The sequence below is a fragment of the Podarcis melisellensis genome (genome assembly GCF_964234715.1).
Source record: "Podarcis melisellensis genome assembly, chromosome: 11".
In the NCBI taxonomy this organism is placed as follows: domain Eukaryota; kingdom Metazoa; phylum Chordata; class Lepidosauria; order Squamata; family Lacertidae; genus Podarcis; species Podarcis melisellensis.
Window position 1 is genome coordinate 42,632,019 of NC_138543.1, and position 72,089 is coordinate 42,704,107.

Sequence of the window (72,089 nt, forward strand, 5' to 3'; positions counted from 1 at the left end):
AACATTGCACATTTAAAAGCTTCCCTATACAGGGCTGCCTTCAGATGTCTTCTAAAGGTTATATAGTTACTTATCTCCTTGACAAGGTAAATGCTACACATTTGCTTTCTGAGGGGGGGGGAGACTCCGCCCCACCGCCCGGAGCAAAGCTATGAAGTCCAGGGTCTAATGCCACCTAACTGGAGCGAAATGTCACCTGCTCCAGACCTCTTGGATTTTAAATCCTCATTTAGCATTAAATTTAAGGTGACATACACGCGCGCGCACACCACTGCGCCAGTCCCTAGTAAAGTAAGATAGTGGGAAGCACAACAATAAGCACCGTCTGTGTGTGTGTGTGTGTGTGTGTGTGTGTGTGTGTCCCCACCTTTCGGAAGGGCTCCTTTAGAAATCTCCTTGACCAAGCGTTGTGCAAACACAGCGCTCTGCTTATCTGGCTGCGTTTAACGCGAAAGTCACCGGCGGTGAAATCCACCAAGCTCAAAACCCTGCCTAGGTGCAGATGGCCCGGGAGTGCGAGATCCGCCGCACAAAGCGGGTCTCACCCTGATCTCGCTCCCCTCTCGCCTTTGGATCGCCTTCTTCCTCTCTCCCACCCCCCTCTCCCTCCTGTGAGCCACCTTCTGTCTCCACTCCCGCCCGCCCCCTCCTCTCCAGGGCCCCGGGAGGTGAAGAGAGATTCTCCTCCATCAGCGACTGGGACATTGTTCAGGGTTAGGCTGATGTTTGTGGCGCCTGAACTCAAACACCCATTCAGTGGCTCGCTTTGTTATCAAGAAAACAACAAGACAGAAAACACAAATCGACCGGACCGGATCTGTTCCAGAGCACCCCTTGTCCACTGCCCAACGCCATACCCGTTTGCACCCGAGAATGCTTACCAGGCTTATACAGCAATCCCCTACACACTTTCCTTGGAGTAAGCTTACTGAATTCAACGGGACTTGCACAAGATTATGCTGCCATTAGGGGATTTATCCGCAATGATCTATTTATAGGGCAATCCTGTGCACACCTACTCTGCAGTAAACCTCACCAAGTTCCGCGCAGTTTACTCCCATGTCGGTAGCTATCAGATTTCGGCTTCAGGGCAGTTGGCAGTTCGACTGGGCAAGGCGATGTTTATCACACGTTTATATAGCATCCAGCCACGGGTGGCGTTCCCACATCATGTTTTCCGCGTGTGAAGAGTCTGGTTAAGATTGAAAGTAGCATTCTTTTAAACTAAATCCAATTGAATTATTTATATTCCCCAAACCAAAAATCACAAAAATGTATCAGATCGAATACTCCTTTTGAGGCACTGATCTTAACGTTATAACCAGCGCCCCAAAAGCAGCTGAGGTTGTTACATATGGGTTGCTATCTTTAAATGAGAAAAAAGACTGGGTGTAATTTACCCAAGTAAGGGACAGTATGTATTGACAATGTCACACGTTACAACCAAGAAAAAGCAATCCAACCAAAGTCCCATTAATTTCAATGGGAGTCCCCAATATTTACTTTATTATCATCTACTGAAACCAATGAAAATGAAAAAAGACTTCACTTTGACTGGATTGTTCGCTAAGTTTATCGAAGAATTGAGTGACTAAAAAAAATAATGGTCGAGGAATTCAAACTAGCCCGAAATACAAATAGGTAGGAGGAGCTTGAACCAAAAATGGAGCCATTTCTCAGCAGGATCCTTGTTAAGCAAAAGTACTTTGGTTTTTAATCCTTAGGTGCGTGAGATCCGAAACACACACGCCTAAAAAATAACACAAACACACAAACACGCATATCACTGGGATTCACTCAAAAGTAAATCGGTTGAGAATTGGGTGTGGGACAGACCCACTGAAGTCGAATGGAAACGTAAAGTGTGAAATCTAAACCCCTTTTAATTAAATCCCAAACACTGGGTTTAGCAGGATGACAGCTCGCTTGGAAACCGGACTGCCTCATGTGCTAGCTCCACGGTAAGAAACAGACAGTTTTACCCAAATTACAGAAAGAAGAAGCATTTGCCAATTCTGCGCCTAAAACCCTTTAACTGGATAAAGCAAATATTCCATTGAACTGGAAAGACCTTGAGCATGCAAAACTGGAACTCTGTCACTGACTTGCCGGCTCTCTCGCTCTCAAACTAGCTTGGAATTGGAATGTGATTTGCAAATACAAACATCACCTTTCCCCCTTATTTGCAGAGAAGAGTCCCGAATTCTAATCCTGATACTTCCGGGGGTGGGGGTGGGGGAGAGAATCTTAAACAACCAAGTCAAACAATTGCAGAGCTGAGAGACCAAACGTCAACACAATTGGATTACTATTTATTTGGCCACGCTTGCCCTGCTACAACGAAAAAGATGTTACTGAATTTACACCACCACAGGACTTGTTGCTTTTCAGAGATCCGGTTAATTTTATCCAGATCTTGAAACCACGAGTTTGGAAGCAAAACCCCTCAAGTTCAATTGTGTTTACTCCCAAGTCAAGCTGTAGTTCTGGGCCCAATTCAGCTGAATACACCTGCACAGGGCAAGACTGAAACCCCTTGAGTTTCATGTGTCTTTCTGGAAATTAATGTAGCCCATGATGAACCATACTTATTATAGGTAACAGTAGCCTTGAATAATTGAAGAGAGATTCCTTGAAATAAAACAGGTAATAAGGTGGGTGGGGTGGAGTGGAGAAATGCATGGACAATTGGAAGGAAACAGGGGCAATGTATATAAAGTAGCACAACTTAATTCTGGTTAAGTAATGTAGAATAATTACATTTGGCCTCAACCAAAATTCTGAAGCGAGGGTCTTTTCGGTGGTGGGCCCAGTTTTGGAATTTTCTGAAGAGATAGATTTCCCTAGTAAAAACTTGATATGCTTTACTTGGGCTTTTTTTATAGGTCAGGGTTTTTTTGGGTTTTTTAAAAAGTTGTTTTCATGTATTGTGTTGCAGTCCTGTGTATCATAAGCCTGCATATGACTGATTATTATTTTTAATGGTGATGTACTATTGTAAGCACTTCTGGTACTAAAATGAATAAATAGAGGAGATTATCTCTCTCTCTCTCACACACACACACACACACGAATCCCCGAAGACTATAGGTGGGGGAGACGCTGAGCCACTCTTGAACAATGCTGATTTTGTATATAAACGAGTGCTTAAAATGAGTTAAGGAGTAACTAATTCATAATAACACCACAGACCTATGAGTGTTACTTACTACATTAAAAAGAACTTTCTCCCAACTGAGTACATTCCCGGCTGAAACCTTAGCCAGCGATTCTATGTGCACTGCCTTGAATGTAAGAGCCCACTGAAGTCGCGGGGGGGGGGCGGCTTACTTCTAAGTAAGCAGAATCAGGCTGCAAGCGACCAGGAGCCCTGTTAGACAGCCTGGTTTCTCCAAACTCAATCATTTTTAGCTGATGTAGCAAGAAGGAGAAGTAATGGACCCCTAAGCGAATTAGGAAGAGTGAAGTAGGTTAGAGAGTTTTCCTTTACCCTTTTTCCTTTGCTTTTCTTCTTCTTTAATAAGCTGATTCATTCTCAGTTTCTAGGCTAAACAAATAGTCTCCTGACATCTGTTTGCTGAGTCCCAGAGAACTAGCAACTGCTCATCTTCAGGCTGAGCGCTCCAACCCAGCATAATTATCTCATTTTAAAAATTAATATGGAGACTACTCTCACTACCATCCCTCAAACGGGCTGAGTGATCCTTGTTTTTGTTTTTTAAACTAGGCCTTTTATCAGCTACCTTAGAAAAGAAAAGAAAAGGAGGAGGAAGCGGAAATGAAAGAGCCCCAGTCCAGGAGGTCAGCAAAGGGTCTCCAGACGGAAAAGGAAAGGTGACCAGCTTCCTAGGCCCTGCCGGGCAGCCAAGCCAAGCTGCCCTCGTCTTTACGCATGGGGCTCCCACGGCACCCCAAAGGGCCATTGCGTAATCTGGGTGTGTTCGGCATTGTCTCTCCAGTTGGTTTCAGCACCCGCGAGATTATTTCAGCTTCTCAAGACAAAACCTGTTAACAAAGGAAACCCTTAGCAAACAAATACAAAAGTTTGTTTATTTTTTATTTTTATTCTTTAAAAAAGTCTACGTTTTACGCAGCGGGATGGAACTCAAATGGTCTCCGAAAACTATTGCAGTTGCGCCGGCAACAATGTACACAGAGATAGGGCAACGATGCAAACTAGTTATTTTCAAACACGCGTGGCAGCAAACCATTTAGGGACCTCGAGGGCTTCAGAATCGGAACAGGTTGTTGGGAAGTCCCTGTTTAGAGACATCAGCGCGATCCTAAGCATGTTTTTTCACCAAACTACAGTCTGAGCCCCTTTTAGCTAAGAGTAAGCCCCGCTGGAGTCAATAGAGCTTACTTCCGAGTAGACGTGGTCAGCTCGTGCTGTTATTCCCTAGGTTTACAACCTTGCAGCCTCATCCCACCCATGTTTATGTGCCGCTGTGCTCCCTGGGGTGGTGGCACAGAACTACCTTCCCATAAGACTGAATGCGAGTCCCATGATTTCGAGGCGAGTCCATATAAGGCTGGGATCCCGGAACTCGCTTCAGTCCGCATGTTCCAGCCTAAATAGTTCGAGGATCGCGTGGTGCAGAGTCCAAATCCCGAGCCACTGGAACAGCGGCTCACTGCAGAGGTAGATCCTGACCTCAGTGAGGATTACGCCGAATTACATTAACTTTTACTCCCTTGGCTTTATAAGGAACCTCGTCAGGCTACTCCAGCGTAAAAAGAGGAAAGATAATGCAAAGAGGGGAACAGCTCAAAGTTACCCCTTTCTGGTGCTCTAGTTGCGCCTAAAGAGTAGAAGAAAGTTGAGGTTTTTAATTGTCGAATGGTGCGTTAGCGCTGGACCATTTATTTGTAATTTCCAACTTTTCTCCCCAAGTAACAAAGTTGTCGCAACTAAAGTCGCAATTCAGTGTGACGCCTTAGATCTTGCTCAACAAGATCCTCTCCTAAAGACACAGTTGCAGTCTCGATCATAGAGGCTTTTACCCTGAGATACTAGGTTCAGACAAGTGTGTTCAAACAAACTCAACTGGCAGTTACGTTTTTCTGGGACTAATGAGAGCGCCAGCCTAAGGATGTCTACCTAGAAGTAAGTCCTGTTGAATTGAGTGAGTTTAACTCCCAGGGAAGCGGGGTTAGGACTGCAGCCTCGAGCCTTATATTTGGAAGTCAGCCCAAACGGATCCCTATAGAACGCGTTTCCAAGACACCGCGCGCAGGATCGCAGCCATGCTCCACAACTGGGGGCGGCGATCCAGTCAAAAGGAAACGTTTTGGCGCCGCAATCCTATGCATAGTTTCTCAGGAACCAGTCCCTACTGAACTTAGTCACATTTACCCCCACGGAAGCACGCACAGGATCCGAGAAGGGTTTCCACAAGTGCTTCTCTCTCCTACTGAGACGCCTCGCCATGCTTACTCGGAAGTAAGTACCATTAGTTCACACAGGATTTTACCCCCAAGTGAGTGGGGATAGCTCTGCAGCCTTAGAAAGGGCTTGACTTTGGCCGGATCTTGTCCATGGCTAGTTTGCTCTCGGAAGCAACAGTGCGAAGAGGTTTGAGCAGGAAACAGAAGCCGCAAACGAAACAAACATCTTTGATTGGTGCGATGAAAGGAACTAATCTGTTTGGGAAAACAATCTTCATAAAAGACACCCCTTAAACATGCCTCTCCCCAAACCATAGAATCGGCCTCATTATATAGAAATATAAGTGTGAGGTTTGAGACACTTATATCTTTCGAATGCAGATTTTCATTTATATTTAAATAATAAGAGTTCTGTGTTCCTTTTTTTAAATGACGGGAAGGTCGTGGGGCGGAAGCTAATAAACGCGTTTATAGGCAATGGAACTTGCAGCCATGCTTGCAGCATAATCCTATTCCTGGTTTCTTAGAAGTAAATGCGAATCGCGTTCATCATGGGGGCTTATTCCTGGACGTGGGAAATCATATCGGGGTTTGTTTGTTTTTTCGTGTGCAGCCCAACAGCCCAGTTGCCTGCATCTGAACTTGAAACAAGAACGTTGCCCTCAATGAGACTTACATCCCCCAAGTTGCGCCTAAAGAGTCCAGTCCCAAAATCCCAACCGGGTTTTCTACGTCTAATTTGCTCCGGAGGGAAGCAAAAAGAGGGGATGTTAAGGCAACAGTTGTTATGTTTAAAAGTCACTATTTTAAAAACTACCCCCTTCCCCCAGAAGTGAGCCTTTACGAGCGATCCAAGCCACTTAGGACGGGTCATCTGCCCTTCCTGCGTGTGTGTGTCATGAATTCGTATTGCCCCTTCCATATCCGGCAGGCTACTAGAGAGTTAGCAAATAACGCCCGTCTCTGAGAAGCAAACAAAGCCTTATGATTATCTGAAAAGTCCACCTCCTTCAGAAACTTCACTCCCCAGAAAAGGAGCAGCAGCAAACACTACTAACAAAATTGTTTTTCACACCACTTGCCCCTCCCGGAAAAGGAGGGGGCTTACAAGCCTCCCCGAAAAAGAAAGCTGGCAACCACCGACGGCCCCGATCCCTATTCCGCTCAGGAAGTGGAAAGGAGAAGGAGATATCCTGCCAGAACCAATTTCATCTTCGCTTTCCTCCTGTGTGATATAATGGCTCCTATTATCTTGTTGTTACTTAAAAATGAAAATATATCCACACAGAGAGAGATTGCCACGAATGAAGCTTGAGTTTAAACAACCGATTCCCTTTCCGTGAAATTTCTCTGTTCTGGTTCCCTTCTCCTGCATTATGACTTTGAGACTGTGAACCTCTCGGAGCCAGAGGACTTGGCTGCTTGGAAGAACGCAGGCGTTCATTGCAATCCTAAGCACTGCCTACGCAAAACTCAAACCTCCCTTGACTTACTCCCAGGTAAGCATTGCAGCCTTTACGCACTAGAAAACCAACAACAACCCCTATATTGGACGTCGCCATATAAAACTCGCCAAATAAATACAATCATTAGCAATAAAGAAGTTACGTTTTCCGCCCTCAAACTCCTTAAGAAACAGACTACCGGAATCTGACTGCACGACTGTGTGCGCGCCTGTTTTTTAACTATGCTTAGTAACTAAGCATCCCCCACCTCAATTATTCCCTACCATGCCAGCAGGAGGATGGAGAAGTTGCGGCTTAACAGCCTGCAGGACGCCAATAGAGGGTCCCCCCCCCCATATCAATCTTCCAAAAGATCGCTGATACTTTAATTGGGGGTGTGGGGCGTGTTTATTTTAACCACTTCCCATTAATACAGTTCTACAACGGGGCGGAGGCCAGAACTGCGTTTTTTAAACACAAGCGTGAATCGGGTTCACTTCCAGGGTTGGGGAAGTGAAACTCACAAGCGTCTCTGGCGCAGCCCGATCCTGTAGCCACGAGGATCGCTTGGAAAGAGGCGTTCCGCTTGGATCAGAGCAAGCTTCCAAGCAAATGGGCGTAGCTTCGGAAACCCTCCAAGTTCAGGAGGTTTCTCTGTTTTAAAAGGCCTGTGGATCGCACCTTTGTTCTGATAATACGGCTATTAGTCTCTCCCCCTCACTTCCCCCTTTCACCAGCGCTTAGCGTCCCCCTCCTTTCCAAAGCCGAAAACGGAAGTCGAAAGAAAAACAACAAACACGGATAGCCCCAAAGCCCCCTCGAGCCAGAATCCCCCTGCAGCATTTCTCAAATGCTCTTGACAGCAAACCCTGATGAATAACAGTCATCCTTCACTTGCTAAGCAAAATGCAGCCCACCTTATCTTCCTCCACAAGTAAAAACAAAACAGAGATCGCTCAATCAATCAATCAATCAATCATAAAGAGGAGACGTTGGTATACAGCATTACTTAAGGGAAATTCTGCACGTGTGAATGTGCGTTTGTGAGAGCACTGTATGTTGCTGTTAATTTGGGGCGGAGCAAGACGACACGGGTCCTCCATGTTCCCACCCGCCCCTTGGTGGGAAAGGAGACATTCACATATTAGAGAGGCAGGAATCCCAGGCTTGGTATCCCGTGTACGCAAACACGTGTTCGCCACGTTTGGGACAGCTTCGCCCTGAAATGCGCCATACGGATGGATGGAAGGAAGGGAATTAACTGCAGTTCTAAATCCCCTTTATCTGGGAGTAAGTCCCGCTGAATTCGCTGGGACTTTCTGCTTGAATAGACATTCCTAATGTTGCGCTTGACTCGCTAGAACTACGCTTTCCAGAGCAACCCAGAGTTTTTAAGCCGATTGAACGTGCCACTGGAAAAAGCTTCAGGAGATTTACTCGAAAGAAAGTAGTTCGGAGTGGTTTTCACCCCTAAAAAAATGTTTCCAGCTTGCCCCAGAGCCCTGGATTCCTACTGGAGGTTGGAGAGGAGGAGAAAGGTGTATTTATTGGATTATTGTCGCCGCAAAGCCTTAGGAAATGACATTTACAATACGTGTGACACGAGATCACATCTCCTCCTTGCACCTGCTCATCGTGTAATATTTTCCTTCAAGTATTTAGCGGCTAGCTTGTAAATGCGTCTGGTATTTTTAATATATAATAAAATTTCTCTCTGTTTTTTATATATTTATTATATATATACGTATATATCTTAAAAGGGGCACCTTGATCAGTTACCTTCCTTATTTTATTGTTTCTCTATACCAAACTGTTTATTTAGCGAAATAGTCCTGAAGAGAGAATCATTCTACATACTGCGCTTTTATTTCACATACTTAAGGAAAGGGGGTGGGAAATAAAAATGCCAAAATGTGAAGGGGGGAGGGGAAGCCCCACATAGATGTGGACATGAAATTTCAAATACCACGCTAAAAAAAAAGAGACATAGCCTCCCCCCCCCCCCCGAAAAAAAAACTATTTTCCCACTTCGTTCTTTTTTGGGGATCTATCCAACGTACATTCTCCTGCGCAAGAAATGTATTCCTCTACTTATTCATTCACCCATCCAGCCATTCATAGATGACTTGTAAAGAAGAACTGCCCACAGCGTGGATCATTCCCCGCAAAAAAAAAAACTTTAAGCAAAATAGAAGCAACACACACCCATACACCCACACACCGCAAAAAAAACGACAGCAACAGCAAAACAAATCAGGACATGGAAAAAGTGGCAAGTCTTTGGATAATAAATAATAAATTACTTTTATAATTTTTGCAATGCGAGAGCAAACAAACAAACAAAAGTAGTTCCTCCTCCCCCCTCTTTATTTCCAGAGAAAGAGAAAGAGTGTGAGAGAAAGGGGTGGGGGCAAAAAACCCCAGTCCATTAAAAAAAAAAAAAGCACACATTTTTTAAAAAAAACATAAAAAACCCAAGAACTATACACATCTTTGGGGAAAGGGGAATGTTACTGAACGGACGCCAGTCAAAAACAGAACCCCGAAAGACGATTCGTGTTTTTTTTTTCCTTTTCATTTTTCATGTGTGGCCAAAAAAGAGGTATACCTTGTTGCGAATGAAGGTTTAAATTGGGATAGATAGATATATATTTATATTTATATTTATATATTTTTAAAAACCGACTCCCTCCTTTAAATTAAAAACAAAAACGAAACGAAACAAAAAGAGTCACTGGAGAGTGGAGACTTCAGGAGAAAAAGGATGGATCTCGACAAGAAACCCACCGACCCACCCGGGGAAAGGGAGAAAGAAAGGGGAAGAGGAGAGGCCAAAGCTACAGTACATGCTATTGGAGGGACGACCCAGGCGCTCCAAGACCTTTCTTGGGGGGGGGAAAGGAAACAGAGAAATTCCAAACCGCTCGCAGCTCCAACCATCTGAATAGCTCGTTCTGTCGTGGGATGGTTGGGAGGGTGTCCTTCCTTGATCTTGGAAAAGCAATCTATCAGAGCTCCTTTCAAAGATATATATGTGTATGTATATATATATAATTTTAAATGTTGGTTTTGTTTGTTTTTTTGGCAAGGGGCGAGGCAGGTCTAGGAAGAACACCATTCGAGTTTGGACGGTCACACGAGGCGTTTTCTGGACGATGTTTGCGGGCAGTCACTCAACGATGCCATTTGGGAAAAGTTGGCGGTCCTGGGTCCGTATCCTCTTGCGTTTCACAAACGTCTTTAAAACAAAAAAACAAAATCCTTCTTGATCTCCCTACGATCCTTCTGTGGGGGGTGGATTGTTATTATTATTATTTTAAAAAAAAGAACGAAAGCATTTTCATTTGCTTTGTAAGAGTATTATTCTAGTAAGATCCCAATGATTGTCTTCACAGTGTTGCTACCTTATCATTGCAAAACGAAACAAAAACGAACGAACAAAGACTCCCCAGACAGTTCATGGAGTTTTTCTTTTCATGAACACGGTTGTGTTTAAATACTTTTCTTCTTCTTTTAATTTTCTAATTTCTCTTTCTCCTTCTCTCCAAGTCCCGAAACGTGATAGCTTTCCCACTCTCTCCAGCAGGGGGCGAAAACATTTGAGGACCTCAGCACCGCAATGAATGTTCCTCATGCCTCAATAGGACTGGCTACCATGCTGTTAGGTGTATCCGGGAGTTGAGAGGACATGGATGCTACCTCACTTCCGGTGGAATTGGAACCTGGGCCTCCTTCTGAAAAATTAACCTGCAAAACATTTTTTAAGAGAGAGAAAGAGAGAGAATAAACAGTTTACAAAAAGAAAAGAAAATGCCCATTTCTCTGGCTTTCAAAATATCATTGCATTTCTGCTCAGGGCAGAGACCTTCTGGTGTACATTGTGACAGCATGATATACATAAATACTATCACTAACAACAGTAACTCAAATAGTAACATTACTTTATGTTCTACCGATTTTTATAGCAGCCTGCCATTTCTGCTTTTTGCAACCACAGTGCGGGAACAGTGAAATAAGACATATTTGCAAGAATTCATGTGAGGATCAACTCTGGTGTTACCCTGATGGTTCATCATTGCCTCGGAGTGGATTTGCGAACATTCCAAATGGAATATTTATCATTTGGGACACTTAGACAATTAGTTCTGAAATTAAAAAATGGATGGAAAATTTAAAGTTGAACAAATCCCACATGAATGAAAAGCAAGGAAATTACCAGTGAGATCTTGGAACAGCTTTGGGTTTTGTAAAATGTTGGGCTACTGGAGCTATTTATAATAAACACCAGCATTTTATATCAGCGAGAGAGAGAGAGAGAGTTTTAGTGTTCAGTGTACTTTGCCTACAGCAATCATGTAAGGTCAGTATTAAGCTCACCCTCCAACAGAGACTGAGGAAGAACAAAGAACTGAATAGAAGAGTCTTCACCAATCTTCTGGTGCCATCCAGATGTTGTTGGACTCCAACTCCCATCAGCCCCAGACAGCAAAGTGAACAGTCAGAGATGATGCCCAACAAGAGCTGCAGAGTACCAGGTTAGGATGCATGCAGCACCATCCTATACATGCTTACCGAGAAGTAACCCCATTGACTTCACTCACTTTTTCTCCCAGCTAAGTGTATACTTAATGGTCACAGCTCTAGCAGAGTTCAGATCTGAGGCTGAATTGGAAGTCGGGTTTGCTTATTTATCTTTTTAATTCTAGCTACCACTTTTTTATCACTATACTACAGAAAGCTGTATTTTATATTATATTAGAACTCATAATACTCATATGTTTGGAGCACTGAGCAAGCAGTCCGATTTGGGGTGAAAATCTCATGGAATTATCATTAGTGTTTGCAGTGGCAAAATTTGTATTTTGGTGTGTGGATACTTAAATGGAGGGGCCTCTGCTTCCCCCACTCCGAAGAATTTGTGGTGTACAGTTGTATCAGTTCTGTCTGAAATGTTAGCTGCTCAGCTTAAATAGATGTTTTCTGGGGCACAAACCCAATAAACAATTCTGCATAAAATTTCCATATGCTAGTATATACAGATAAGTGCAAATTGAGACTAAATTTTAGAGGGGAAAGCTGCTAAGCAAAGTCGTATCTAAAATATTATATTTCAGTTCAGAACGGAGAAAGCGTCAACAGATCCTGATGCAGAAGACCTGTTGACTTAGGTCACCTCAGTCATCCCTTAACAATGAGCCAACAGGTGAGTATTATGCTGGCTCAGCTCAGAAGGAAGCCCACACATTAGGCCCAAATCCCATACATGTTCTTATCTGCTCTTTCTCTAGGTAAGAGCTGATCAGAGCTCTGGGAGGTTTTTACTCTCAAGTGCTGATTAGATCTTGGAACAATTAATCAACAGGTCTTCTGCAATTCACAGTTCTCTGGATCAGGGTCAATGAAGACTATTCTAAGGCTGCAATCCTATACATACTTACCTATGAATAAGTCCCTTTTGACATGAATAGGGCTGAGTAAACACAACTAGGTTAGCACTGCTTGGGTATTTTCACAAGAAAATATGGTAAACTAGAAGGCAGCTTTAAACAATTCTAGTGAAATCAATGTGTACCTTTTCTAAATAGCTTATCCTGAGCCCAGTGAAGTAGAGGCAGAATAGAAACATAACATATACATAAAGCAATTGTGGACCTACATATATAAGTGTAGTGTGTGTGTTTTCCTATGTACACCCAACATACAACCTTTGGGAAGGGAAGCTGCAGCAAATAAATTCAAAGCAAAGAGGATTGTTCAATATTAGTAATTACACAGAGGAGAGTTAGTGTCAAGTAATGGATAAGGCTGCAATCCTACCTTGCTGGTAAGCATCACTGGACATAGCAGAATTTACTTCTGAGTAAACATACCTAACATTGTGGTGCAAGAGGCTTGAGTTGTAAACAAGAAAATCCCAATTCAAATAAGGCCTTGGTCACAAAATTCTCTAAGGGCAGCGGGGGTGGGGTGGGGGTGGAATAAGCCAATATTTCTCTGCCTGAGTCCCTCAGAAATAATATGGTGACATACTGACCTACCTCAGAGAGTTGTTATAAGGAGTTTCAGATAAATGTTTTGGGGTCACATTTATATAAATGCTATTACAAGCATCACATGATTTCCACCCCCCCCCCCAGAAAAGTTGCTATGTGAATGAAAATTGTAGCAAATGAAGCCACCCTCCAAGCAGCCAATGATGAAATGTTCTGCAGTTGGGTACAAGTTCCCAGCTGCAAAACACCACTTCTGAAGGACTCAGATTTTAAATAAATAAATAAATAGCTGCCCAACTGACTGGGTTGCCGCAGCCAAACAAAATAGTAAAAATGCTCAGATACAACTAGGAAAAGTCTGGACACTTTGCTCTATGATTTCAAAGAGGCACGCAGACTGGAAATGCCATTAAAATCAATGGACTGGAGCCTCACTTTTTGTCCCATGGTCGTCCATGCCCAGAACTGGCTTTCCATGAAGAAGAAGCCCCTTCCCTTCATAAAGCAAAAAGTAAGGATCCCAGTCAAGGTAAATTCTTCCAGTTCAATGCCCTGATCCAAACTGAAATTGAATCTCCTTGATGCCCATAGAATTTAGTGCTAAGAAACAAAAGGAACAAAAGGAAAGTGCCTTAGAATGAGTCAAACCATTGGTCCATCAAGTTCAGTGCTGTCTACATTGAATCTCTGAAGAACCGCTGCCAATCAGACATAGGACATTCCTAGCCCTATCTGGAGGTGCCAGGAACCTTCTGCAAAGCAGATGTTCCACCACTGAACTACGGCCTTACTGTAAATGCTTGAGCACTACAGATAATTGTAGGGATTGCAACCCCTATTTTCCAAGGAATAAGCCCCATTAGATTCTATAGGGCTTACTTCCAAGAAAATGTGCATGCTAGTTTAAATCCAAGTAACCCTCATCTGTGGAGTGGGGCCTAGTTAGGTTCCTAATGATAAAACTGCTATCTTCTTTTGGTTAAGATTTTCCACATTGGCTGGAGTCCAAACCCGTTAAATTCAATATGAGTTCTTCCACAGATTTTCATCCAAGATGCTGGCTAATTCTTCCCAATGTGTTACTGATTATTTAAGGTGTGTTGCAGTGGATTTCTACTTTGAACCCCAGTGGTAAACACATGGTTTAGAAGTAAATCCTATTGAACTCAACGGAATTTATTTCTGCACAGGCTTCCCTATACACTGAAGTGAATGAGGAGGCTCTTTGCACATGTATAGATGTCCTCTCTGCTCAGTGAAACTGGAATATTATTATGGATGGAACTAATCCTTTGCCTGTGAGTAATCACTGAATCTGAGAAAAAGAATGAACAAGAAGCATGGCTTTCAATGGGGTACTATGTACAAGTATTCCTTTTGTCCCATTTTCACCTCTGGTTTAAACACTACAAAAGCCTGCTTATGAGAATTACAGTTTCAAATTGCTTTCTATTCTCTTAAAAACAGACTGCAATCTACCTCCTATCAAACTTCAGCAAGCCAACACCCCGCAGTGGGAATTAAGAAGAATTGATGGTTTCTATCGTGTGTGAGGATCAGGGCCAGCCTAATACATTTTCATCTTCTAAGCAGCTGCACCATGCAATCCAAAAGGAATGTCCCACAATCCCTTGCAACACCGCAGCTGCTCACATTCTGAGAGTCATGTCCCAGAATCCTCTGCAGCACTGCAAGGGATTCTGGGTGTGGGGGGGTAACCTCTCTGATCACAGACTGCTTGCTTAGCACCCCTAATAATGTTGCTACTCCAAGCAATTGCTTGTGTAGCCCAGTTAGGTGTGTCTGTCTGTAAAGCTCAATATTGGTAATAATAAGATTTTAGACTCTGTATTGAGGCCCTGCATGGGGACATAAAATGCCTCCAGACTTCATTTCAGTTCCTTTAGCAGATGCCTGATAAAAATCATTCCAAATGCAATTTTCTCCCCACCCTACGCTTTTACCCATCTTTGTCATACTGACGTAATTTTTTTTTCACACCGTATCATGTCCTAGAATCTTCCATTGTATCTCCCTAGACTCATTTCCTCCCACAAAGTCTACCCATCTCCTCTATTGTTAAAAGCTGCACTGAATGGTTTAAAGCAGGATAATTCTGCCTGAGTACAAGGCAACACCCAGAACAAAGCAGGAAAAGAAAACAGCCTCTACCCTAAATCAGAATTAAGTAGCCCATCCAAGGCGGCATGGTCACAGCACATTGATCACTATTGGATTTATTCTTTTTTTTACCATCATTTGTATTTTCTCTTTCAAGAACAAGAAAGTCTGGAGATCTCTAAAGGCATTTACTCAGAAGTAAACTTCCCCAATTTCAGTGATACCTAGGCTGGACTATTACCAAATGAGTTATGGCATAAATTGTGACACAAGGATTCTTAGTGGAAATGTTTTGGGCATTGTTCTAGAAGAGTTAAAACTGTCGTGTGTTGTTGTTTTTTTTAAAAAAGAAGGACTTTGCAACATATATTTTCGAAAACAAATATTTAAACTGTTATATTTTGGGGAGACACTTTGTGCACCCAATCATTAGATGTTCTATCATCCGTACTACCAAGTTTAATCACTGAAAAACCATTCATAACATACCTTATTATTTTTAAGATCTGGTTTTAACACACTTAGGCCAGGAAATTGAGTTAAGGTTGAACTTCTGTCCTTAAATCACCTGGTTGGGCTTAAGTATTGCAGATGATATGGTCCCATATGAGCTGCCAAATGATGTAGGCATAAGGAAGTGAGTTAAGAACAGAATTGATTGGTAAATTCCTGTTGGCTTTTTGGTGAAAGCCAGCCCATTAATACTATGCAACTGTTGCACGTTATTATATAACCACATTTTTTTAAAATCATGAAAACAAGACAAAAGCATCTATCGACCCATGGAAGTTCAGAAATATATGCTAGCCATGGCATGTAAAAAGAAAAAGAAAATGCAGACAATTGGGCTAAAATATACATTTGCACAAACTGTGCTAAAGGCTAATATTACAATATGCAAAAGTAATTTATGTAAATAGGAAATGTGCATTTCACAGGAAAAAACAGGGGCTAACCTTTCTAATATTTTACAGAAGTGTACATATTTAGAAAGGCGTGTTCATTTTAAACACTGCTACCCTCCAGACAATACTTCAAATAACTTTTTAGATTTATTAGACTCTCACCACCATATTTCAGCCCCACTGTACAACCCAGTAGAAGCAACACACCCACTACCAGGATCCTATTCACTCAGTTTAGTCTAATTGTTAGGATGATAATGATAATAATAATAATAATAGTAGTAGTAGTAATAATAATAATAATAATAATAATAATAATAATTTGGTGACAACTTGCAGATGCTGGTTTAAATGCCAATAAACTTAAGCATTTTAAGGATCTTGGGCATAAGCTTGGCATTTGACATTGTGGTTAAATGGCTGAATTTGGTTATGGGAAACCCAGGCCATAAAGGAAGCCTAGCTGGTCATAAAGGTCAAAAACAGGATAGAGGGAGGCTTCCCTGTGCCTTCTCACTCTAATGCAGACTAAAAATTAGATGAATATTGGAAAGCACTTTGTGTATTGTGGAAAAGAGGTTGCAAACCACCACACAGCTAGACTGCTTAAATGCCACCGGCATCAGTGGAATACAAGTCTCCTAATTGTGAATAGGATGGCAGCTAAGGTTTATAAAGCCCTAGTAATTAAAATTACTAGGAGCCTTTAGGACAAATTCATCCTTTGATTTCTTACTAAATAATAACACAAGTCCTGCAAATATGGCTGTGAATAAAGTACTGCTTTTTTGAAGGGGCGGAAAGCATACTTCCATTTTTATTTTTTAGATAATGTGTGCTTCTGTCACAGGATAGGCCATCTTAAAATAGGCATTTCATCCATTGTTCATGTGTGACAGAAGGGAGATGGCTTTGCAGGGATGCTTGCAACCTGCTCTGAAATGAGTTAATGCTAAGGGGACATTTCCCCTCCCAAATAATTGGTATACCTTGCAGTATCAAAAACTGCTTTTACCTTGATTTTTTTTTATTGTCCAATATAACAACTGCTGCTAATACCACTGCTACTGATAATAGCCAGCCAGATCATCAATATGCATGCTTCTTAGCAAATGTCCACAGAGCAAGCAGCTCTGCGCTTGAAGATAACTGTGAGGCTAGCAGGCAAATGGGCAGCTGAGGTAACCCTATACAATCGCCATCAGTGGCGTCCTCCTGTCTCCTTCCAGCACATGGACACACTTCTAGGGGCTTCAGATGGGGGTAATCTATGGGCACTGCTATCTCATACAAACCCTCAAGCTGCAACCCGAACCCCACTTACCCGGGAGTAAACCCCGACTGAATCCAGCAGGATTTAACTCCGAAGTAGAAGTGGTTTTAGGGTTTGCAGTCTAAAAGCATCGAAGTGGAAGGATCTCTGGTGGGGACAAGAGTTGACCTCCAGGTGTTTTAAACTCTGGGGCTGGGAGGGAAAGGGGGGCGCGGGGTACAAAATCTTTGCAGGAATAATCTAGAGGAGCGTCGCGCTTGCCTTTGCGCGCACAGTGGCCCATTCATCGCAGCCGGGAACTGACACTTACGAGTTGCTGAAAAGCCGGTTGATCTATGTCACTCTGCAAGGCGAAGTCGCTGAGGACTTTCCAGGGCGGCTGGTAACTCTGCACCTCCACCGGGTTCGCCTGCAAGCCCCCGTCGTGTCTCTCCGGGCTTGCCGCCACCATGGGAGTGCCCGTCATCCCTTGGATGTTCTGTAAACAAGGCAGGCAGAGGCGGTGAGGGGCCGCGCCGCACAAACCGCGATTGTCTCGCGGCTCAGAGAGTCAATAAACTCCTTCTCGGGCTTATCAAACGCTCGACTCTATTGACTTTGTTAATCTGCCCTTCGCGGAATTTCGTGTGTTATTATTCTTAAAAACAAAACAAAAAAACACACCACCCACACCTCTCTTTGCTGAGTCGATTAGGCAAAGTAGATTAGGATCCGTTTCCAGTCCTGATCAAGGTTTTTATATGCAGGGGAAACATGTCTATTTCCAAGTAGGAAAGGCGCATACTAGGACTCCATGTTAGGTTGCTTCTCTCTCAAGCAGTAAAGCCCAGTGATCTTAGTGGGGTTTTGGAGTCAAGACATTTTGGATTGTCCTTGTTATCTTGAAGGTTTCCAATGAGGAAGAGGCGGGTAACTCCATGGGAACGCCACAGAGGAGGACAGGAGGCGAACAACCCCGGACAAATAGCACGCTCCCCCAACTGCTAATTACATTACTGGTACCCCACCTCCAACGACTTATTCCACATCTATTTCTTGATCCCTCCTAATGCCGCCACACTGAATAACACACTTCTTCCCCCGATTGCTTAAGCGCTGGAATTCACATCCAGAGCGCAAAAGCTGGAGATCCGAGCACGAGATAGGAGCCCTAGACTAGAGCATGGGACAACTCTAGAGCCAGCAGCTTGACGGCCTTCAGGATCACAGTGTGGGTGGGAATACATACACACCACTCATATTTACCCAGGGGTAAGTCTCGCTGACTGAAAGAGGAGTTACTTACACACACGCCTGCGTCGAAGCCTGCCTTAACGCGTGAGAAAATGCCGCGGAGGGTTACTCAGGTCCCTTTGAGCGCTATGGAGCTTACTCCCAGGTAAGTGGGGTTAGGACTGAACCCTTTCCTGTGAATAGTTAGTAGTGGTGATATACACTCCGGGTATTTTCCTCGTGGTTAAGGGAAGTAACTCCTGGAGGTTGACAAAAGTCAAGCCGAGTTGCTCTACAATGCCGCAGATTTCAAGCGGACCTCACTTCGGAGTAAGCCCATGATCCGGAGTTGGCATTTTCTTTCAAGTAAACATCATGCCTAGGCACCATTGATCCTCTAAGTTTAGGTGCGACTGCAATCGTTCACCGGGATCCCTAGGCCAGTTGAGCAGAAGAATTGGGACTGAAGCCGATTCAGTTCCACTCGCTTCCTAAGGACACAACCGGTTTAGGTCCCAGTCCAACCATTTCACAGAACTGTAGCCTCTTGAGAAAGTTCGGGAGATTCGCCTCACTTTTCGCCCCGGCATCGACAAGACATTGAAATGGTCTTCCAGTGAGATTGAACTTTCCAGGAAAACGTGAGCCGGAACGAGGATCATTTCCAAGGATCCCTGCTTATTTAGGTTTGACTGAGCTCACCCTTTCCTGGCTAACCACCACTATACTTTGTGGCAACGAATCGGGTGGGGAGAAATAAACTCCGCAGGTATTTTAAAGGCTTTGTGTCCAAAATAACTTCCTAAGTCGGAGCAACTTAAAACACTTCAAACTGGGGTTTATTACATTCCACCGCGGTAATACGCAACGCTTTAAACTTCCACTTAAGCAGATAAGCAGTCTTAACAAACATTAATAGCTGTTCTTTTAAGCAACACAACAATGGCCTCGGCATCATCAAGGCCTAAAAGGCAATGGATGGGGCGAGAGCGGTTGTTTTGGAATATCTGCTCGCTCGTCATTCTCATCTGCCGAAACTGTTGTGTGGCTAGTGCTAAAGTTCGATCTCATTGGATTTTAAAAACCAGACCTTAAGTCTGTTTACTCGCAAGTAATTTTCGTTCCGCCCAGCTAGACTTCATCCTAGATCCACTTACCTAGGAGTAAGCCCTACTGAATGCCGTAAGACTTGCTTCCGAGTAGACATGTATTGGGCAGTGTTGTGAGCATGCATAGGATTGGAGCCTTACGTGAGTATCTGGCTGAAATCCGGTAGTTGGGAAGGACACATGCCTAGGCAACTAGCAGCAGAATTTTCTTTCTTACGAGTAAACCAAGTATAGGATTGGTCCGCCCGACTTTCAGGTCTAGAACCAAAAAGTGTGGCAACAAAATAGGTCAATCCTACACACAGTTACCCGGAGTATGGCTGTAATATTAACCTTAATGTTAATATGAAGAGTAAGCCAAACTGAATTCAACAGGGGTTCCTTCTAAATAGTCATAGTTAGGATTACGCTGTAAGGCTCAGGGGGTTCCAGTTGGACTTACTCCCGAGCAAGCTTTAATTGCATCGAGTGCACCACTATGGCGTTTTGACATGCACACACTTGCTAGGTAATAATTGAACGTAGGAGGGATTTACTTTCGAGTAAATATACGTAGGAGTTCACTGCGAAGTTCTATTGAATTCAATTGGTCTTCATCGCATTTTTCTTTGAAATCTGCTTGCCAGAACTCGACAATAACTAGGTAGGACTATAGAAGCCCATTCTATTGATTTCAGTACACCTATTCGAATCGTCTTACATCCGGCAAGTCAGTTGAGAGCCTTTTTAAAAAGGGATCTATCTCGTCCCTCCTCCGACCTTTACCCACCACCCCCACATTGCTGTTATGTATCTTAGACCACAAGAATCTAGGAATTGCCCACAGACTGATATCTGTCTCTGGGACAGCCCCAGCGTCGTCAGTAGAACTACTCTAGAGTAAAGCAGTTTGTAAAGTCACTGTAACATGTACTTAAAAAAATTAAAACGGGGGTGCTGTGGAATATCGAGATGTTGTTGTGGGATTCCTCCCTACAATTGGACCATTTATTTGGCAACAAAAAGTAAATAAATGCGCACAATCAAGAGTTCACGGACCAGTTCCCTAAACCCAGCAAGCTATTGAAGCCCTGCCCCAATAAAACCCAGACCCCTTTCTAGAAGCGTGCTACTTCCACAGGCCAGCATTCAACAGGTGAAGCGTCCCCTTATCTCTCTGTTCGATTGCTGTGAAAGGCACAAAATGGGGACCTTCTCTTTTTCTGCTGGCTACAGAGAGCCCCGCTAAGTGGTGTTCTTGACAGACACACTCATTGGACAGTAATACACACATGCGCACGAACCTACCCCCCCCCAAGCAAATCAAAAGCACCAAGGCAAGAGAACAGCCAAGGCACCCCCACTAACCAAGAAAGTTTTTCCGTCGGGAACTGGCGCCCCTTAGAGGCCAGGAGGAAAGACCGCGGCAGCCACTCACCGTCTTGTCGTTGGGCTGCTGCTGCTGGAGCTGCTTCATCATAATGCTCCTCTTTTTGTCCTTGCAGCGCTTGTTTTGAAACCAGACCCGGATGACCCTGGGGCTGAGGCCCGTCATTTCCACCAGCTGCTCCTTCATGAGGGCGTCGGGCCTGGGGTTGGCGGCGTAGCAGGTCCGCAAGGTGTGGAGCTGCTTCTCGTTGAGGACGGTCCGGACGCGGGTGGTCTTCTCCGGCTGCTTATGGACGTGTGGCCTCAGAGCCGGTTGCCTGGCAGAGATAGGTTCTGCTGTGGGGGGTGGGTGGGGGGAGGAAAAAGAGGAAGGAACAGGAATCCCGTAAGTGGCGGGGGAGGGCGAGAAGATGCTGACACGCAACTTCCTCGGGGGCCAACCCCGCAGGGATCATCACTACCTGGACGCCCATCCATCCATCCACCTTTCTTCAGGAACCAACGCTATTGCAAACAATGGGAATCGGGGACACCTCTCTGTCAAGCCCCTCCACTTTTTATGGATCCCCTTAATCCTCCACATTCTCAGAAGCGCCTCTCTTGTTTTCCCCATTGTCTCGATTGGAAGCTCCTCGCGGACAGGGGACTGTCAGCGGAGGAGCTGCTGTCCAAGGTACTCTATATGGCGCTCTCTAATGAGCGGCGACGATTGGGACCCTCAAGCCTTCGGATCTCGGAGGTGAGGGAGCAATACTCATTCTATTTTGTTGACCGGAGGAAATCGCCAGTCGTCCAGTTTCGGTGGGACGTCTTGCCGGCCCACCTCACCGGGAACACCTGCGCAACCCGGTAGTTTCTCTCCCCGTCCACCCCGCGTTCCCCATACTGCTTCCAAGGGTCTTTCCTCAGCGCGCAAAAGATGGCTGAGCTCTCAAACGTGCACGGGGGAAGGAAATTCAGCTGGGGGGGGGGGAATCAGTGGCGTCGATTTTTCCACTTCAATATATTTTTGGATTGTGGAAGGAAGCAGATAGTCATATAATCTGGGGGCGCCATTTCACAATTCTCGAGGAAGAATCACCAGGGCTTTGGAAGGAGCGCGGAGGCGGCTACCACCAAGACCTCCCTCCCTCCCTCTCTGGCGCCACTCACTAGAATCTTAAAGCTCAAACGGATCAATTGGCCACCTAGTCCCTCACCTACCCTGAACCATCTGCCACTTCCGGGTTAATGGATACAACAATGCAAGCCACAGCAAACAACCCAATTGCCTCCGTCGAAAACTCTCCCCCAGGTCCTGTTTATCTATTGCTATTAGCACCTCCTGGATTCTCCTCCTGTCTCATGCACCATTACACAGGCTTTCTTTCTACAGCTCCGGACTTTCAACGCCCCCCCCCCAATTTAGTTGCATAAAAGCCTGCTTTTAATAGCCCGATTCTAGGCATATTAAGGTGGAAGGAAGGAAACCTCCCTATAGCCAATGGGGCTTGCTTATCCAGATCTAAATGGACACAAAACTGCAGCCTAAAATGTGAAACGGTGGGGTTATATATCGAATTTTAAAATGAGAACTAATAAACATGTGTTTACTAATAAGCAGTGATGGGGAAAGTGAGTTAACTGAATAGTTTTAAAGTGGGTGAGTCTGTGAACGCTGTCAAAAGAACACACCGCTAGAAAATCCAGAGCAAAATAAATGTTCCAACAGTTTCTCCTTTAAAAAATGCAACTGACACTCTTAAGGCTGCAATGCTATGAACAGAGATTGAACATCACTGAAGACAGTCAAACTTTCTTCCAAGTAAACAGCCAAAGAGGTTGCTCTATAAAACACTCTCTCATTGGAAGGAAGGTTGCAGTGCCATTCATTGGTGAATGGAGTTTACTCTCAGGTAAGTACACAGTAGATTGCAACCTGAGCTACTTCCTTTGCAGAAAAGTCCAAGTAAATGTGTTGAGAAAAATGTACTCTAATGCAGCATTCTGAAGTTTGCTTTCTTGGAAGCAGGTGCCACTGAAATTAGTAGAACTTCCTTCTGAACATTTATATGTTGAAATAATTTCTACATCCCCCATCTCTTTTTTTGCCTCAATATCAGACAACACATATAAAAAGACACAATTCAAAATACAAAAAATGCAACCACGTATCAAACAAAATACTTGAGCTAATATTTTTAGAATGAATTCTATGGGATTGTATCTAGAAATGCAGAGTTACTGGGGAGGGCAGAGATAATCTGATGGTTTCATTGTGCTCCACATTTTTGACTTGCTTTTTTCATAACACTTTCTCCCCTTTCAAATTAGTCACTGTTTTGTATTTGGTATAGCAAGGAAGACGCTACAAGAAGTGCGATTTCAGATTTGGAGGCACACAAGACATCAACTTGTTAAACCCTTACTGCTCATTCTCATCTATTACTTGGAAGGAAATGTTTTTGAAATCTAGTTAAGACTATGGGACTTGCTTCCAAGTAAAGTGCAACAATGGACTCTGAATTAGAAGTCCAACGATGATGCTTAAACCTCTTATTAAAAACCAAGGAAAGACTACCCTGGATTAAGTTATTAAAGACTGGCACTGTAAATAGTGTTCTTGCTGTCCCCACTCCCATGATAGGGCAGAAGGGAGAGAAGAGCAGAAAGACTTAAAAGTTACAAGCTCTTGACTGGGAATTCTCCAAGCCTGTCTTGTTTTGTTTGCCCTGATAGGGTGGAAAAACAAATAAGGCCCATTCCCAGAAGCCTAGACAGGGCAGGCAGCAAAGAAGTGGTCCTGCAATGTTTCAAGTCAAAAGTAATCCTAATGAAAAAGTAAAGCCAGCTCATGGGTCGACACTAAAGTTTTCGGCTTGAAATTCTCACCCAAACCACAGAAAGCTTCAGGAGGAGAAGGCCGAATCCCTTAGAAGGCCAATTACTGAAGATTAGCTTGTTGACAGTTTTAAATTACAGCTTGAAGTGGTGCCTGTAGTTATTAGTCTCTCTTTTTGGAAGCTGGCTCCCCCTCCACACTGCATAACAACCCCCCCCCATCCCATGTTTCATTCAGAATACGCCTTGCTGGGAAGAGCCTAAACTCATTGAATAGCATTGCCTCATCTGGATAGGGGGACCCATTGCTGCCTCTCTGCTCTCCCCTGCCCTAGTTTTTTTTTATTTCCTGTTTCCCACATTAATTATCCTGCTCCCCCCTTGCTTTCCATATTTTCTCAGGACATTTCTAACGGGGCAGCAGGATCATAAGCATCTTTACTTAGAATAAAGACCTAAGTGCAACAAAAGGACACAACATCTGAATCAATTGTGCCCTCTGTAAAAGTTCCTTGCAATGCAAGGTACACTGCTGTTATCTTCTCTCCCCCCCCCCCCACCTCTACTGTTGTGATCTTTGGGTACTTCTCTGTCTGCTCCTTCCTCTTGCTTCGGAAAGACAGATTGCTGTGATTACCCAGCGCACATACCTGACAGCGAAAGCTACGTACACTACATATACATAAATATTTCTTATTTATATTAAGCCACCAGGAGACTGAAAGTATATTACTTCTTCGGCAATTCAGTCGTAGTAGAGCACACTACTCTGCCTTTCCTCTGTACTGTGGCAGACTTCATATCTTTTTCAGATCAAAGGAGAGGAGAAATTATCTCCCATAAAACAGCGTGGTCCCATACACCAGCTTACTTCTGCTGATTATAACAAAGTTCGCTCTCCAATAAGTGGGCATAGGAGGACCGCCTAACAATATAATCCCAAGCATGTTTACTTAGAAGTAAAAAACAAACAAATACCCCACACAGTTTAATGGTACTAAAGGAGCAATCCTATACACAAGAAACTGGCATAAAGCCAGCCAGTGTGAATTAAGCTAGGATAAAATACACCAGATCCAAACTTCATTCAGGAGTGGGGCTAATGATGGTTGAGAAGGCCCTAAAGCTGGCAGAGGGAAAACAAAGTATGGGTTAAACCACCCTTTCTGCTGGTTTAATTTACACCAGGCTGCCAGGTCGTCTGACTGAGCTTGAAGGGTATAGGATCCATTCTAAATCCCCTTTTTCTGGTCCCACCTCCTTCTGGAATGCTCCCTTTTCAGGCCTTACACTGGCACAGCTGGGGAACCCTGGATCCTAACCCCACCCATCCCAGAGGGTCCCACTATAGGATTGTTCCCTAAAGATGCAATCCTATGCACACTTCAAGTGTGTAGTATTGCAGCCTAACGGTGCCAAACATGTCTGCTCAGAAGTCAATCCTATGGAATTCAATGGGACTTAGTTCAGGATAGAAATGCAGAGGATTGCTCTATGCATTTCAAGGAAGGGGTTTAGGGCAAGAGCCTTGATCTGATTCACTCATCTGCTTTTGCTCTTGACAACGCTGATGTCTTGGACCTAAATACACAAGCTCCATTGATAGCAATAGAAGTTCCTACTAAGATTGTATTCCTACGCATATTTACTTGGAAATCTGTTCCATTAAAATTATGGAACCCTTTTGAATGAACATGGATAAATCTGAGCTGCATCCAAGGTTTAGAGATCAGGGTGCAAAGTTGTTTTACCAATGGATGTTTGCAAAAGTAGAGTTTTGGGGGTATTTTAAAGGAGATTCTAAGCAAGTGAGTTTCACTCAAACCCTTTGGACCATGCGAGTTAATGGCTGCAATCAAGGGGAAGTTAAAGAGGTGGGAAGCTGCAATCCTAAGCGTGCCTACTAGAGAAAAAAGTAAGCAAACCCTGAGCAAACATTCTTAGGATCCTGGCAGGAAGTCTCATTGCGCTACGGGGAGTTTACTTCCGACAAGCTCGCTACCGGTTTGGGCATCACCTCCCAGTAAAGTTAAGCAAACTCCGTTCCTTTTATTTCAACGAAGGGCTCATTTCTGTTGCTGAGCTGCGCTTGGTGGAGATAGTCAGGAAGAGTGCAATCCTTTACACGTCTGCTCAGAAGTTCTCCCCCGAGTTCAATGGGGCTTACCCCTAGGTAAGTGGGTGTAAGATACCCCGCAAGCGGCATCCTTTTATATGTTTACTCGGGAGTAAAGTGTTCAGAAGTCTGCAGATTTTGAGCATGTGTGTGTGTGTGTGTGTGGTTCTGCTTCTTAGTGTCATTTTGCCATCGGAAGCACGGGGATCTCGTGAGCCTTTTCTCCAAAACTCTCTCACCTCTGCAAAAAAACAAAACTAACCTCTGCGAAGCTGGTATCAAAATGAATACGGGGCTGGGCACATCTAGGAGGTATTATTAGCCACTGATGGCCGGGAACCGCGGGTGGGGAGGCAACGGCAGAAGAGCTTGGAGTGGGAGAGAAAACACATATATGGAACAAAGGCCCGGAGGGACCCTCCCTCCCTTGCCCTCCCCTCTCCTGCCCTCCCCGAAGTCTCTGGGAGGAGGGGACCAGGAAGTACCTGCCATCTGCAGCGGCCTGGCGGGGTGCAAGGGGCTGAGGGGGTCCCCAGCTCCGAGGCTGGCCCTTTCCACTACGTCGTGGTCCGCCCGGCAGAAGAGGCCGTCCTCCCGCAGCGCGAACTCGTCCCCGGGGATGAGCTGCCGGCTGCAGGCCACGCAGCGGAAGCACTCGATGTGGTACACTTTGGAGCGGGCGCGCATCACGAAGTCGTTCTTGCTGAAGCCGATGTTGCACTTGGCGCACTTGATGCCGTATAGCCTGAGCCCAGGCCCCGTCGAGGAAAGGGGTGGTGCGGGGTGGGATTGGGGATTAAGATTAAGGGGGGGAAATAAAATAAAAGAATACGGAGGTGGGGTGGGGAAGGAAGAGAAAGAGAGAGAGAAAGAGAGAAAGATTTCACTCCGGCCGCCCCGTCGAATCAAGCCAGTCATTCTTTCATTCACGTTCCAGCCTCCCACGTTAGACAGCAAGCCCAGCACGCCTTCCAGGTCGCCCGGTCTACCTCTGGCAAACCAGAAGCTCGCGAAAATAGAAATCGGAGCGAATTCGGTTCCTACCGACTTCCCAATCCTAGTGGCTTCTGAAATTGTACCGTGTAGGCGCTCGGACCTTGCAGCAGCGAAGGGGAAGTGTTTTTAAAAAATAAATAACCGTACATGCATTTAGGTGTTTATTATTTATTTATTTATTTATTATTATTAATATTATAGGGGTGGGGCTTTTTCTATTTGTTCTCTTTCGCGGTCTCTCTTGGAGGGGGAGGGGAGAAAAATCCGCCCTATGCACAGAATGGAAGAAACGAGGGTGGTTGAAACTTCACGGCAACCTTTAAAAACCGGGTTAGAAAAGGGGAAAGTCTAATTAGAATAGCAAGATGTGGGGGGTCATTGAGCAACCGGGGCTGCAATCCCGCGAGTTCGCCCCGTGGAGTGCAACGGTGCTTACTTCCGAGTAAACGCCTCCGGCATTGGAGTCACTTTTTTATAGATACTTCTGAGATAAATAATAATGCAACCCATCCCGGTCCTGCACAGGGTGACTTTGGAGAAAATCCCACTGAGTCCAGGGACGCCCTTCCTTTTAAAAGAGCCTTTAAAAGATTGCAGTTTTTAAAAAGCCGCTTCTGTGTCTCGTCACACCAAAAACAGAACCAAATATTCCCAAAGAGAAAATGGCAGCTTAACCTTTTATACAATGAAAAGAGGAGGAATCGTGACGCTTAGGTAAACTTATTCCGGGGGCGTCCTATTTTATTGGGAGTTTATTGGGGGCTAAAATGCAATGCTGGAACCAACCCTGCCCTCCAAAAACCGCTCATCAAAAGGGAAGGAAAAGGCTAAACTCGACTCTTAAAATATAAACAATCAAATACAAAACTCAGGAGTAAAACAGTGGATCTGGAGTCAGTGAATCGCGACCACCAATATCCTAAGCCCACTGGCAATACTCAGAGGCAAAACCTTCGGCCTGCCTTTGCTTCCGCACCTTTACGCTCCCGGCTCTGCCTGTTTACTTGGGTGTAAGTCAAGTTCAAGGGGACACTCTCCCAGATCGCTACTAGGCACTGCAAAGGCTTTTCCCAGAGACGAAATTTCTCCGGGAAGGAACAGGCGCGTGGCCGCGAATAAACCCGCAGCTCTAAATGGTTTTATTTGGACCGCTTGAGCAGCTGTTTTTCCCGCCCCTTCCCCATATAACCGCCCCCCCCCCAATAATCTTAGCTGCCAGCAACTCCTGGTGGTCTTTGAAAAAGCCCCCTTGAAATCAGTGAGAATTGCTTCAGAGTAGTAAGTTTCCCAAAGGTAGGCAGAGCGAGCCTACCTATGCACGTCTACCCAGAAGCAAGTCCAATCGAGTTCAGTGGGACTTACTTCCGGGGAAATGTGTGCAGGGTTGCAGCCTAAGGGCGACGTCCGCCTTCTGTTCCAGAAACACCAACAACAAATCAACAGAACTCTCAGTAGCGCTGAAAAGCTCCCGTAGACCAAGAATATGAGGTCGCTTTTCTGCAGAATTCAGAGTTTATAAAGACAGAGTCTTCGGCTAGGCTTTGATATGGCTTCACATTGGACCTATATGTACACATACAGATAATCTACATATGTTGTTGATGTGTAAGTCCCTCCTCTTAAAAGAAGAATACTGAGGTGGCGGCGCGGAAATAGCAGGAGGAAAATGCTTAGTTTTAAAAGCTCAACTCTACCCTGAGTCTATGATTCCATAATTCTACCCGCTTCGCTATTAGTATCTCAATCTCAGGCTAAAGAATCAAAACCCGCCCCCCCCCAACTCGCTTCTGCCCCAGCTAGACAAGAACACGAAGGGCCAACTCAGGCGCCAGTCGGGAAAGCGTTCCTTCTGAGCCAAGGCAAGTAAATCCTGTTTGAAAGACGGCGAGCAGCAAAAGGCTGAGATCCCTTAGCATACGGGCTTGCATGAAAGGAAGCCCTGATGCCCATCAATGGGATTTGCTTTCCAAGTTACTCTATCTAAAGTTGCCATCCTAAACACATGTTCTGGGGAACTAAAGCCCCGGTGTCGAGACAATGACGGTTACTTCTGAGTAACGCAGTGGTTTACAGTCGGGGTGCAGGGATCACCGCGTGAACAAATAATATATAATATAAATTCTTATTATTAGTATTATGTATTAGTATCATGGTGGTCCTAGCGTCTCCCCTCCCCTCTCTCTCTATAGAGAGAGAGAGAGGGGGGGAGAGGGAGAGGGAGAGGGAGAGGGAGGGAGCATGGGATCTGAGGGATCTTTCACCATGCTTTCACTTCCGAGCACCTGATTCTCGGGGAGCTGGGAATCAGGTTTGCCAAGGGATCCCTCCTCTAGACCGAAGCCAGCTGAACAGCCGGGTCTGCTGGACAAAGGCGAACTCAAAGCAGCAAGAAACTCGGTCTCGCCTCGTTGCCAGACTTTCCCGGGAGTGGGGCGGCTCTCAGGATTGCAACCGGGCAACTCTGTCTCCTCAGCATGGAAGCCCCACGGATTTCAGGAGGACTGGCCTCGGGTTAGGAAGCTGCACTTTGAAAACCGCGGAGGGCTTCACAAGGATCCTTCCGGCTGAGTGAAAAGAGACTGCCCAAGAAATTGCTGCTGCTGAGTTCGCCTAAAGCCGCGCGGAAACTTCTCTTGCCATTTCCTAGCCAAGGGACCTTACGCAGGAGAATTTCCAGGTGGATCCTCTCTCCCCTTACCCCTTCACCCGGGTTAGGGTTAGGGTTGCCCCAACCTTTGCCCCCTCTGCAAAGATCAAATGCAGCAAAAAGGACACAGTAGCATAGCGCCGTCTAAGTCAAGACTCCCTAAAAAAAAAAAAGCTGTTCAAAAAAAGGAGCACCTCCCCTTTGCTCCCCCCTCTTTAAAAAGAAATAAAGGTTTCCTTATAATGTCAGCAATGGCCAATTGTACCCCCCCCCACACACGTGTGTGTGTGTGTGTGTGTGTGTGTGTGTAATCAGCTCTCAGATTTTCATGCTAGGTAGGAAGCCGCTCCATTATCTAAATGTACCGATTGTTCGCCCACAGATGAGGGGCAATTTGATCTCCTCTGTCCAATTCATCAAGGCAGATAAGATAAGGAAAGAGAGTCAGTCCGAGCGCGCCCAAAGGGTTAATATTTTAAAAGATTAAATGTCATGTTTAGGGTTTGTTTTTGTTTTTGTAAAGCCCCCCAGTCGAAGAAACCGCCCTGCATTCAGGAAACAGAAGGGGACTATTAATTATTATTACCACTAATAATCATCATCACATTTGTTTACCATGCTTTAAGGAGCCATGGGCTGGCGTGAGAGGAGGAGTAGGAATGGCCTGTTTTAACTGAGCCCGTGTTGCTATTTTCCTGTTGTAACATAGTTTTTTTATAATATATAAACCTGCATTCCTGTACCCGTGAAAATCTACGAAAGCAAATATATATATATATATATATATATATATATATATATATATATATATATATATATGTAAATTTAAATCTACACGCAGTCTTGCAGCTGGGAAGCAAGCAGGCCTGAACGCCACCACTTAATTTCAATTATACTGATATTAGATAGAGTTGAATGGAGGAAGCGTTGGGGGCGCTTAGTTTAGAGAAAGGCAGTTTGAACCATCTTAAATGGCAACATATTGTCGCTGCCGCTCCCCTCCCCCGCAAAAAATAATAATATTACACACATTACCAACAACCGAAGAAGGTACTCGCACCTAGATCTCACACACATCTTCTCATAAGTAACTACCACTAATTTCAACAGCCCTTACCGCCGAGGGGCACCCAGCTTCTAAGATCTTTACCTGGAGGTCAGATCGGCGGATTACTGAGAAATCTTGCAAGTAATTTGCCAGTATGGATCTGAAAAGTCCCACGACCCTGTATACCTTTCCTTAAAAGCAGGTCTATCTGATAAGGAAACCCGTTTTTTAAATTACCGGTACTTTAGATTTGCACCCTCGCAGACTATTTATTTTACACATTTGCTCACAAGTGTCAGCCCAAACTTACTTAGGAAAAAAAGAGATAGTTGAAATTGTATTTTTTTTTCTGGAGGGGGAGAAGAATTTACCTCTCAACTGTATGCACTCAGTGATAAGACGCAATTCTCTCTTTTTTCCCAGTGAGCTCGCACTGCAATCCTAGTTAATTTCCCACTGAACTCAGTAGGGCTTGACACTCGATAGGAACGGAGCTAGGCGCTTGTACACACGCCTAATAATCTAACCCCTGGACGCATTTTCTTGGCACTAATAGGAAAAACACACACACTTACCTCCAGGGAAGCGTGTTTAGGAGATCGCGGTTTCATTTCTTTTAAACGGGGAAGAGGAATTTAAAGAACTGGGTTTTTTGTTTTTGTTTTTACTCTCCCAAACCTTATACAGATAGAAAATAAACAAGGCTCAACTGGAACCGTCTCTAACTGCCACGCGACCGAAGGGGCGGAGGAGAAGAAAAGACAAGCTCCGTACCTGATATAGTCTCTCTTACAGTAGGTTTTCCCATCCCTAACAAAGCACGTACAAGTCTCGTCCAAATATTGGTTGCATTCTGCGCACTTCAAGCAGGCCGCGTGCCATTCCAAATCCGGGGAAACTCGCAGAATATACTGATCGTGGATTTGATTGCCGCAACCGACGCATAGGGAAATCAGCCGTTTTTCTGAAAGGCAAATAATAAAAGACATGATTGACTGACCGTTTGCTCTCCTACGGCGATAAACACACTTTATTAGTGTCGATCACCCGCGTAGGGCTGCTACTCTTTGGGAGCGCGTTGCTGCTGCTGCTGCTGTTGTTGTTGTTGTGCCGTTATATGGGGAGAGGGGGGGAGGAAGAGAATGATCGCAGAGAGTGTGCGAAAGATAGAGAGTGTGTAGCATTTTAGGATGGTAATTGGAGTGTGTGCCATCAAAGGCTTCCCTCATTTAGAGAGGAGGCGGAACGCACATTCAAATGAAGGCTGGCAGAATTCTAGAACGCGCACATTTTACGCACCTTCCAACGCAATCAAAACATCCCCTTTTGACAATTTGTTCTTTTGGAGGGTGGTGGTGGAATGAAGGCATGTGTGTGGTGTTATTAATTTTGTACCTCCAGATTCTGAATAGGAGAAAAAGAGGGAAGCTGGTGGACTGGGAAACAGAACACGCCGGTGACGCTTTCTCTCTCTGCTCTGTTCTTAGGAGTTTGACGCAACCGGCAGGCTTTGGTTTGTCAATTCCATTCCTTTTGTCAATTTCAACTCCTCTTTCGCTAAAAGGTTTGTTCACGTCTGTAGGGCGGGGGTCCTAAAGGCCGACCTGGAGCGCTGGATGATTACCTCCATCGGAAGCATTATTTGCTGGGGAGGGAACCCCGCCGAGCTAAGAAACCCATTCCTTTCCAAGGCAGCGCGCTTATTTAAAGGGTAGCAACCCACACTTTCCACGCTTTAAATCATCTGCTACGGGAGTATGAATGGATCCAGTTGCACTCCTGGCCCCCAGCCCCGCCGCCGCCGCACCCCCCCCCTGCGATTCCTCAGTACATTTAAAGGAAATCCAATCCTATTGTTTGGGGGTTTGTTTTTTATTTTAAGGGAAACCGACTTCCAGCAAATGTCTCCAGGATTTTAGCACCGGAGCGGTCGCCCTGAACGGGAGTCATCTACCGCTGCCTCTGACGCCCAACCCCCGTCCATGTCAGCTACCCCCCCACCCTCCTTTTCCACACTCTCGCCTCTTCCTTCACGACTTTTAAGCCAGAGGCTCTTTTCCCAAGCCACCGAGATCGCTCCGGAGGCTGCGACACCCCACCAGGCGAAGCGGCAGCCCGCCAGAGGCTGCGTCCTCCGCCGCTCCCGCCTGCCACCGTGGGAAGAAAGAGCTCGTCCTCCCGCTTGCCATATGACCACTGCTCAAGAATAACGAATAACGTCTTCCTTACTTTTCGGTGGGTCTCCCATATCTCCCATATCTGTAAGAGGGTATAATGTCCACAGTGAAATGGTGCACGGTTGCGATGGAGCTTCCCAGAGGTAAAAAACAAAACACAAACACACAGGAAAAAAACAAAACAAAAAGGAGACAAGCTGTGCCTTCTTGGAAAGCGGGAGATGCTGTCAAATGGAAAGGAAGAGAGAGGCTGCTTGATCAGTCGCTCTGAGAATCAGTCCAAGGAGCTGGGATCAAATTGGTTCCTTTATTACTAGGGTGATGTTGATGAGGAGCCTTTTAAAAGAAAAAAAGTCGGGGTCGGGGAGCGAGAGACAGAGATAGAAGGGAAAAGAGAGAGAGCGAGAGAGCAGAAAACGCTCCGCGCACCCTCACAGGCCAACTCCGGATCGGGAAGCGAGTGGCAGAGGCGCTGCAGTGTGCGGGACTCAGCGCGCAGCGGCCGCCAGCCTCTTCCTTATCTCTTACTCAAACTTCTCTGCTCTAACTCAGCTCCATCGCCATTGGTCGACGTAGGCCTCGGGGACGTCAAACCAGCTCGCCTCTGATTGGATGTAGGGAACACAGAAGCAGCTGTTCTGATTATCATATTTCAGTGGCTGCTGTAGCCTTTGCTGGGAGGAGAGAGAGGGGGTGCTTGGAGAAAACCCGGGCAGAGCCAGAATTTTTTTTATTTTTAATTTTTTTTTTAAAAAAAGCTGGACTTGGAGAGAGAATCAGAGGCAACTTTTACACTCCTCATTTGATTTCCTCCCCCCCTCCTTATAATTCTCCCTTTGCATTTTCGGTTCCACACTCCTCCCCTTCTTTTGGTACCCTAAGGCAGGCAGCTGTCTTTCAGCGCTCTCTGGTTTTAGTGATTTTTAACCTCCCTTTTTTCAAAGAAAGAAAGAGGAAGAACTGAAACGTTGATTTCTCTTAACTATTCCCCCCGCCCCCACGGAAAAAGGAAATTGATCAGGCGTGCGTTCAAATATTGGGGGAGTGGGGGGGAGGAGGAGGGATGGATTAAAAGCCATGCAAATCTGTGTTATGCCGCCAAAAGGGGGGCAATAAAGGCTTAGCTGCTGATAGATTTCGCAAGCTGTACTTTTTTTTAATTATTCTCTCAGACGGGGAATCGAAGCGCCAGAGAGGCTTCTGTTGATGGAGGCGTTGACCTCGGGTAGGAGCTGTCTATAAAGGCTTCTACATTCCCTCCCCCCACTCGAAAAGAATTGTTTGTGTCCCCTCTTCTCCCGCTCCACCCCCCGACAAATTCGTGACATATATTCTCGGAGAACTATTGACTGCAAAGCGCTTGTAGGAGTTTAGCAGTAGAGGGCCACTGCGATCTTAGAGCTTCGGTACTACAGTCAGTTACCTGGGAGTAAGCCGCACTGAATTCAAGGGGATGTAGTTCTCACCAGACGTGTAGGAGGACCCTGCAAGCGCTTTACTCCGAAGTTACGGCTCAGTGGAGTTTCTGTGTAAGCCGTAGTAGCAAAGGAGTTTGGAAACTGCTAGTATTCCTCTGTGGTATATGGAAAATAAAACTGATAGCTGCTTCTTTATGATGCTGCCATGACTTTCTGTGGACTTTCACTCTGCTGTGAAATCGCTAGAGAAAGAGTAACGAAAATGTAATCACTACCACCGCACCACTCGTAGTAGTAATAACATTTCCTCTAACTGCCACCACTAGAAACTGAAAAGCACCTTCAAGCTGCCAGTTCCCGTGAAAGTTTCTGCTAGTTTATTTTCATTTTGGACAGACGGAAAGGCATTGCAAGGCCTCTGGGAGCCTACAAAACTAGTGGGAGCCCGAAATCTTTGACTTTACCCTCAGTTTTTACGCTAACATGGCTGTCACCTCCTCCTCAGGACATTCACTTGGGAGTAAACCCCATTGATGGAAAAGACGCCTGTCGTGATTTCTTCGGAGTTCGCACAAAGTCTCAAGCAGCAAGAAAGCGAAGATAACTCGAGTTGCGGATCAGGCAATAGGCAGATAGTAAGGAGGAGAAATAGAGCATTCGTCTAATTCTTGATTGCGCCAAAGTTAGCTTGGCTTCCTCAGAGGCAAGGCAAAGCCTGTTTGAAAACCCCATGTAAAACGGCCCTCTTCCAAAATATAAAGGGACCACGCATCTATTGACCTCAACGGGGCAACAGCCTCCTGTTTAGCAGTTCACTGGTGTGCAGTTTAGCAGTTCACTGGTGGTATTATGGCATGGCAGAATCACCTAGTCCGTGTTTGCAGATTCAAGCTTCCTTCAGCTACCAGGCACAAGGGTTGTGGGCTGTTACACCAGCTCACCCTGCCCCCCTCCCCTCGCTCATTCACTTCAGCAGAGATTGCTGCTGTGGGGTGGGGGTGGGGGGGAAGAGGGCTGCGCCTTTAGATAGGAAGCGGCATTTCCTTCCCCAAACGATGTGCCAGGATCCCAGCCTGATTGACGGGAGGCGGGACGCTTCTATTTTACTCCTAACATTTGGAAATAAAAAGATCCGAAGTGTATTTAGAAGATACCACCCCCCCCCATTCAAAGCCCTTCAGCGGAGTCACAATGAGCACGGTAAATAATAAGCCTTAATGACTTTGGAATTCAACGGTTGGTTACCGACGCCCCTGAATTAAGGGGAAAATACACACAGATTTCTAAACACACTAGAAAACAAACAAAAACAAACCGGGGGCGTTGAAGGACGAAACAGAAAGTTATGAAGAAGCAGTATTTGGGATGTGCAAGGAGCAGGGGCAAATATACACTTTCCAGTTTACAGCAAGTAAATAAATACATCGCATTAATTTTTTTTAACGTTCCCGGGGAGATAACTCAGTTGGATGTCTCGAAAAAGATTTCCTGATAAGATCAGAAGGCAGTCTTGGGTTTGTAAACAGACAGGACTGATATACTTCACGTTTCACTGGAGCAGATGGATGGAGGGAAGCATTTGAAATTTGGTGAAATCCAAGAGAGAGAAAGAGAGAGAGAGAGATAGATAGAGAGAGAGAGGCAACCCTCCTCTCCATCTACAGTGTTTAGCTCTGTACACCAATAAGCAATTACCAGGAATAATTGCTCTGGAGAGAGATGCCAAATCGAGCAGGCTGGCATGCCACCGGGAAAGGAGGGCTTCTCTCTCCCAGTAGATAATTTGACTAGAAGAAGAGATCCCACGCAAAGACCTGTCTCGGTCAGAGCACGCGGAGGGGAAGAGAGCCTCGGTTTCTCGTCGCCCCTGACCAGCAGAATGCAAAAGGCGAAATTCCGTAAGCACAGATCCGGGAAACTCCTCCGGGTCGTTGGAAGCTGGCTAGAGATTCCCAGACTTGCAGGAAAATGGAATAAATGCTCCCACCCCATTTACAATATATAATTGGGGCAAGGAATAGGTGTAAATTTTGCATGGTTTCCTAAAAGAAATTTTAATCTGGACACGAATTTCCGTGTTGTGACTAACAAATTTCCCTCCTTTAATAAGAATGCATTAGATACTGGTTTCCAGACATGTGACGACTCTTTCTTTCATCCCATTCTTTGTAATAATAATAATAATAATAATAATAATAATAATAATAATAATAATAATAATAAAACAACAACAACAACACAAAAAACAGTATCTATATCTACATACACCTCAAGTGTTTTTTTAAGGTTCCAGTCCGCATGCCCTTTAAACAGTTGCAGAACACCCCCTGGTTTAAATGGCTCTGGATTGCTCCTTTCTTATCCCCATTCTAGACATTTGCAGTGTGTGTAGGCACACCAGCAATATGCATCCACTCGGAGCGCATTCGATGCTGATGAAGCGAGCGGAGGGACGGCGGGGTTGCTCGTCGCTCCGACGCGATCGCAACAGCGACCCCTCGTGCCCGAATGCGGAACGCGCCGCCCGGTGTCATTGTCAGAGCACCCCAGCCTAATCCTGGTGGCCTTTTACTTCCCGTTTCTCCAAACATAATTAAGCGCTCTAGACTAATGAGGTTCCCTCGTGGGCCACATGAATGGAAGGCTTTTATGTGCAGCAAAGAAAGGGGGAAACTCGTATAACTTTTATAAGACGCCCGATCATAATATAAAAATCGACGGGGGTTAAAAGATTTGAATAGATGGGCTATTTCTCTGCAAATCCCTTGTGATCCCCCCCCTTTTCTTGCCCCGAAATGTCTGCATTCTTTCTGGCTTAACCAACCTCGATGGGAATTATACAGCCAGGAGACTATTGCTGACTTTTCCAGCCTATCCCCGTTGTTAGAAAATTACCCTGTCTGCTTTAATTTTCCTCTCTGCCCCCCTCCCTCCTTTTTTTAAAATTTCTGTATGTTTAAATACTGGAGAGGGTGGGTGGGTGGCTGCTTCTTCAGTGATGTGCAACGACCTGTCTCCGCCCCACCAAACTGGGGCGAGGAAGGAAAAAGGAGGTCTTTCCTTTTTTTGGCATCTAGGCAGGGATTTTCCTCAAACCTCCCCTTTTCCTCTGCTACCGATCTGTCTGTTTGCCAAAAGAGGTTTCTATTTATTTATTTATTTTTTAAAAAAGGGAACGGAACGGAAAACACAGCCGCTGTCAATGTTAAGGTAAAAGAGGTGGGGGAAAAAAGAGAATTACATTTAGAGCAAATGAAAAGATTTCTTGTTTATCACAGAGAAGACTCTGGAGAAAATTGAGCGACGCGCAACGCGGAGACTCGGCTGGAAACCCATCTGCCTTTCTTCCTGGATGGCGTAAGGGAGACTCGGAGGGAGGGAACAGCCAGATGTCCTTTACTTAGAAGTAGTCCCACCGAAGCCCGATAGGTTTCTCCGGTGTAAAGGGAAGAGTGCAGCTTTTACATCTATATTGGGGGGGGGGGGGCGTAACCGACCAATATAGATTCTCCTGCTCTCTCTTTAAATCGTGCTCTGGAGTGCGCGGTGGGAGTATGTTTGTGCGTGTAGGCGCGCCGGCGCGCGCCTGGTGTGAGTCTCCGCATTTGGGGGGGGGGGGGAAGAGAAGCCAGGTTAACCCTCTCTCTTCCCCAGACCCTCTCTTTCTCTCCGCGTCGAGAGCTCTGCAACTTGTAGGCGCGTCTCTGATCACGAGGGAAGGAACGTTGCGCTTGTAAACAGATTTCATTACTTTTGAAAAGCGAACTATTTCATTCTGAACTCAAGGAAGAGTAAACAGCGCGTCTGGGACAGGAACCAAACCAAGAAAGGGAAACAATTCTCAAAGGAGCTTTGCAGGAGGCAACAATTGTCCAGAGATATGTTTTGACTCCTGGGTCATTTCTCCTCCTCCTCCTCCTTTAAAATATGTTTATTTCTGATGATTAGATTGATATTCGTCGCGGACCAAACTGTGTGAATCTGAAGCAGGATTGCGTTTAAATCGAAGCTGGCATCCTAAACAATTTACACTGCAATCCTGTGCACGACTACGTGACAGTAGGTCCCATTGAATTCAGTAGGACTTACTCCCAGGTAAGGGAGGATTGCAGCCTCACTTGGACTTCCTTTCTGGTAACTGTGTATTGGCTCGGGGTGAAAAAAATGGTAGGGAAAGGTGTGTGTGTGTTAATATATATAGAGAGAGAGGGGGGGAGAGGGGGAGAGAGAGAGACAGTATTATGCTTTTATTTTTGTTAGATTTATCTATATACAACTTTTGGCCATAATAAGTGCTTTCTTTACTTGTCATTCTTTATAGAACAAATTCGCAACTGGACGCAGAAATCCACCCTACCCTCTTCAGAGTCCCAATTTAGGCAACGGGCACTATACATTATGAACATCGGATCGAGATTGACATTTTAATGCCTTTGAACTGGCGAGCTGCCGCAGAACCCTTCTGGCGAACGCATCCGAACTTCTCTCTCCAAGGTTCGAAAAGGTGCTCCTCAGGTTTCTTTTGCAACGTCGCGTCGCGGATCTCTCTGCCTGCTGATGATGCTCCGACCACGAGAACAAAAGTGCAGAAAGGGAAAGGAAGGGGGAAAGCGCCTGCTTGAAATTTTCTATAATTTCGAGGTAGAAATCAATTAGGAAATACCTTAGGTCGCGCTCTGACGCTCTGGAGATGCGCGTTCCCTCTAATCTCCGCGCACTGGGCGATGTTTGAATGTTCAGAAGCGCGCAGGATCCGCGCCAGATCTCTGGACCGCTGCCGAGGTGCTCTACGCGTGCAGTATGCGGCAATACCGCTGGCGTGAATTGCTTTGCTGCTTCAGGGCGGCAGAAATTTGTGCAAAGCGCAAACGCAGCCGGCACGTGCCCTTGCTAGGAGGAACCTTGATTTCTTTGAATTGAGGGAGAACCCAGGGGGAGAAAGGACGGCGGACCAGCTTTTCCACACCCGTCTCGTGGTGTGCTTCCCCGATCGCCAACAGTAGTTGGTGCCCGTCGGGACTGGCAGGGCGTAAAGCAGGGAAACCAGCAGTGGGCAAGTCAGAACCCATGGCAAGCAGAGTCTAATTCCCCCCCACCCCGTCTTTCTCCCTGCTGAGGAGCTCTACAAAGGCAACTCTGAGACTAAGCAGGCAGAAGTCGATAGGCAGTGCACCTGCTCTGGACTGGCCAGAAGTAAGAACCAGGGTAGTGTAGTGGTTAGAGTGCTGGAGGAGGGCCTGGGAGGTAAAGGTAAAGGGACCCCTGACCTTTAGGTCCAGTTGTGGATGACTCTGGGGTTGCGGCGCTCATCTCACTTTATTGGCCGAGGGAGCCGGCGTACAGCTTCCGGGTCATGTGGCCAGCATGACTAAGCTGCTTCTGGAGAACCAGAGCAGTGCACGGAAACGCCATTTACCTTTCCACCGAAGTGGTACCTATTCATCTACTTGCACCTTGACATGCTTTTGAACTGCTAGGTTGGCAGGAGCAGGGATCGAGCAACGGGAGCTCACCCCGTCGCGGGGATTCGAACCGCCAACCTTCTGATCAGCAAGTCCTAGGCTTTGTAGTTTAACCCACAGTGCCCAGAGTTCAAATCCCTGTTCAGGCATGAAACACACTGGGTGACCTTGGGCACAGTCACTGTCTTTCAACCTAGCCTACCTCACAGGGTTGTTGTGGTGATAAAAATGGGGAGGGGAAAACCATGTATGCCACCTTGAGCTCCTTGTAATGAATGAATGAATAATAAGGCAGGAAGGCAGGCAGTGGCGTAGTGTGGGGGGTACAGGGGGGGCCGGCTGCACCGGGCGCAACATCTGGGGGTTAGGGTTAGGGGGCACAAATCCACGGGTTAGGGGACGCAAATTACTTGCCTTGCCCCGGGTGCTGACAACCCACACAACGCCACTGCAGGCAGGAGGGCCAGTTGTTCAACTTGCCCAAAGGACCAGCCTCCATTGCTTAGCAATGCACCTAATCTACGAGACCACTATCCAGCCCACAAAATGTGTCTAGAGCCTCACTCTCCGTTAATATCTCCTGTGCACCCATTTCTTATGGCTAGGTCTGGCCCCACTCTGCTTACACTGAACAGCTCCAAGCAGTGATGGCTCTAAGGGCTAAGGTGGATCCCTAGTAAACAGCCTTCTGGTGGTACCCTATCTAAATTGCTGCACTCCCCTTGACTTGCTAGCAGTGGTGGCCAGAGGTATAGTTAGGCACCCCTGTCAAGGAGCTGTATTGGCAGCCCCTGTCTTTGTACTCTTGGAGCCCCACTGGACGCTCCACTCATGCACAGAAAAGCCTGTACATCTTGCCCAGTCACCTGGAGCAGTGAAAGTGTGGCCTGGGGAGCAGGTGGGCAGATGGGCTCCTAGCCACGCTGAGTTAGAGTAAGGTAAAGGGACCCCTGACCATTAGGTCCAGTCGTGGCCGACTCTCGGGTTGCGGTGCCAAGGGAGCCGGCGTACAGCTTCCGGGTCATGTGGCCAGCATGACTAAGCTGCTTCTGGCGAACCAGAGCAGTGCACGGAAACGCCGTTTACCTTCCCGCTGGAGCGGTACCTATTTACCTACTTGCACTTTGACGTGCTTCCGAACTGCTGGGTTGGCACGAGCAGGGACTGAGCAACGGGAGCTCACCCCATCACGGGGATTCAAACCGCTGACCTTCTGACTGGCAAGTCCTAGGCTCTGTAGTTTAACCCACAGCGCCACCCGCGACCTTTGAGTTAGAGTGGAGAGGTGCAATTTTAGTGCTCCCCTGAGTCTGCACCTTGGCAGGGACCAACCTCAGCAACCCTTAGGTACATCCCTGGTGCACTTGTGATCTGCACTAGAAGGCTGCTCCGGGAGCCATTTAAATTTCCCACAATGCTTGGAGCAGCACTAACGTGTGGGTCTTGTGGGCAATTTAAATGGCAGGAAGCTTGCACCTGATAGGAGAGTGTTAATGTGAGAATTAGCTGATGTAAGATGCCAGGTGTAAAGGGATTTGCAGTCCCTTTGGCTGCAAATGAGAAGAATCGGAAGAGAATTCAGAGGAGAAGCTTGTGCAGCAACTAAAAATGTGATGAAAGCACTTTTGGAGCTGGGTCACTACTAAAATTGTGTATGTTTAGACACACTATGAATTCACATTGCTGCTTTCTGTGTGCTAACTGCCACCAGTTTATCCATATCTGGGTAGGTAAACAACAGTCAAACTACAGTGGTACCTCGAGTTACATACGCTTCAGGTTACAGACTCCACTAACCCAGAAATAGTACCTTGGGTTAAGAACTTTGCTTCAGGATGAGAACAGAAATCGTGCTCCGACGGTGCAGTGGCAGCAGGAGGCCCCATTAGCTAAAGTGGTGCTTCAGGTTAAGAACAGTTTCAGGTTAAGAACGGACCTCTGGAACGAATTAAGTACTTAACCCAAGGTACCACTGTATTATCACAACAATGAACTTCTTCCTTCGGCAAGGCAGGTAGCAGAGGGCCAAACAGGATATCTAATACCTTAGATATGAATTATAAAACTAGGCATGGTCTGGACCAGTAGTGCTCAGCTTTTTCACACCCAGAACCTACATTCAATCCAAACCTGCTTTGGGGACTCATTTCTTAATCTTTTGCCATATATTTCCATGGATGTAGTGCTGCTGTTGTGACCCATTTTTGATCAGGCTGTGACTCACTAGCGGATCCGACCCACCAGTTGGAGCAGAGAAAGAAAAGAGAGACTTATTCCACCCCCTTTATCATAATGCCAGAACCCAGGACCATTTAGTGAAACCCACTGGTGGGAGATGGGCAGACAAAAATAAGTTGTTTTGGTTTATAGAAGTTGCTGGTGCATGATGTACTGATTGCTACCAGCCTTGATGGTTTTAAATAACAATTAGACAAATTCATGGAGAGCAAAGTTTATTTATTTATAAGATTTCTTACTTTCCCTTCACCATAGTTGCAATGCTGTAATATGCACTTATAAAAAGAGATAAAACTGTTACAACAATAAAACAAGTAACACCGTTTCAAACAGAACAGGACACATTTAACAAAAGAAGAGGGTCCCACAAAGTAGCTATTAACTGTTATGTTTCCTCGAAGAACAAGTAAAGTGTGTGTGTGTAGGGGGTGGGTTGAGCGTTGGGCTTATTTTAATAGACTGTATACACACTATACATTTATAGCGCCCCCCCCCAATGGAACCTAGGAATGGTAGTTTGCTAATGGTGCTGGGAATTGTAGTTCTGCAAGGGTCAAACTGCAGTTACCAGGGATCTTTTAGAATAAACCATGTGCTTTAAATGTAAAGTGTGTTTGCGGCCACAAGAGCACCAAATGCTTCCCAACCCCTAAACTTGCAGTACCTCCCTCAAGTTCTCTGCCTCATCTCCTTCTTCTCCATTAGAATTCTCAGAAACATAGATAAATATTTGGAGGAATACACTGTGGGAAAGTAGAGTATGGGGAGGTAGAAAAAGAGTCAGTGATGATGAGCCTTGCTGATCTGCTTCTGGTACTCTTGAAGTAAGCTTCCCCTTCGTTTATATGAGACTGTGGTGGATGCATGAAAAGTGACACAACTGCCAGCACCACCTAGCCTGGCGACTGCTATTGACCACTAATGAAGATACAAGCTGCATGGAAACAAATGGCTGACTAGATCAGTACAGTGCTACCTCGGGTTACAAACACTTTGGGTTACAAACACTTTTCACTAGCCTGGAAGTAGTACCTTGGGTTAAGAACTTTGCCCCAGCATGAGAACAGAAATCACAGGCAGCAGGAGGCCCCATTAGCTAAAGTGGTACCTCAGGTTAAGAACGGTTTCAGGTTAAGAATGGACCTCCGGAACAAATTAAGTTCGTTACCAGAGGTACCACTGTATTCCCCAACCAAGCACCCTGCAGTTGATGTGACTACAAGTCCCAGGGGTTGATGGGAGTTGTAGTCCAAAACAGTCAGAAGGCACCAGTTGGAGAAGGCAAATAAAGACATATGACTGTATCCAACTAAGTTCTCCTCAGAGCAAAGTCATTAAAATTAATGGATATATCTGATTTAGGTCCGTTAAGTTCAGTTGGTCTACTATGAGAATTCAGCTGGACGTGAGGGATGGGTGGGGTGAAATCAAGTTTGTTCTTGAGCATGGAATACATAATGTTACGGGGGGAAATGGGGCATACATTCCCTCATATAATTATTTGAAATACTTTGCATCCCCCCCTCAAAGGGTGATAGAAATAAACTTTATTTCTGTTCCCAGCATTTTGTCATGTTCTAAGATGACCAAGAGAAAAAAAACAGGGCTGGCTTGGCTCCAACTGACGGTGACTTGCATACAATACAACTAGTTTATTCTGGTTTTGTGGGGACTTTCTTCTAAGTATTATGAACGCATGTTTAAAAAGATACTTTAAATTGCATTTGCCTTGTGTTTTATTGATTTGATCTGCATGCTGTTTCATGCAGATTTTTTTTATTAAACAACCCAGGCTATGCATTTATTAAATTTAAACATAAATCAATGTAAATTCAGTCAAATACTTAAAGGTGCCATTCTAACATAGCTGTACACAGTTGTAGCCTGCAGTCCTAAGCACACTTTCAAGAGAGCAAAAGCCATTGAACACAATGGGATTTAGTTCTGATTCAACTTGCACAGGATTGCATTGCTGGTTTTAGAGATAGAAAAAAGTGTCAAAGGGAACAGCATTGATTGATTGATTGATTGATTGATTGTTGCCCTACATAAAAAAGCCCCACTGGATCAAACCAAAGGCCCACATCTTGTTCTCACAAAGGCCAACCAGAAGCAAGTGGGTAGCCCACAAGCAGGAGCTGAGTGTTTCAGAGCTCTCCAAGAGGAGACAAGAGGAGAAATGACCTCTAGGAGGAGCACAGAGAGAAGAAATGTCTTGGTGCACCAACCGCAGTACAACTAGACACCTTCACCTGCCCCAGCTGCAACAAAACATATCTCTCCTTTACAGCCACAGCAGGTACTGTAACCAAAATTCTGAAGCTATTCTTAACATCTAAGCTTAAGGAACAAAAATATAAGCCTAGGGTTACCAGACATCCCCGTTGACCAGGGACAGTCCCCGGATTTGTGAATAAGTCCCAGGCAAATTCCATCCCCGGAATGTCCCCGGATTTCATCTGATGTCCCTGGGAAATGCAGCAGCAGCAGTTTCAGTAGCCCAGAGCAGTTGGCTCTGGCTGGCTTCAGGAGCTGCTTGGAAGTCCCCATATGATGATGGTGCAGGGGCTCTAAGATGCAGCTTCCGGGCTCCCTCCACCTTCCCTGACCCCAGTAACTAAGCTGTGAAGGGAGGCTACATGCTGCCTATCGGAGCAGCCTCCCAACTCTTACTTGCGTGCAAGCAGGAGTGGGGCAGGGATCTCTCACCTGGGAAGGGAGGCTTCACGCTGCCTATCAGAGCTTGTGTGCAAGCAGGAGGGGGCAGGGATCTCTCAGTTAGGCAACGGGAAGCCTCCCTTCCCAGCTGAGGGATCCCCACCCTCTCCTGCTTGCACGCAAGTAGGAGTTGGGATGAGGCTGCTCCGAAAGGCAGTGTGAAGCCTCCCTTCCCAGCTAAGGGATCCTGGTCCTCTCCTGCTTGCACACAAATAGGAATGGGATTGGGGCTGCTCTGATGGGAAGGGAGGCATCGCGCTGCCTGAGCCTCACTGCCGCCACCGCTCTCGGCCCTCCTTCTCCCCCTTCCATGCCTGACCTACAGCGCACCGCTCCCCCCCCCCACTGAAGAACCAACAACTCAGGGGCTGCCCAGGCTCATGGAGAAAGGAGGTAGAAGCTGCGGAGGAAGGGGAAACATGGTGGTTGAGGTCAAGGTGGTGGCCGCCCCTCGGCCACCGCCATCGCTGCAGCATCAACATCCCAAATGTGTAGCATTTAATTAATTAATTAACGTGTCCCTGGATTCATTGAAAAAAATCTGGTAACCTTATATAAACCTCTTTCCTCCTCCCAAGGCAAGAAATCTTTTGAGAAATTGCAGGACAGGTTTCAGCATATCACTAGCCATCCCTGAACTGATATGGGATCTAATACACATAAAAATATAAACAGGGATTGCAGGCTTTTAGTTGTTTCCTCTTTGGCTCTGGTCAACCTTGGCATTATGCAAAATGCACCTTTGTTAACAATGAATATAAAAAAGGTATGTTGATAGAGAGTGAATGGCTCAAGGTCAACCAGCGTCCTTCATAGCTGAGTACGTATTTGAACCTCAGTTTATCCAGTCTGACAACGCATTGGCTGTTAAACTATGAGAAGCACTTGATCTGCAATGTGTGTTTCACAAGCCATGTCTTAATGTACTGAAATCACATCTAGTAATGAACATGCATATGTGAATTTTCCTTAGGAAACGTAAAGCATCACACATTTTAAAAATGAATTTTCCCCATTCCGAAGCATTATGCCGTCACTGCTACATACCGTACTTTCAACTTTAGCTCTTGATAACTTCAAACTGTATCTTACGAAAAATGTGCAGTTTTGAAAGACATGCTTAATGCAAGCCAAAAGTGATCAAGTTAAGGGCATAAATTCCATTTAAGAGGGGGTCAGGAAATCCAGGTCAATATCCTTAATAAAATGAAAATCTGCAAACTGAAAAATATTTCATAAATATTAATTACAGTTCTTTGTAATGCCACCCCCATTCATTCTGTTACACCTATAAATGAGATAGAAGAGCAGCAACAATTAGAAGATACAGAATGGAAAGAAGTTTAAAATAAGACAATGAAGCTGTGCATAGGAGAGATTTGCTTTGATTAAGAAGGGCTGGCATGTGGCTAATTAGAAACATGTAAGTGTTCTAGACTCCTTTGTGTGGCTGTCATCTAAAATGGGCAGGCATATATAAACTAGGAAAGGATTTTAACTGTGATTGAAATATACAGGAATATCTAAATGTTTATCAAGTTATGGCTATAGCATCCATAATATGGTGCCTCTTGGGAACAATAGTGATTTTCCTAATTACATGTCTATTAAAAAAACCACAAGGAATTTGAGAAAAAGTGAAGATAAACACATATGACTGGCTGTTGCCTTTTATTGTGGAAGTTGTCTGTACCTATTGGTTGAGTTGCTGTGATGTCACAGGAACGTAAGTGTGGGAGTTGGAAAATAGATTTGACCCATGTGTGGGGTATTAACCAAAGAATTGGCTGGACATCTAGTTTCAAATCACAGGACTTTGCACTATCTCTAGTGGAAAAGGGCCCTCAGCAAATTTTTTTTAAAAAAAATCATTTTGCATATCCTGTTTAGTCTACCTAAAAATACTTGCCCACCTACACTTCTAGCAATGAACAGACCACATATTGTTAAGTAAGTTTAAAGTTATTTACTTACTAAATCCAAAGGCCTGGTTCATGTGTTATTCCATGCAGCAGCAAGGAGAACACAGACAGATTACTTTTGGGTGCAAAATACAGCATATAGCTTCAAACATGCAATCTAAACTTGAAGCAAATTCAGACACATCTGTCTTGGTCGATTACATGGTGAAAAGAGAATGACAGAAAGGGAGAGAAGAGAATCAGCTTCACTTCTCCCTCCTGGACAGGAGGGGGCATGGTTTAGGAACAGAGCTCTGTGGTCTTAACCCCTTAATCATCTAGCCTTTCTGCGAAACAAAATATCAAACAAAATGTATTACGTTGCCATTTAATTGTTTCCATTTTTTCGCCTTGCCACTCTACTTAACCAGCCTTAGTCAATCCTCATGTTTCAATTTTTGAGAAGAAACAAGATGAAGAGAAACCTTCATTCTTGGTCCACAGCTTCAGCAACCATTTTCATTCTCTTCATTGCTAAAGGTTCAGATCATTGTCCTCTGTATCTGATCAACTAAGCAGCTGCTTCTGGTTAACACTTAGCACACAAATGAATAAACACCGTGGATTGCATATTTGTGGGAAATTTTCTGTTGACTACTCTTAAGTGTGCTGTAATTAAATTTATAGCTGCCTGTGCTCTGTGTTTTTATTGTGTCTTTGCTTGTTTTCTTTGATATGGAAAATACTAATAAACTGTTCTTTAAAAATCCCAAAACAATGCATGGTATGATGCCGCCTCTATTGTTACTGCCAGTTACCTGCTTCAGTTATTTTTTGAAGACACACCTTGTTTTCCAGGCTTTCTCTGATTGTTGAAGTGGGACCCTGTCTTCTGCTTTATCGCATTTCAGTACTTTTTATTGCTGTTCTTAGTAGTTTGAGTTGCTGGTTTTAATGTATATCTTTGCAATATTTTGTTTTATTTTATATATTAAGCAGAATAGAAATGGTCTATAGATCACTAAACAACAGAAATTCTCCCTTTGGGGAGAAAACTGATGAGTAAACAACAACACAAACCTTTTGCCAGTGAGCTGTTTGTGTGTCTCAACAACCGGTTTGCAAATTAATCCCTCCTCTAGAAGCACCCAGAGTGAAAAGTGTTCGAGACCGTCCTCAACAACTAGACTTTCATATGGAGTTTCAGTCCAGGAATGCCCAAAGGTTGCCATCTAGAATGATTGAGTAAGGCTCAAACCAACAATGAGAAGATTTGTCTAATTGGGTGAAATACAGGAGCTTAAACTTAACAGCATCATCAGCTGGTTTTGCCACTGGGGGGGGGGGAAATAGGCGACCTATTGAAGTAATCTTTAGTTGCAGGAATATTTTAAAATCCAAGTATTTCAGCTCAGCTGGGTTATGAAGGCCTTCTCGGTAGTGGCACACACCCTGAGGAACGCCTTCCCACCAGATGTCAAGGAAATAAACAACTTTCTGACTTTTAGAGGACATCTGAAGGCAGCCCTGTTTAGGGAACTTTTTAATGTTTGAATATTCTGCTGGGAGCCACCCAGAGTGGCTGGAGAAACCCAGCCAGATGGGCGGGGTATAAATAAGAAATTATTATTATTATTATTATTGGTAGTAGTAGTAGTATTTAGGGCTGTAATTTAGGGAAAGTGGTGACCAGAAGTTTGTGGGTGTGGACTTCCATCAGCCTCATGTAGCTTGGATGATGGTCAGAGATGATGGGGCTGCAGTTCAACAACTTCAGAAGGTAGCCCAATGAACACTTACCTGAAAGTAAGCCCCATTGTTGTTAGGGACTCTTAATTCTGAAGGAGCATGGTTAGAATTGCCCTGCACCTGTAGGGCTGAAAATATATTTGACTGACTGTAATGAACAATGAGTAAAAGAATAAGACAGATTCGTTTTAATATACAATCCAGCTGATATGCGTATCACTGCCTGCTTTATTCTACAGTGTAATTAATGCTTCAGTTTCAAAGTACTGTGTATGTAACTGTTAGCAAATTACACCAGTGTAGTTAATCAGTTCCTTAACTGATTAATTACAGGCTTTTACAAAGAGACTTCTTTTTCAAATGAAGGAGAAAAAAAACCCATCATTATGTTCACAGACAAAAGGTAGACTATAGTAACTTTAAGGTGGTGGAAAATTGTGGAGATTCATTGTTGGCAAGGCAACAACAGACTGATGACAATATCTCCTTTCTCACTCTTCTGCCCCTCCTGTCTCATTCAGGAGCCGCTGTTCTCTTGCACACATTCTAACCTGCTCAGTTTTATATAGAACAAAAGCAACACAAGGACAATATTTCAAACAATAATAATCCTTGACGTTAATGTCACATTGGTGAGTGTTCGGAGCACTCCACACACACAAACTTGGTTGTGATCCATACAACAACCTTGTAAGGTAGGTCACTGTTATCCTCCCCATACTGCATTCGGGGGGGGGGGGCTGAGGGAAAGCAAGATGGTAGAGAGAGAGAGGTATTTTTAAATTCATGGAACATTGGCAGGTAGGTTATATTGTGTGTCAAGAGAGCCTTGATTAAGGCCACTTACTTAGCCCATGACAGAGACAAGATCTGAACCAGATATTTTCTCATTTGTAGCTTAATCCCTTAGTCATTGTGCCAAATGTGAGAAATTTCAGTTTTGTACTATTTCTTCCGAATGCCAGGTACTGGGAAGCATGAGTGAGAAGAGTGACGTTGCATTCAGATCTTGTTTTCAGGCTCCCTATATTCATGTAGGTTGGTCACAGTGAAAACAGCATCCTGGACTAGATGGGTCTTTGGTGTGATCCAGCAAGCTTGTTCTTTTGTCCTTCCTTCCTTTCAAAATGGGTAGCTCTGTGCATGCACCTTCCCTCATAATTACAGAAATACTTGCTTTAAAAACAAAAACAAAAAACAAAAGTGGAAGTTTTCAACAGCACTTACTGTCAGGTAAGTGAACAGAGGATTACAGCCTAATTCTCAGGTGAATTTCCCCCAACATGGATGAAAATAGTTTACAAGGCCAGACATCCAAGGAGGTCTTCTCTTCTGACATCAGACTGCAAAGAGTTGGAATATTGGGATGCTTCATCTGCTGAGCTGCCTGATGTGTGGAGCAGGATCACCCTGTTCATCCTGGCCAGTCAGCTTAGATGCTAGGCCAAACTGATAGGCTTGATAAAGGCAGGGGCAAGCCGATAAGAGCCGATGGGAGTAGCTACTTGACATGAATAGGATTGTTAGAGACAAGGCCTAGAGGTGCCAGGGACTGGAGTTCACACAATGAGTAGTTAGCACATTGGAGATAATGGTCACTTCAAATGAATGGGTTGGGAGGCATAGCAGAGATGAGGTGATAATGAGCAGGCTTGGGTCACAGGCTCCTGTGAAGGGCCATAGAATGTGCTCGGTTTGTTAAGAACATTATTCAGATGTTCCCTTCTGCTGTTAGGCTGTTTCTAACTTATTCAAATCCGCAGGGCTTTTGTTGTTGTTGTTCTTTGGTTTTGTTTCTCTTGTCCCAAAGTGCATATTAATAATTGAGCGCCCCCTACGCATCCTGTTTCAGGCGGCCAATCCACCTTGCAATGAATCTGGTCAAGACAATAATTAAACAGTAAATAATTCATTTAGGTAGCAATCTGGCACCCAGATACACATGTTTAAGTCTCACCAAAGTCAATGGGGCTTAGGGGCAGGTGGAGACAGGTGCACCACTGGAGTCACATGATAAGGAAACTGATGGATGGATTCTGGACTGTGTACAGGTGTACAGGTATGGCAGAGGAAATGGGTATCTGGGAGCAAAGAAGCCTGCTGGCATAACGTTTGCATTTGGAACACAGATGATGCTTGTAGAATCAGATTGTAGAATTGGAAGAGACCCCAAGGTTCATCTAATTCTAGTCCAAGCCCTTGCAATGCAGGAATCTCAGCCAAAGCACCCAAGACAGATGTTTTGTGTTTATTTTAGATGGATGTTTTAATGGTTTCAGTGGTGGCTGTTGTCCACTGGGAAATGTTAGAGTAGAGGTATGTGGATCCACAGCCAGTGACAGGCAGATCCCATACCCTCCAACATTTCTCCAATGAAAATAGGGACATCCTAGTCTACGCCAGGAAGCTTCTCCCACATTTGATCTCGCCACACACATAGACGTCATCTGCACATCTACCCTGGGTCACCTTGAGCCAATTACGACTCTCTGCCAATCCACCTCACAGGATTGTTGTAAAGAAAACATGTGCAAGGGAAGGGATCATGTGCAACACCTTCCACAGATAAATGGGACGAAATAAAATGTTAGCTGTGTTGCTGCCTTGAGTCCCTTCCAGGGGGAAAGGTGGGAATCATCATCATCATCTGAGAATAATCAGGAACATACCAGAGTGTAAATCCTATTCAATTCAGTGAGCAAAAATCTTAGGATTACAGGGAGGTTGAAGAGAGTAGCTATGGCTTGCTGACTTGGTGTTGGTAGTGGAGACAGGCAGAAGGGCCTGTGCCTTGCTTTCTAGGGTGCTTAGAGTTTGGGAGCTGGGAGATAATGGGAAAGGTTGTAGGACAGTGGTAGAGCTTTACCCAGGTTTAATCTCCAACATCTCTAAGCAGGGCTGGGAACATCCTCTGTCTAAAATGCTGGAGGTCCATTGCCAATCAGGGTTAAAGGTAAAGGGTAAAAGGACCCCTGACTATTAGGTCCAGTCATGGCCTACTCTGGGGTTGCGGCACTCATCTCACTTTATTGGCCAAGTGAGCCGGCGTACAGCTTCCGGGTTATGTGGCCAGCATGACTAAGCCGCTTCTGGCGAACCAGAGCAGTGCACGGAAATGCCGTTTACCTTCCCGCTGGAACGGTACTATTTATCTACTTGCACTTTGACGTGCTTTCAAACTGCTAGGTTGGCAGGAGCAGGGACCGAGCAACGGGAGCTCACCCTGTCGCGGGGATTCAAACTGCTGACCTTCTGATCAGCAAGCCCTAGGCTCTATGGTTTAATCCACAGCGCCACCCGTATCCCTGTACTACTATGTAGGTCAATTTCCCAGAGGTAAAGGTAAAGGGACCCCTGACCATTAGGTCCAGTCGTGGCCGATTCTGGGGTTGCAGCACTCATCTCGCTTTAGTGGCCAAGGGAGCCAGCGTACAGCTTCTGGGTCATTTGGCCAGCATGACTAAGCCACTTCTGGCGAACCAGAGCAGCGCACGGAAACGCCATTTACCTTCCCACCGGAGCGGTACCTATTTATCTGCTTGCACTTTGATGTGCTTTCGAACTGCTAGGTTGGCAGAAGCAGGGACCGAGCAACGGGAGCTCACCCCGTTGCGGGGATTCGAACCGCCGACCTTCTGATTGGCAAGTCCTAGGCTCTGTGGTTTAACCCACAGCGCCACCCGCGTCCCCGCCAATCAGGGTTAGGGATGCCATATTTCAAAAAGTAAAACATAGTTTTAGGAAGACCACAAAATGTATTCGGCAGAATTCTCCCCGATACAATTTTCACACCCTAAAACCAGGATATGTCAGGAATTTTCCTGACATCATGGCAAGCCTAATCAGTGTGGACAATACTGAGCTCTTCACTGGAAGTTTTTAAGCAGATGCTGGATGGCCATCTATCATGGATGATTTTGTTGAGATTCCTGCACTGCAGGGAATTGGACTAGATGACCCAACTCTATGATTCTGTGGCTCAGTATAAGGCAGTTTCCTATGTCTTCATGTTCTCATTTTGCGGTAGTTATCCTGAGTCCCCAGGGTTCGTATCTCAGCCAGGCTCAGACGAGCTCCCACAACACCCCTAAAGCAGCATGTAATGCCTAGTTAGGTCTTTACTGAATAGACCACATCAATGTGATTTAATCCAGTTGCCCTTTTATAGTGAACTTATTCCACATAACATTTAGCAGGCATTATTATCATTGGCTCTGCTACATAGTGCAAACGCTCCTTGTCTTGAAGGAGGAGGAGGGGAGGAACCACTTCACTTTATTAAAACGCTGCTGCTGAATTTGAATTAAAAATGAAAAAGGTATTTCAAGATTATTTGAAGCTTTGAAGTATGTAGTTCCCCCCTAGTTTTAACAAAATATTCATGAAGCAATGTCTGTTACAATAGCATAAAAGAAGCAATCATTTCTTCTGAATAAAGTCCTAAAAGCTGCCTCACAAGTCCAAAACTGGAATTTAGACTTTTCATTAAAAAAAGGAAAAGAAAATATGTGGTCTTTACTGTTAAACTTACTTTGGTAAATGACTGTGAAAGAGCACCATCTACATTCCCTGAATGGGACAGAGATTTTAAAATTTGTCCTAGTGGCATGCAGACAATGGATGGTATTCAACTATGTTTTACTCAGAGTAAACCCATTTAAATTAATTAACATGACTTAGTTTGGGCCGTTAATTTCAAGAAGTCCACTCCGAGTGAAAATGAGTTGAATGCCACCCAATGATTTGACTACATTTCAATAAATATATATAATTTGAACAAATTGTCTCATTGTCTACTTCCAATACCTGACTTCAGTAGTGATGGTTAAGACTGCTTCTTTTAACAAGATATATAAGAATCAAATCATTCTAATCAAACACTATACTGTACTTCAGATTATTACGACAAACGGCACTTGGTGTAATTTGCAGTAACATTTTAGGTCAGAGACTGTGAACCTGTGGTCCTCCAGACGTAGCTGGACTATCATCCCTGACAATTGGCCATACAGGCTGGGGCTGATGACAGTTGCAGGCCCACATCTGAATGGCCAGTTCCCTTTTAGGGAATGCACTTTGCTCATGTCAAAAAGCAAACTCCAGATATTCTTAATCAAATACAAATTTTGGCTCATTTCGTTTTGAATGTATCTTGTTTCTTTTTAAAATAGCACGCCCATCGTTATCTTTAATAATAGATAATGCATATCTACATGCCATGCAGCATGTTTACATGTGTATTATCAATTATTCAATTTTCTGCTACCTTCCCTCTCTCCAACGCGCCCCCCCCGCCCAATTGGTTTGGGAATGACATGCTTGCAAGATGTGAAACAGCACATAGCATGAAACACAATCCATTGACTCGAGGAATTTTAGAGTGTTATGGGTTTATATTTCATTTTATTATGTCAAAGGTTCCGTAGGCCAAAATTTGCAACGGTTAAGTAGTATGACCTTCACATTCGTCACATGAAATCCAAGGCACAAACGTCAGTATTCAGCTTCTACTTTGGGAGGGAAAAGGTAACCTGACTGCATCTTACAAAGAAGGTAAATCCTATATACTCCTCCTTGTCTGAATCTGTTCATTATCCAATATCTTTTGTTGCCCTTCAAAAAATATAGGCAAATGCAAACCTTAGAACTTTCCTATTCCTATTCACTGATAGGGAACTGAGGGAGAACCAGCCTGAAACATTTTGACAGACGATGGCCTCCTTTGGCAAAATACGGCTGCATGCCACCACAATCTCTGAGCAGTGAGAGATTACAGGGGTTCCAGGAGTTTACCCAGGGTTCATGTTTCCTTTGGAATGAGGCACAACAGAAACTGTGGTGTCTTTATGATATACGGTTTATTGACACATATGTACAACATGAGCCTACGATGGAGGGGTTCACAGTCTTAACACCCCAAAAGAGCCTTGCTTCCCTGTAGCCACAACCTTTGGTTCAAAGATAAATCAAACATCGCTCCGTCTCTCCTGCTTCCTAGCTTGCTGATTTTCTTCTAGCTCACACCACTCCAAATTCTCTGCTCTCAACGCTCTTGTAATGGTTCTAGCGGTTGCTCGTGCGTAAATCGTCGCCACACCTTGCTGGGCTACCTGGGTGAACCCTTTCTGTCTGGACAGCCACTCACCCGTGGCTGTCTCAATCGCTGGCAGAATCCGTCAGTGGGCGTTTCTTGAACTTCTTCCAGCAAAGAAGTTCTTTGACACCAAGTCTCCTCCTACTCTCCCTGCGCGGAAGTCTTCTGCGCAGGGAGGGTGTGGGCAGCGGAGGACCCGTGCTCTCCCCGCTTGTCTCCGACGAGGAGTCCTGGAGCCCCCTTGCTGATTCCCCCATCTGCCCCCCTTCCTCAGCAGATGGGCTGCCTCTCTCCCTACTGGGACCCTCTCCGGCATCCCTCTGGAGCCTTCCCTCCGCCTCTGGCTCCGATGGCAGTTCCCTGACATCCGTCTTTGTCTTTCTAACTACCTACAAGTTGGGGGAAGGGGATCCCACCCATTTGCCATCTCACACAGATCCACTTCCTTTATTTCTTTAATGGCCCATCTCCTAGGCTATCACTTCAACAGGAAACTAGCCTGGCTTACATTTTAACACTTGTTGGATCCAGGGGTTAGGAGGGTTTCTGCATACAGCTTACTTCCTCTCCTCCCAAACTCATAACAGTAGTACGGGTTGGATCCAGATTTCCCATGAGAGGAGTTCCATTGATGTGGTGCTTCCGCTGGCTGAAGAAGGAGGAGGCAATTATTACTGCTTTCCTCTAACCAGCTTAGAAAATATAAAGTGCTTATTTTGTGGGGGATAAATGCTAAGGACTCAAGATATGCAAAGACTTGATCATATGTTCTGCTTCTGCCTTGAGTAATCTTTAGGCTTATGACCAGCTCTATATAATTCAGAGTCAATCAACAATGTATACCACATAGTACAATCTGGCTGCACAGCTAACATTCGGTCTGATAGCTAATCCTAACTGTACACACTAGAAATTAGTGCAAAACCTCCAAACCAGAGCATCGCTGCATAGCCATTACTGGAGCAATGCAGCATTCCTGCCTTTGCAATTTCATTTTATTAATGTAGAAACAAAAACACGATGAATTAAACATGCTATTGCATGCACTTTTTGGCAAGCATTGAAGATGAGGTAATTGAATACAGTTATTATTTCCAGCTGCATGGCAGGAGCACACCAGTGACATTTAGATTGCAGTGACCAAAATAAACAAGATATTTAGGTGTTTTTTATTTTAAAAACAACAACAATAATGTCCTTTAAAAGCTTCCAAAAATGCAATTATTGTTTTTTTAAAAAAAAATTGGATTGCACAATTGCCATATAAATCAGCCATGAGTCAACTAATGTGATGAAAAATAAGTAAAAAACAGTGAAACTAAATTATAAATAATAATTCTTAGCTTAATGCACACATTCAGGGCATTTTTTTTTTAAAAAAAGGACTTTTCATTTGTCTTTCTCACCAGGATGAAGCATTTTATTTATATAGAACCATCCACATCTAGAATGAGGTCCCTGCTCCAAAGGTTTACAGACACAACAGAGACAGCAGTGGAAGAGAATGGAGGCAGGATTAAAAGAGGAAGAATATGTAATTATTCTGCTACCAGGGCCAGCCCTACCACTAGGTAACTGTCTCAGATATCAGATACTGGAGGGAAAGAACAGTGGTGGACTTTCAGCTCTCAAATTTCAGTGGCTCCCTGTCCGACACCAAAATTTGGCACCCGACGCCTCTTGCTCTCTGTTCTACATCATAGTTGCAGTGCCCCTGCAGCCCAGTGTGGCTGAACAGGTTGCACTGCCCTAAAAATGCCTGGCAGGAACTTCTCTGGCTGCTTTCCTTGAATGGTCTCAACCACAGGCTACACAGGCCAGACAGACAACAGGGTGGTTTTTGTTTTCTAAATGTTTTTTTTTTAAAAAAATGATTTTTAGAAAAGTAAAGGTTTAGAAAAGCAAAACATCCCCCAATGTTAAATGCAAAATATAAGAGTATAACTAAAATAGAGGAGGTCACAGGCATGTTATACAGCTTCCATATCTGTCAAGGCAATGGTGGCTGTTGTTAATTAGACACATTATCTAAAAGGTCTCCAATCAGCTTACATTTTAAAACATAAATATGTTTTATCATGGGGTGGGGAAGGAAAAAAAAATATCTGAGAAAACATTCACACAATGCAAAAGAACAACTCTTTCTTCCGTAACAGCCATAGGAAGCTTTGGCTGCACCCTAACAATAGAAGAGAAGAAGAAGAGTTTGGATTTGATATCCCGCTTTATCACTACCCGAAGGAGTCTCAAAGCAGCTAACAATCTCCTCTCCCTTCCTCCCCCACAGCAAACACTCTGTGAGGTGAGTGGGGCTGAGAGACTTCTCTGAAGTGTGACTAGCCCAAGGTCATCCAGCAGCTGCATATGGAGGAGCGGGGAATCGTACCCGGTTTACGAGTCTACTGCTCTTAACCACTACACCGCACTGGCTCTCATATACATCAAAGGCTTGGCTGGGGCAGGGGATTGGAGGTCTTTAACTGTTGCTGGAAATATGGCAGTGAAGGTGCCAGGCAGACCTCAATGGGGAGAGCATGCTACAGACAGGGAACCACAACCAAATAGGACCTCTCATGGCAATAGGGTTGCAACATAATATTGTGGGTATTAAGTATGTGTGTGGGGGGGTTGGGTGGCAAGCAACAAGGGCCATAGCTCAGTGGTACAGCACTGACTAAAAGGTAAAGGTAAAGGACCCCTGACAGTTAAGTTCAGTTGCAGATTACTCTGGAGTTGCGACGCTAATCTCGCTTTACTGACTGAGGGAGCCGGCGTTTGTCCACAGACAGTTTTTCCGAGTCATGTGGCCAGCATGACTAAGCCACTTCTGGCAAAACCAGAGCAGCGCGCAGAAATACCATTTACCTTACTGCCAGTACAGTGCCTATTTATCTACTTGCACTGGCATGCTTTCGAATTGCTAGGTGGGCAGGAGCTGGGACAGAGCAATGGGAACTCACCCCATTGCAGGGATTCAAACCGCCGACCTTCTGATCAGCAAGCCCAAGAGGCTCAGTGGTTTAGACCACAGTGCCACCTGCGTCTCTGTAGCACTGACTAAAGGTAAAGGGACCCCTGACCATTAGGTCCAGTCACAGACGACTCTGGGGTTGCGCTCTCATCTCGCTTTATTGGCCGAGGGAGCCGGCATGACTAAGCCACTTCTGGTGAACCAGAGCAGCGCACTGAAATGCAGTTTACCTTCCCGCTGGAGCGGTACCTATTTTTCTACTTGCACTTTGACGTGCTTTCAAACTGCTAGGTTGGCAGGACCAGTTGCTAAAAACCACAGGAGAGGGTTTTTTTGTGCTTGGCAGGATCCATTAGCAGGATTGGTAGCAACAGCAGCAGGTATGTTCTATGCTCATGAGAATATTTTCTTTTCTTGCTAATTATGCTGTTTTAAATGTGCATTTTATATTTTACTTCCTTTAGTAATGTTTTCTTTTGAAATGTTTAAGGAAAATGGACATCTGTCTGATTGTCCTGAAGCACATCAAATAAAGAGATTTCTAGAGATGGAGATTTGATTTTTTTAAAGACTTTGTTTCTGTGTCAGCTGTATTCAGAAGTTCAATCCACTACATTATTCCAGAGTTATGGGTCTCATTGCATCACTAATGAAAGCTCCTGAGGACAGACTTCTCAAAGACATACTAATGATCCCAGGATGAGATGAATCAGCCTCTTAACTTGTCTTAGGCACAGGCACTTCTTTAGGAAATTTAAATCACTCGGGTAAAACTTTTGCATGTTCAAGGGTATTTGTCTGATTGATTTCCCATTAGTTGCAAACTCTGAATTCTTCGAGGAATTATATGGGGATATTTATCTTCCCAGATGCACACATATGGAAAGTTTGGGACCATATTTCATCACAAAAAGACTTTGGCTCTTCTCCTGAATATCGCTAACAGCCATTTTTCTTACATATCTCTAGCTGGGGTCACAGTTAGGTAGAGTTGCAAAAGTATCGCTTCCAGAGCTGGGAATGTGCTCTACAACCACCATAGGCAGAGCTCATGCTTTGTTTCCAGATGTTCCTTTGTTTTATCCCAGGCATCTTCCAGTAGGGATGTAGGGGGAAACCCCTATCCAACCCTGTCTGGAACCATAGAGAGTTGTTGACAGTCAGTGTAGACAATAATGAGCTAGATGGAACAATGGTCAGACTTGCTATGAGGCAGCTTGCTATATTTCTATTGGATACAAATAATTGCCCAAATGGTTGGAATTCAACAAGTTGAACACAGCCCACCACCAGCCATGTGTGAAGGCCAGACTTGAGCTGAGGACATCCGTAGCTGGATCTAGGCCAGGGGTGAAGAACCTCAGTCCCATGTGCCTCTAACCGTCCCACAAGACCCTTCCAGCCACACCCCCCACTAACCCTGGTTCACACACCCTTGAATGGTATTGCTGGACTGGAATGTGTCCTCAAGCTCTGTCTCTTGCTTCCCTAGTGGAGGTTAAAAAGGTGTGTGTGAATATATTGGTCTACTGTACAAAGAATAATCAGTCTATTCATTGCTCCCCCGCCACTTTTGCCTCTGCCCTCCCCCCACCTCAAGCACTGGCGCATGGCCCCCAGGAAGTTGTCTGGAGGGTGCCCCACCCCTGATCTAAGCCAATTTCCCCAGGGTCTCTGAGTTCAATGGCTTAATCAGTTTGTAGAAGTGTTTGAAACCACCACACAGTCTGCTCTGGCCAAGTGTAGCCAACAAGCTCATTGAGTTTACAGAGCAACTGCTGCTTCCACAATGGAACTGCTCCACCCTCTCCTTCCCCCAGGCAACTTTTACAAACCTGCTCTGGGTTCTCCCCCAACACTTGGGAGTGCATGGGAGGAGGAAAGGAAAGGACTCTTCTGCTGCATGAATGGAAGTTGTGTGAGAACAATGACTTTCCTGGATACAACCCACTTTGAGAACTTTTCTACTATCAAGTGGTATATAAATTTTGTGAAACAAACAAAGAAACCCTACATGTCTGCCCAGCACCTGCTCTTGTGCAAGACCCAACATGGGCTTGAGTCCTGACATTCACACCTTGAGTCCTGACACTTACTCAACCAGCCTCATTCGAACACAACTGAACTCATAGTGCTGGGAACTATCTCCATGGCTTTTAATGCATGCTACTTCAGGAACCTTTTGAGGGCAAACAGATACAGGTATGGTGTAACCAGTTACACCTCAGGTTAAGACCTTAATTCGTTCTCGAGGTCCGTTCTTAACCTGAAACTGTTCTTAACCTGAGGTACCACTTTAGCTAATGGGGCCTCCTGCTGCCGCTGCGCTGCCACACAATTTCTGTTCTCATCCTGAAGCAAAGTTCTTAACCTGAGATACTATTTCTGGGTTAGCGGAGTCTGTATCCTGAAGCGTCTGTAACCTGAAGCGTCTGTAACCCGGGGTACCACTGTACATTGGTTGTCCCACCCTTGCCTTGCCTTCTCACCCAGCCTGGCATTGATTAGGCTATGTTGGTTCCATCCACGAGGCTGCAGCATCTGAACATCACTGCAGGTGGCTTAGGAAGCAGCAACTTCCTAAGGTCCTATGCAACTATGAAAGGTCCATAACTTAGCCTTTCATTTAGGCACACAATGCAAAGAGCAAGCTCCTGATGACAGTATTATTATCTTAGCTATGAAAAAGCAAAGTTGCACCCATTGAGCTTATTGATTATGCCATTTAAAGTATATTAGGTAAACAAACAAATCCAAAGCAGAATCCATTTCTTTCTAATGGATAATTTATTTAGAATCAGGTGTGGAATAATTCCCCTTCAAATAGGTTTTGCTGAATGGAGGTTGGATTTTATTTGGAGTCACCTCTTTATGATTTCAATAGCAGAGAGGTAGATATTACATGTTACTGCTGAAGTGCCCTTGTTTATACTATACAGGAGATCTGTACACTATTCTGTAAGAGGCTTGAAAAATACATTATGTAGCCATTGGGAATGAATTTTTTACTTCATTAGCAACGGGGGACCACTCCACACACCATTTCTAGGAATGTTGCGTAACATTTATACAATAGACCTAAACAACAACTTACAATGCATGCCAACACAATATTATTTTAATTGCTGGGGTTTCTTTAATTTATTCCAGCTACAGTGTTGCCTTGCTATATAAGAGTTTCAGGCTTTAATAATAATAATAATAAACAATCCCAGCATACTACAAAATTCTAAAACCTGGCAACAGGATTTAAAACCATCAAATCAAATCGATTGAGATGTTTGGAGTATCGCCCGTAATAAGAAGCAAAATGAATAGGTTGGGGGAATTGTGGAAAGCAAGCATGCTTTAAAAATCTTTTTTTAGGTCAGTTTTTTCTTTTCAAAAATGATCAAACAAGTAGCCCACTGGGTTTTTGTTTTATTTCAGTTTGCAACAAATGGTTCTTTTGGTATTATTTTTATGTAATAAAAACGTGTCACCTTTCTGAAAATATTCTTACTACATCTTCCATGCTTCTTACCCAGATGAAATCAAATGCAGTACATTCTTACTTATGAGTTGGCTGGGGCTGGTGGGAGTTGTAGTTCAAGGAAATCTGGAGGGCACCAGGTTGGGGAAAGCTAGTTTAGATGATGATCTGAGCCGGACCAATGATGCTTTCCTAACTTGGCCTCTGATATCATTCAGGTAACCAGCCTTCTGCTGCATGAACATGAATGGAGATTCACACCCTGCTTCCTCAATTATAGCAAGTTCTGTTTTTCAAATAAATTTAAATATACCACAGGCCCTTTTAGAAGTACTGTGATTAGTGGAGGACAAAATCAGATTCATCTGCCATTACAGGAACATAAGAAGCTGCCATAAACAGATCCATATCATTTGCCCATCAGCTATTGACAGCGGCCCTCCAGAGTTTCAGTCAAAAGTATTTTCCAGCCATAGTTGGAGACACCAAGAATCAAAGTTGGGACCTTCTGCATACCAAGCATGGGCCCTACCGCTGACCTATAGTCCGTCTCCAATCCCTGATCTCCCTTTACAGATAGGTAGCCGTGTTGGTCTGCCATAGTCAAAACAAAATAAAAAAATTCCTTCCAGTAGCACCTTAAAGACCAACTAAGTTAGTTCTTGGTATGAGCTTTCGTGTGCATGCACACTTCTTCAGATACCAAATCTGGGAACAGGGAATTCAGATACCTGATCTCCCTGTTCCTGATCTCCACATACACCTGAAGGTCTGAATAGAGCCTGTACGTGTACAGAATGTGTTGGAATCTTTTGCAGCATTCCCAATTTCATATAGAAAGCATATATTAACATGTGCATGTGTAGGCTCAGGGGCGTAGGAAGGGGGGCAGTGGGGTCGCACCACTTCGGACGTCATTCCTGAGGGGTTGTGTGACAAAATCCCCCCAGGGCAGATCACTGCCCCGATCGCCCCCATGGGCACCAATTGCCACACCAATCGCCCCTCTGGGCTGCTCGCCCTGCCCCCCAGGTGCACGGGTGCCCAAGTGGCTAGCTCTGCCGCTGAGTAGGCTCTCTTCAGATAAATATACCTATGCAGGATGGGAGCAGAGACAGCAGGCCCAATATTGGTTTTTGTCCTTTATTAGGTACTCACGTAAAAGAGGCTGTGTATGCACTAACGCATTTGTAGCACAAAAACGTAGTTTTCCCTCAGTCTGGAATCATTCACGCTCATCCTCCATATGCTGCTTTGAATCTAGTTGGATTGTAGAGCTTGCTGGCCACAACGTGGGCATGGCTAACTGATACATGTTTGAAAACCCTCCCCTTGATTAGGTCATCCATGTTTCTTCCTCCCTCCACATGCCCCAGCTGAATGACGAAGAAAGTACTGATTGCAGTCTTGGTATATGCCCACCTACAATATCACTGGGCAGATGTGGATACAGCCCTATTGCAATGACTGCCTGTATCTGTTTTCAAATGGAACACATTGTTAGGTAAAATAGAATCAACCTGCAATTAGCTTTTATTTTTTGGAATAAAGCCAGTTTCTCAAGAAGCGTTTTCCAGAAGTCAAAAACATGCAGTTGATCTAGATTGTATGTGGTGAACACAGAAAAAACCAAGCAGTCTCAGTTGATTCTAGAATTAAATGTTATGTGTAGGCAGCTCTGTGTATGTAAGAAATCTGCTTCTTTTGCTTGACAACTGAAGCATTTCCCTAACATGTTGCAAATGTTTTTCTTACCTAGCTGGTGTACAATACCACTGAAAAATTGACACTTTTAAAATAATGAAGTGGGGATTTATACAGCAACAGCAAGCCAAGGGTTCAAATATCAGAACTGGAGGATTTGGCAGTCTTTGAACTTACTGAAAGTGAGAGAAATGGAACACGAGAGCTAAGCAACATCTTATTCCTCAAACATAAATCAATGTGAATTCATCAGTGCCACAAGACTTTTTTTAAAATAAAAAAGATAGATTAAGTGACTGGCTGTTCACACACCTGTCCACTCTTATAGACTACAGGAGGAGAGAAAAAATGGTTTCAAGTATACACACAGAGTCAAATCAAATATGTGGAACTAGCATATGGCATGTGGACTGTACCACTTCAAAGAGCAGGTGAGGGAAATCACATATCTGAATTATTATTATTTAATGTCTATACCACTTACTTGCCAAATGATCCAGGCACAATTAAAATACACAATAAAAGAATTTCATCAAAACGCTAAAAATGTCTATAATTAAGATGTACAATAAAGTAAGCCCATTAAAACAGCACAACAATTTAAATTGTTAAATCAATTAAAGCAGGAGGTTAGAGTCAGTAGATCAGGAGAATGTTTGTCTAAACAATAATGCCTTCAGGAGCTGGTGGAATGCCCATAGTGATGAGGAATATCGTATTTCAGCAGGGAGCGTATTCTACAACAGTGATGCTACCAGTGAAAAAGACCACCTCCATGTTACTAGAAGCCAGTAATCAGGCTATGGCAAAACTAACAGACTTCCATGCTATCAATGCCCTTACTGAGTGGTGATGGAGAATACCCTCTTCAAAGACCCTGATCTCCCTTCTTTATCTTTAAGTTGGACTTGGATGGGTCAGCCATTCAAGTAAAGGGCTTCTTCAAACAAAGAATAGAAAGCCTTTGAAAAACACACACATAGAGCACCCCTATTTGGTAGCAAGCATCCTGGGGGTATCTGGAGCCAACGTTAAAGCCATTTGCTAAACTGGATGGACTTTTGGTCTGTTCTTCCAAAACATATCTTATGTTCTCTGTATGCACCTGTCCATCACTCCTCCCTCCTTTTCTCACTTGAATATTGTTGCTTACCACTACTCTTTATGTCCCTGTTTTAAGGCCAGATATAAATTATGTGACGCTGTTATGTGGTGTAGATATGTTAGTGTGGTGTAGTGATTAAGAGCAGTGGACTCGTAATCTGGTGAACCGGGTTCGCTTCCCCGCTCCCCCACATGCAGCTGCTGGGTGACCTTGGGCTAGTCACACTTCTCTGAAGTCTCTCAGCCTCACTCACCTCACAGGGTGTTTGTTGTGGGGGAGGAAGGGAAAGGAGATTCTTAGCCACTTTGAGACTCCTTAGGGTAGTGATAAAGCGGGATGTCAAATCCCAAACTCCCAAACTCTATGTGGAATGGGAGGGGTGAGCCATAAATAGCAGACCAACAAATTCAGCTTCATGTTAGCTTTCGTGCTAGATATCCTTACAGCTTTTCCAGGAAAAAAAGAGAAAGATATGCCCCTCCAGCTGAATAGATTTCATGATGGAATGCTTGCAGGGAGATTTAATATTATTTGTCTACACCAAGAAGCAAGCAGCTACAGCCACTGCAAAATGGCTAGCTGACTGGCCACAGTTATTATCTGAGCAATCTAAGTAGTTACGTTTCAAGCTACAGGGTGTTGAGCATAATAGCGCTGTCTAGACTCGGTGCCTACAGAAAAGAGAGATTGCCTTCCCTTCAGTTCTTGCTGGTCAAGCCAGGTTAATGATGATTGACTTAATGAGAGTCATCTGACTTCTAACCTAGGGAAAGGAGAGACTTATTTGCCAGGACGAACAATATTATGCTCCTTTGATGGAACTGCCTGATTTCATTTGCCTGATATGTTTTTAGCTCTCTAAACCATTGCAAGGCCTAGAGTAAACTGGCAGCAGTTGAAGCCTGCTAAGGTAAGAACACAGGGTGTTGGTGGAATCTGGCACTTTTATCATGGTACAGATTTTCAGGTTAATTTTAGGTTCTTAAAATGTTATCATTTTCCTCCTCCAAGGGTGGAGGAATATATACAGGGTTGTAAATCTTTCTCGGTTTTCTTGTTTTATCTTTTCATAAGCCGCTTTGAGGTGTTTTACAATCAAACAAAGTATAAATCTATCTCCCAACATCGTTATGGTTTAGATTAGATCAGGGATAAAATTTATAACTCAGTTTTATATTAAAATAATACACAGAGCAACTTACAGCAAACTACAACAAAAACTGCACACTGAATACAGTGACCCCTCAACATATGTGGGGGTTGTGTTCTGGGGATCATGCTTAAAGCCAAAATCATGTATAGTCAATACCCACTGGGCTCAGTAGTGAGTGGGATTGCCAAAATCATTTTTCACAGACTTCCGTCCCCTTAATTTTTTTTTTTTTTTTGCAAAGCATAGAAAGCTGGATGTGCACAAGTTAGAAGTGTGTAAGTTGTGGGCTCACTGCATGATAAGAGCAACAACTACAATATTTTCCAATTCCTCCTCTTACCATCACCATAAAAGCAGAGTTTATTGGGCTTTGACTCAGATCTCCTGTACGATCAGTCCAAAACATTCCATCCCTATGGCATCAGCCCAGTCCAGGTGTCAGTTCTTCACAATCGCCTTCATTCTGTTCCGGACACCTATTACAGGAGACTGACTATTAGGACAGTTGGGGGTGGGGGGATAAATCTCTGCCATATCCAGTATCTGCTAAGGAAAGATGGAGCCGGTGGGACTCTGGCTTTCCTCATTGTAGCACACAGGGACACAGTCACACGTGATTTCTTTGATTGTGACATATACGAAAAAAGTGGTCCTGCAACTGTGGAAATAGGTTTCTGCCAGATGTACCTGGTTTACACTTCCCCTTCACGGCTCACCTGAAGGAAAAATGACACAAGATAGTATCACCAAGTCAACTACCTGTAAACAATCAATAAACATCCATAAAAATGGCAAAAGTAGTGTCTTTCCCAAATAGGTTTCCTCTTAAACAATAGCAAACACAGTAAATAAAGAGTTCATTTGTAATATCACTGGTACAGTGCCCATTTCTTCACTTTCCAAAATAGATTTGATCTTGAACAATTGCAAACACAGTAATAAAGACATTGTTCTCTTTCTATGCTCCTCCTGATGGAAACATGCAGATGGGGACAGATATATCCCTGCTTTAAGCTGTTTACATGCTGGCTTCTCTTGTATATTATTTACTACAAAGCTTGATGACTAAACTCTTTAGTGACGAAATGTCGGATTACTGGAATGATGTCAGAGCACTGAACCACTGGTATAGCACAAGTGGACTCTTTTTTATTGAGTTTGCTGTTGTTTAAGATAAAACCTATTTGGGAAAGGCACTACTTTTGCCATTTTTACGGACTTATTGTTTGTTTACAGATAGATGCCTGGGTGATATTATCTTGTGCCAATTGCAGTAGTCATGGTATCACCATCCCGTTCATTGTTTTATTGTTACACCTGAAGGAAATCCTGACTGTGTGAACTGTCCCAATAGTCCTAAATCTATGTGTTATACTGCCCTACAGAGCTCAAATTATGGGGTGAAAGCAGGAAGGGCTGTTGATAAGGCCCATCTTGCTTCTATTAAATTCTCAGCAATCCAAGCACCCCACACTCCCTTGTAGCTTCCTGAAAACAGTATCTAAAAATGCAACTGCCAAACTACATTCCAATATAAAAACAATACAATGTTGCACCCATTGCATAGACCTGGCTGGTTTGGAACAATGTGCTCCACTGCTGAAACTTTCTTGTCCCACTAGGGAGGGGAGGGAGACGGCAATTTGTTACTGTTGGGGGGATTAAAATTTGTAATGTTATTTACTTTTTAAAAAGAAGCTGAGAGGCATACACCTGAGAAAGACCATGATGCAGACATCAAAGGAAGGGACACAGTAGTGTGACCAGATTGAAAGGAAGGCACAACTTCTTCTGTACCTTTCATATTTGAGTAGAAGAGGGCATTTCTCCAGAAGCAGCTTCTGATGCAGAAATGAGAAAAATTGTACACCTGAAAGTATTCTACATAGGAAATCTGTCTTCTCTTTGATACAACTAGATGGAACATCAGTAGATTTGTGATGGGATCTTCCATCAGGTTTTTTTTTGAGAAGGCAGGGGAACATTTAGGGAAGGGGAAATGTTTTAGGCAGGGGAACTGTTTAGGGAAGCTTTTAATGTTTAATAGACTATTGTATTTTAATATTCTGTTGGAAGCAGCCCAGAGTGGCTGGGGAAACACAGCCAGATGGGCAGGATATAAATAATTAACTATTATTATTATTATTATTATTATTATTATTATTATTCATAAAAAGATATGGGGGGGAGTTGAATTGGATGAGAGCTGCATTGTCAATCCTCCCCCCACATCATTCTTCCCATTTAAATAGATCCCAAAAGTATAATTTGCATCTGTAGGATCTTGCCCTTCTTGAGGAAAATAGGTGTGAGGCTGTAGACTAGAAAAATGACAGGAAAGGCTGCCTAACAGCATTGTAGCCTCAACCTGTTCTGCCATACTTCTCCACCATGGTGCTCTAAAGATTTAGTTCCCAGCTTCCCTAAACCATTGACCATGCTGCCTGGAGCTACTAGGAGCTGGCATGCAAAACTTATGGCGAGCACAGGTTGGGGAATACTGTGCTATGCTCCATTCATATTTTAAAATGCAGGAGAACATGGAGCTCCTCCTCTCCTACCTGTTTTGACACTGTTTCAGTCTTCATCAGACTGTCAGCTAATTTATAAGACTGATTTATATGGGATCTAGGTCAGGGTGTTGTATTTATACAACCCAGAACAGATCTAGGCCAGCTATTTCAGGACATTCACTAATCAGCCAGGGATAAAGGGTTTCCTCAGATTTAATGTGGCAGGTCAGATAAATTCACACCCTGGCAGCTTTGAGATTGGGGATTTTTTTTTTAATTTAAGGAATTGTGGGAGTGTTTTTAAGGTGGTGGGTTTCAAGATGGTCCTATATTACATTAAATGACAGGTGGATGAAATGATAAATCCAAACGGCATTAAAAATAATGTAATGTGTCTATTATGGAACAGTAGAAAAACCTAGAAGCTCAGAGGCCAGCCACTTCACCCTTAGCCCCAGCCTATTTCCATCTCTCTGTCCCAGCCTGTTAGCTGTCAGCTCAATACAATTTTGCTCATCCCTCATCAACAAAACTCTTCAAGAAAAGGCAAACAAAATGATACAATTAATTGTTGGGTCCTAGAATATGGGCAATATTTCTCCCTCCCTTTTGGGATAATTTCTGGGGAGTCTCAGTCCTCCCTGTCCAACCTTTAGAAAGAAGTTTTGGTCTGTTCTCATAGAATTACAAAATTGCTCTTCTGGAATCCCTGGAAATTTCATCTGCAATGACCTTAGAGATGACAGGTTATTGCCCAGACACCCTACCAAAAGTTTTTGACTAGGGCTGTGCATGGACCACAAAACTGGTTTGGACTCCCAATTCAGCACTTAATAAAGCAGTCTGATTCTGCTCAGACTAATTCTCAATCTGCTCAATTCATTTCAGGGATCCAAGTATGATCAGTTATCCATTTGTTATTATGAATTCTTTTTAAAAAAGAACTGCAGCTTTTTCCCTTTGCAGAAATGAATGAAATTTGCAGGGATAGTAGCAACTCCGGGGTGAATAAAGCCTGACAAATTACAGGCAAATCTGGAAGCTTTTGTTCTGGACACTTATAACTCTTTTTTACATTTCACCAGAATTGGATGAAATTTACAGGCAAAGTCACCTGTTCTGAGGGCACGAATCTTACCAAATTTTAGAAGGATAGTTGTGGTTGTTTCCCCACAAAGACAGCTGTTACAGTTTGGGGTTGGGGTGGGAAAAAATGAATCATTAATCTCCCCATGTTTTTGGTCTGGAAATTGCAGGCATGTAATAGATGCCTTGGGGGACGCAGGTGGCATTGTAGGTTAAACCACAGAACCTAGGACTTGCCGATTAGAAAGTTGGCGGTTCAAATCACCACAACGGGGTGAGCTCCCATTACTCGGTCCCTGCTCCTGCCAACCTAGCAGTTCAAAAGCACGCCAAAGTGCAAGTAGATAAATAGGTACCACTCTGGCGGGAAGGTAAACGCCGTTTCCGTTCGCTGCTCTGGTTCACCAGAAGCGACTTAGGCATGCTGGCCACATGACCTGGAAGCTGTATGCGGGCTCCCTTGGCCTATAGAGCGAGATGAGTACCCCAACCCCAGAGTTGGCCATGACTGGACCTAATGGTCAGGGGTCCCTTTACCTATACTAATAGATGCCTTTGCATAAGAAACAATTGCAGACAAAGAGGTCCAGGGACTTCTCGATAATCGTATGATTTTAAGGTAACTGGGGTGTGAAACCTGTCAAGTCTGGTATAAATACTAGGAGCTTGTGGCCTGGTTAAAGGAATTAACCAGCAACTTCAACTTCAACCCCCTGTTCGTAGCTTCTCCATATGCTTCAACCATACAACTGCCCATGTGGCCCCAGCTGGGTTTTGACACCTGCCAACCCTAATCTACCTTCTTATTTAAATCCACTGCTTCTTACGGCACCCTTGCGGTGGTTGGGTCAAGGAATGCCCCTACATTTCTAATCAGCCCTTGAAATACTTGGAAACATTGGGAGTGTGGGCAACAAGTGATTTCATTTATTTATTTGGGTCCAATCCTTGGAACGGTGAAATATGTATCCAAGCATTTTGCATGTTTGATTCCGCCCTTGAGCAGCACAGCTGGTAAGACCCTTGAACAGAGCTCAGTATATTTGGCTCCTGTACATAATCAGACGCCTAATAGCATACACAGATGTAGGTAACTAGGAAGTGCCAATGTCTGCTAGCAGAGGCCTCCATGACCCAAGCAATTAACCTTATATTAACGCCTTTAACAAAGATCATCTGTTACTAGTTTGCCTTTAGTTTTGAGTTTTGTGTGCAGGCGGAGGCGGGTTGATTCCCCAGTGTCATCTAAGACTGGGAAGTATTGTATTTTTAAAACATGTGTTTGTTTTTAATACCCTCATTTGGCTTTCTCATATAAGGGCCAAATAAAGCCCTTGTGGTCTATAGTAGCTGCATTTTAGAAGCTTGCAGAACTAATTATCTGGCTTTTAAATATAGTTCACAAATGCATAGACATTTGGATTTTTATTTTTTTGGCAATAATCTACAGGTTGGCTTATTTCCAGCTGCTGCTTACAACAGACCAGCTTCTTTTTAAGCTTGCATTAGTCCTGTCTTGTTGACCGAATCTGATGGATGATAAATGCATAGAAGAGTGTGCATTTGGGATGGTCCCTACTGTCTCAGCCTTCGACTCCCATGTATTCATCTCACCTTTTGTACAAAGACTATTTGCAGAATTTGGTTGACTGAATCACAAATTCTCTGTAAGGTTCACAAGCATTGAGCTTATATGAGCAAAATAACCACCAGTATGGGTTTTGTTTTTGTTTTTTGGTCTTGTAAAGTTTACTAATGATATTCTACAGGTCATAAAAGCAACTCAACAAATTCTGAAACTATGACAATTTGCAGGCTTCAACTGACCAACCATAAGGTGTGAGTATCCAATGTAGGGTGGCCATGTGCTATTTACAGAGGACCATCCTTCTGTTGAAGGTTCAAGTCTTTATGGTAAAGAACAGGGGTCAGCAATTTTTTTCAGCAGGGGGCCGGTCCACTGTCCCTCAGACCTTGTGGGGAGCCGGACTATATTTTGAAAATAAAAATAAAAATTAATAAATTCCTATGCCCCTCAAATAACCCAGAGAGTCATTTTAAATCAAAGCACACATTCTACTCATGTAAAAACACGCTGATTCCTGGACCATCTGTGGGCCGGATTGAGAAGGCGATTGGGCCGGATCTGGTCCCCGAGCCTTAGTTTGCCTACTCATGGTAAAGAACCACAATAAAAAAATGAGTTAATAATATATTTAAAAAGACAAAAAATCCCTTTCCTAAATTGCTTCCGAAGTTCCTCACTTCCCTTAGCCTAGAATGAGACCACACTTTAAGTTAAAAAGGTTTACTTACAAACTCTTCAAAGGTCAGATTCATGTGCTTCTCTATATAGCAGCAAGACAGGCAATATAGCTTAGGTTCAAAACTGGGAAATGTTTCTAAATTATTTGTAAAGAAACACAAAGATGGTTTGCTTAAGCCACGTGTTGTAAGCTTGGACCATCCAGCTCAGACCTCCCTACTGGTAGGGTTCAGATGGTGGAAACTCTTCCTCCCAAGGTGAGGGGAGGAAACTCTTCCTCCCAAGGTGAGGGGAAGTGACCTAGTTAAACCTGGCAGTATAACTTTCTCTATGGTCTTAACCCCTTCATGCATTAATTAGTTAGGCATGTCGGTTATATGAGGCTGGAGATCCCACAGATTCTGTCCTGGCTTCTGCTTCCTGGCTCTTGGCTCCCCTCTGTCCATGCCCTCCAATTCATTCCTGTCAGCAGCGTATTTTGTTGCACTGTGGCACATTTAGTGCCACTGAAAGGAGATGCAATACCTGCTTAATTTCTTTCTAACACATCAGCTAGTTATAGGCATAAAATTTACAACCGACTCAAGTGTTGATGTCTACATATATATCTCCTACACTGATTTTGCCTTGTCACACACCAACATGGTACCCTCCAAATATTTTTTGGACTACAACTCCCAAGAACTCCAGTCAGCATAGCTAATTGTCAGGAGTGATGGGAATTGTAGCCCAAAGCAAATTATGGAAGACTCTCCTACACCAATAGAAAGACCTATTCTATCACCCCTTCTTACTGCACAGAATCTTTTTCCAATGGCTAGTGGCTATATTAGCTAGTGGCTGTATTAGTTACAGGAAGATTTTCTATCCAGTTCTGTAATGAGCTTCAGAACTACATACTTCCATTATGTCTACCAGCAAGTGACTTGAGCCGAGTAACATGGCTGAGAAATCCATGGCTGAGAAATCATTCTTCATATATTTGTTGTGTGCACAAGTCCCGGTGTTAATCCTGTCTTTTACCAATACCAAAAATAAGCTTTTGGAAGGTGTTGCATATTTTACGCCAAATGTATAGTTCTCTTCTCTTTGTTTTCTAATTGCTTTCACAGTGTCCTCAACAAGTGCAGGCAATTAGAAAAATAGCAACCTTTGCCAAGAGTTAATCTTCCCTCAAATAGGACTTCCAATTTGGATTTTCACAAAAGAACTAGTGTTCCATATTTTAATTTTTTTAAATACCGCCCCCCAGCAAATTCTTTGCTGCAAAGTCAAAGACAAAGACGGTAATGCCAAATTAATGAAGAATTGAATCAGATGTGGCAGCGTCTGCAGTATTTTGTCCTTGCATATTCATGGCATCAAAATGATTGGATGTATCATTTATTTAGATTGCACCCTGCTTTTCTTCTATGAAACTAGAGCAGATAGCAATTGATAAGAATACAGTGACACTGGAGTGTGTGCTTGTGTTACATTCTTCATTTATTTTATTTATTTCAAAATTTATTTTGGCACAGAGTGTATTAATGTTCTTTTTATTCTTATTGTGACCTCTTAGTTGGGAAGGTCTCCAATCAAATTCTAACACATTAAAAAAATAAAAATACATCATAGAATT

The 72,089-nt window shown here is 44.3% G+C and overlaps 1 protein-coding gene across 2 annotated transcripts; it reads right to left on the reverse strand.

Annotated features, from left to right (window-relative positions):
• Positions 1-9,118: 9,118 nt before the first annotated feature.
• Positions 9,119-33,126, reverse strand: ISL1 (ISL LIM homeobox 1). 2 transcript variants are annotated; one of them, XM_081929461.1, is made up of 6 exons: positions 32,671-33,126; positions 31,216-31,405; positions 26,236-26,495; positions 20,864-21,147; positions 17,436-17,603; positions 9,119-10,580 (listed from the first exon to the last, which is right to left on the reverse strand). In XM_081929461.1, exons 1-6 carry the CDS (start codon positions 32,696-32,698, stop codon positions 10,464-10,466), a joined length of 1,047 nt encoding a protein of 348 aa, XP_081785587.1. In that variant the 5' UTR covers positions 32,699-33,126; the 3' UTR covers positions 9,119-10,463. The 2 variants fall into 2 exon arrangements, with proteins under 2 accessions (XP_081785587.1, XP_081785586.1); XM_081929460.1 differs by having other exon boundaries at positions 20,864-21,150.
• Between the last annotated feature and the right edge of the window lie 38,963 nt (positions 33,127-72,089).

What these genes read in the sequence shown, in the direction of transcription:
- ISL1 (XM_081929460.1), bottom strand. Translation starts at nt 32,698, where the DNA reads ATGGGAGATATGGGAGACCCACCGAAAA. An exon ending in TGTAAGAGAGACTATATCAG is followed by an intron (nt 26,496 to 31,215) that starts GTACGGAGCTTG and finishes GCCTGGGCTCAG; the next exon opens with GCTATACGGCATCAAGTGCG. An exon ending in AGCAGCCCAACGACAAGACG is followed by an intron (nt 17,604 to 20,863) that starts GTGAGTGGCTGC and finishes CCTTGTTTACAG; the next exon opens with AACATCCAAGGGATGACGGG.